This window comes from Papaver somniferum, chromosome 1 (assembly GCF_003573695.1).
Source record: "Papaver somniferum cultivar HN1 chromosome 1, ASM357369v1, whole genome shotgun sequence".
Classification (NCBI taxonomy): Eukaryota; Viridiplantae; Streptophyta; class Magnoliopsida; order Ranunculales; family Papaveraceae; genus Papaver; species Papaver somniferum.
This window is the reverse complement of record NC_039358.1, coordinates 65845363-65917451: the sequence shown is the minus strand read 5'-3', so window position 1 is coordinate 65917451 and position 72089 is coordinate 65845363.

Sequence of the window (72089 nt, the reverse complement as noted above, 5' to 3'; positions counted from 1 at the left end):
TTTCATTAAATAAAATCCTTGAGAGTTTATGTATGCAAGTTGCATTAATTGCTGCTCTCTTTTTTTCTTCGAAAAATCAAAGCGTGTGTTTTGAGGAACCTTCGAAGATAGACAATATATTTATGATGAAATATTTTATTGTTATAAACTTCATAGGTCAGTTGTGTGAATGTTCACATTATGAAAATTGTGTCCGTGATTTCATGAAAAATCAGTTTCGGAAATTAAATAAAGTTTCGTTCGTTTTTGCAGTTTTCGAAGAGACGAACGATTTTGAGGTGTTAACATTAGCATTACTATCACTATTGTTAGTGGAAGTATAAAAGGTAATAGTTAAGAGTTACCATTTTTTCTTGTATTTCCTTGATTTATATCTGGACGGCATACTGAAGTAGAATGTAGTGTGAACCTTTTCAGCAAAGATGACCAATTTCCAAGCTGACGACGCCTCGAGGAAAGAGATGTGCCTTGATGATGGTATCTCCAGAGATGAGACATGCATGGATGAAACTTACGTTGGGGGAGACGAAGACGAAATCCCTAGGATTAAGAATGTCCCGAACATAGATGATGTATTCTTTGAAAATGATATTCCAAGAGCTGAGCAACATTTGGAATCCCCAGTGTATCGTCTTTTGATAAATCCCAGAACTGTTACTCAGAAGAAATTGGTGACTCCTAAGACAGTGATTCGATTTTGTCTTGAACGAGGGATCTTCACCTCATCAATCATAGAGTTTAAGCTTTCTCGACGACCTTTGGAGAAATTTACCGGCTGGGCGAGGCATATGTTGGGTTTTCCTCATGTGAGGACTATGCTCGACCAGGCGCAGGTGACGGGAGCTATTCAAGCTTCTGGAGAGTTGTTCATTTATAATGACGCAAGTGGTATTGTGGCTCTGTTTGCTCGCTGGTGCATTCCCACTCACACTTTCATATGTAGATGGGGAGAGTTTACCATTACCTTGGAAGACGTGGCGGCTCTGATGCATCTCCCAATCATGGGAAATCTTCTTGGGGATCTTTCAGATGAGGAGACCGCCGTTTCTCATGTCTTGACAGCTGCAATGGAGAAAGCGAATAAGGCTGGTAGTAAAGGATGTTATGCTTCCTGATTGACACACTGGTGGCCCAAAGACGAGGTTTCTGATAAACCCATCGACGGTATGTTACCCATTGCTGCTTTCTTATGTTTATGGTTGTCCAGAGACGTTTTTGAAGACAGTGGAAACTTGTTAAAGCCTTTTGTGATTCCCTTTGCTATTAAGATGTCTCAAGGTGAGCAACTTCTGATAGGTAGTTTATTCTTAGGCTCATTGTATTACAACCTGGACTCCTTGATTATAGACTCCAGTGTGTCGAACGGCTCTATGAAGATTGAGTGTTATGCGAACACGATGTTTCTTCAAGCTTTGATGTGGGAGCATTTTAAGAATTATGCACCTACTCCATGTAATGTTCTGCAAGGACCGAATACTGATGCGCGCCATACTTTCCCTGAGAAAGATAATGCTAGGATCATGCGTTGGTCCACAAAGCAGCCTCGTTCTAAAATACGCTTTATTGATGTGTTAGATGAAGAATCTGAGTTCAATTTTCGTCCGTGGGTGTCAGTCCCTGATTATGTTTCTCAGCCGATGACTTTCAATACTGGAGAAAGCACGAGTTTGACGTCTGGTGCGCATCTGAGTGATGGAGAAAGATCTTTCATGTTGAGTTGCACCCCTGGTCATTTGCTATCAACCACGTTTCGAGAGCTTTCAGTGGAGGAGTATAACATTGATAGAGCAGCTCGACAAATGGGTATGGATCAGTGTGTTCCAACCATATAGTGAAGGAAGCCATCAGTTGAGCAACTCAGGACTCATTTGGATCATACTCACGTGGAATGGAGTAGCTACTGGTTTCCTGGTTCTGATAGATTCGCCTATGTAACCCCAGGTTATGTAGAATTCTGGGATCAGCAACTTGGGCGTTTGCGTGGCTGTGTAAGATTTCCCAGACCTCCATTCAAGTATCTTCCTTCGGCTGAGATGATTTCCAGTCGACCAAGATTGAAGTATTTTTCTGGTGATAAACGAAAGTCGTCTCCAGGATGCTCTCAGGTATGTTTCTTCATATAATCTTCACGAAATTATAAGAACTGTATTCTGATTATATTACTGGATTTCACCACAGGACGGTCGTAATCTACGCCTCGAATCGGTGTAGATTTCTCAGAGACTGAGGCGGTTATTCATGGCGGAGAAGGCATGCATAAAGGTTATAAGTTGTTACCTAATACCGTAAAGTCCCCAGTTGGTGCTTTGGTGAGTTCCCAATATTTATCACCGTGACTTTTATTGCTATTAGCATTAGAATCATGAAGCCAGCGTTGTTAATTTTGTTGCAGAATTTTAATCCATCAAGTCTTGAAGGTCTTCAATTTTCTACTACTGAACAAGCAATCGCTGATTTGAGTGACGAAGAAACTGTAAGTATTTCTTCACATGTTCAAATGGGTGCTTCATAGATGAAAATATTGATTGTAAAGGACGTGTACAGGAGGATGTCGTCATGGAGATGGAGAATTCTGGAACTCAATCATCCTCTGGGAATGGGAATGGAGGTAATTCCCAAGATTCGGAGCCGGATGGAAGTGATGTTCCTCTTGTCGTTGATGTGGACAATTCCAACCCCTTGGACACTTTGGAGACTCCTCAAGTAAGTATATATCCTGTAAATTCTTCATAGAAGTATAAAAGTGCTGACTTGTGAATGAATGAATGAGAACCCATGTGAATATGTGAAAACTTAGTCGAATTTCGTCGTCAGAAAATTCAGAACCCAGCTTTTTAGTAGAAACGCTGTAGAATCTTCGTCCGGAGTCGGATTTTGATGATCTGCATGTGCAAATTCAAGCCCGGAAAATTTCCAAGCTTTAGTAAAGAAGCTTTTTAAGTTTTGAGCACGTTCAGAGCCTGAAAAAGGCGAAATAGTAAACTTCCAGGAGACTTCCAGAACTTTTTCAGATTGCGCATCACTTGATATTTTGGCCACATCTACTCGCTCGTTCATCGGATTGTCATGAAATTTTGACATGTCATAGAGGACATCCATACGAAGAGAATGGCATATGACCCATCCTCATTCCTTGTAGATTGCTCCCAGTTCGTCTCTTAGTACAGGGCAGAGTTCAGTTTCTTCAGACGGACTCATCGTAAAATGTGTTTTCATGACTTTCATGTTATTTGCTCGTGCCTTGAATGTAGTATGATGAATTGATGATGTTCCTTGGGTATACTGTGTTTCATAATCTCCTTTGGCTTCGTGACTCTAACCTCATGTAATCTTCGTATTAGGTGCTAAATACCGAAGTTGAGGATACTGGAGCCAATGATGAACTCTAACCCTTCCGAAGTTATTGATGAAGAGACAACCATCCCTGCACTTCGAGGCCATGAGAAGGTCGCTGCTGATGTTATGGAAAACCAGATGGTTGTTGCCTCAGTGATAGAAGAAACCGAGATAGCAGCGGAGAATACCGAAGGAACTGTTGCTTTGGTCGGGAAGGCTCCAGTGACTGAGAACCGTATAATAGTGTATGAATATCCAACTGCAGGGGTTGCTTTCGATCCTCCCTTTAACACTTCACTCCGTATCATGAACTGGTCGGTGGATTCAGCGTTCCCATTGGATATGCACGCTTGTATGATCGTTGACAGGAACCCTGGGCGTGCTTATGCTTTAACCATGCAAGTAGGCGTTATCTTGCGTGTCGTGAGTGATATGCATACGAGACCCAGGAATACCGTGACTCCAGATATACTCTTTGATTGGGAGTTTAACTTGGAGAATTCAGAAAGACTTGGCCTCAACGTGAAATGGCTTCGTAAGCAAATAAACGTTATCAAGGATTCATGTGAGAAGAACATACCCTTTCCAAATGATGTTGTGAAGGAGAAGGAGGACAAGATTGCCAAGCTGACCGAGGAGTTGAACAAGGAGAGGGCGGCTTTGCAAATCTTGAAGGATGCTGATGAGCGAAAGCCTTTTCTTGCTGATCTCTTGAACTTCTGAACTTCTGAGAGATGTGAGGTTTATACTTGGGTTTTGATATTTAGATGGTTTTGGATTGACTGATGGTTAAGGATTTTTTTGTAGTTTTGATAGGGATTTTTTTTATGAAATATGAACTGAATTTTGATAAATTGCTGAATTCAAATACTGATTACAAGTATTGCAAATGTTTTGGAGGAATTGAAATACAAATGAAAGAAAATCCTAAATGTTAAATCCCAACGCCATGAGTGCTTCAAACGCCCAATACCTTAAATATCCAATAATTTCAGATAAACGCCTTGAGCCAATTTTCGTGAATTACTGGTAGGGTTCTGCCATCTGTGTTGGTCAATTTGTAGTATCCTCCGGCCACGGACTCAGCGACCATGAATGGTCCTTCCCAATTGGAGTTCCTTGTAGAATGAAGACCGCGCTGAACTGCTTTGAGAACCAGGTCCCCTTCATGAAACTTGTTAGGCTTGGTCGATCGTGCCTTGAATATCTTCCGCTGATTCGGAATTCCCTGTTTGATGGAATTCCACGATTGTGGCCATATGGACACTCGCGCGGAAGAGAGTATCCAGCATAGTGTTGATCATGCTTAGCCAAGTCTTCAGCAATAAACCTCTCGATGGAGTGACCGATTTGAAGAAGTTCTGAACCCAACCATTGAGTGTAATATTGCTGAGGTGAAGTTACCCACTCGTAGCTTTTGATGACTGCTAAATTTCATGGGGAGAAGTCCCTGGACCATAGTAGCGTATTTGAACATTGGTAATATTGGAGCAAGAGGAGGAATAAGACTTGCCTGAGCTCGAAACCTTCTGACAAAGGTGTGCGGATTTCTCCAAGTTCCTGCGTAAGTCCCATCAGAGTTTTTACTTCTTCCAGATGCTCAAACGGTGTTCCTCTGCTTCGTCTTCCGACTCGGAATCCTTGTCGATGACAGGATGTGTTGAAGGCATCGTTGTCCTTTCAGCATGAATCCAAGTTCTCCCAAGGACCATGTCGTATCCAGGGTCTTCCCGGATTATGAAAAACTTGGCCTCAGTGCAGATCAATCTTTCCGTAACTTTGAGAGTGATGAAGCCGTATGCGTTCTGGAGATTCCTTCGTGGTCCCTGATTGCTATGGGAGCGTGGGTGGCTTCCGTCGAGTAATACCAGCAGCTCTGAGAGTTTTCAAAGGGATGATGTTGACAGCGGTGCCAACATCGACGAACGCACTTTTGAACTTATTACCTTTAATGTGCACTGTGGTGAGCAGTCCCTAGTCATGCATTTCTTTGTCGGTGGCTGAAGATTCGTTGGTGCTTTCTTGGATCAGCAGACGTTTTCCGGACACGATGTGGTTCAGTGCAGCAAACATGTATTTCCTTTGAGCTTTCGAAAGATGTAACAACTCGCAGACATGTTCGATCAGAAATTGAACCGCTTCCTTGACAGGAGGTTCAGAGATGGTAAAAGTTCTGACTGGGAGGGGGTTTTTGTGCACTCCCTCAGTCCCCAGGTTGAGCTCTCCTGATTCGACCTTTTCCTTGAATATGCGCTTAAAAATTTTGCAATCACTTGTGGGATGGCTGACGTATCTATGGAAACGGAAATATCGAGGATTTTCCTTGGCCTCTTTAGTTGGTTCCTTCTTGACATAAGGTAATTTGACTGCACCATCTTGAATCCAGGCATCGAGTAGTTCATTAACTTCTTCCATTGAACAGGGAAAATCAGGTGCTTCTGGATATTCCGTATGCTAAGGAGGGATTTTCTAATTATCCTTCTTGTGTGCCTTTTAAGGGATGAAGGAAGTCTGCTTGTGTTGTGGTTCTGATTTTCGCTTACTCCCTTCCGCGATGACATTTGTTGAAGGTTGCAGGTTGTACTGCTTGTTGATCAAACGTCTGCTTCCTCGAGTGTCTTTTGAATCCTCTGTCTTTGTAGGCTTTGTTATTTCCAAAAGAGCGGGTGCAGTGGATGCCGACCTCTTCGCAGCTTCGTAAAGCTCTGAGAAAGTCTGGAATCGAAGGTTCTCTAGCAAGGCCCTGTAGACCGGTAGCATGCCATTGATGCACAAGTCCACAAGTTGTTGCTCCGTGACGTTTGGGTCATGAAAATCCAGAGCTTGGACTATGAAATTTTTCACATAATCATTGGGATTTTCACTGACCTTCTGAAACATCCTTCCAAGGTCGGAGAGGGTTACTTGTTCTTACACAAAGAAGTATTTCCTGTAGAATGCGTTAACCATTTCTCCCCAATTGTTGATAGTCCCTGGTGCTATGTTGTTATACCAGGTGTATGATCTTCCTTTCAGAGATTTTGAGAATTCCTTGAGACGGACGACATGATTGAGTTCATGTTCTCCCAGGGATTCGAGAAAACGAGAGACATGTTCCCTAGCATTGCCAGTTCCATCATATAAGGTGAAGGTTGGAGAAACGTAACCTTTGGGGAGTGGAATCCTATGCGTAGCGGCAGGATAAGGAGGTTGATGACGATGGACATGCGATGTTTTGTCTTTCCCACGGTTCTCCAAAAGGTGCTCCAGATCCTCGCGAGTGATGAAATTCGATGATCCCTTCGCTGATGAGTTGTCTGCAGCAGTTTTGTGGACTTCGTCGTCTTCTACTGTATGGATTGGAATTACTTCAGGATCGTCATCTGAGGATTTATCCTTCTCTTTTCCATTCTCTTGAGTCTTCTCTGACATCTTGTGAGTAAGAGTTTTGAGATAATTACACAGCTCCTTCTGTGTAGCATCCATGTCAGTCTGATTCTTTGCAAGAGTCTCCGGCGCTTTGATAAGATCAGCAATGGTAGGTGGTGGATCTCCCCTAACTTCTTCAGGGTGTCTTCCGGACAGTGGATGACCTTCGGCGTGAGGAGGAGTAATGTCACCTCCATCAGTGTTGGAGGTCGGAATTGTCTCTGGGATATTCTCATTGTTGTTATTGATAGTGCTAGCATGGTTTTTAAGGAATTGAGGAGACGACCGTACGGAGGAGACTCCTCGAACCGAGCAAAATGTTAAACCTCACACAGATGCACCGCTGCAAAGGGGGTGCTTTAGATTCGAGAGATCAATCTGTAGTACTCCGGCCTAAATCAAGACAATGACCGTTCAGAGTAAATTCGGTCACAAGAGAGGATGGGTTGATCTGTAGGAGGGAAGCTGAGAAATGTGTGAAATCAATGGTAATCAAAGATTGTGGGTGTGTGAATTCTGAATACGATAATCTCTGAGTGATTGAAATTGCTCAATTGAGAGTAGTTGCTCAATTGATGAGTTGATGATCTCGTGTTGTCAGTTTGACGTGAGATTGATGATACTGATGATGCCGATGATTCAATCATGATTCAGAGACTTATTTATATTATTCGAATTTTAGACACCATGATTCTATGAAGAGTGACAGTTGATGGAATCAAGGAGTGGGAAAGTGGAGATCGTGTTTGAAACAAGTTGCTCAACGTGTGGAGACTTGGTCGATTTTCCACCCACTACCTCGTGAATTCCTTCAACTGATTGCACGACTTGCTCACATTCCATTGTGTGTATGAACACACGTGCCGTAGACCGCCAGACCAAAACCCTAAGTGATATTCCCCCAAGTGATACGATTGACATCTCGTGGTTTGCTAGTCAATTGATGACTTTGTGGTTTGATGGGACGATGAGTCCATGTAGTTTCTGAGTTGAACATGATGTTCTGAAACTCATGAATTGAACATGTCATGTGACAGAGGTATAGTTCTTACGATGAAGTGAGCAAGTATTGCTCATTCGATGGATCGTTGAATATTGATTGTTGAACCAATATTCCTTGGTTTGAGCAAATATTTATCATCTGAGCAAGTGTTGCTCATGTGATGAATTGTTGAATATTTGATCGTCTGAGCATGTGTTGTTCATCTGATGGATTATTGGCAGCATGACAAAATTATTAATTAAAGTACTGGTTGTTGAACCGAGCATAATTAATAAGATTAATGACCATGAGTTCGTCGTAAAATTATTAAGGTTGGAATCTGGAATGATGATCCTTGATGATCAATTCATGGTTCGTCAGAATTTTAACCATGGGACAAAGAAGGGAGCAACTACATGGGACCGTGGATCAACCATGTAGTGTCCATATGCTCACGTGAGCAAATACAAATAACTCCTGAAGAGTTGACGATTTGTTGGTGAAAGAATGATCAAAGGCTGGTTTAATCATTTATTCGAAAATGCTCGTCTGAGCCTTAGGTGAGAAAACCTAATTAATTATGACAAGGCGAGTGACCGACCATGGAGTCATGAAACCGTCCCTGGGTAGTCACGTGACCGCCTGATGATCACTTCATGAAAATACAAATTGTTTGGAAGAGTTTTGGACGTAATACGAGCAATTGTGCAAATTAGGTCAAAACTGTGAAAAATGATGGGACCGGCTTCCGTGAGCCAAAGAGCCAATCTTGGTCGGTCAATATAGCGTGCTCGTCTCCCCAAGGCGTCCGCATCTCAATCCTGAGAATTTTGATATTTTCTGGCGTGCAATTGAGCATCCATTCGAGAAAATATGCCAAAATTAGGGTTTCGACGAAACTGAGGAAAACACCATGAGATGATGAAAAATAATTATAAAATAAGGAATGAGGAGGCGTGGGACCGCCGTGGTCAAGGAATGGTCGGCCGGTCTTGACCACGGTCTCGTGGTTCCTTTTCCTTAATTTTATAATATTTTGATGATTTTGTGAAAAATTCATGAATTTTGAGAAATTTGATGAATTTAGGGAGTTTCCATGAATTGAAGGAGTTTTCATGAGTTCAAGGAAGCAAAAAATATTAAAATAATAAAAACAAGGGCATGTGGGACCGTGGAAGGCATGACCGGCCGGCTTGGGCCGGTCCCACAAGTTTCCCTAATTTTTGTGTATTTTTCATGTATTTTTGATGAATTGAGGGAATTTTTCCTAATTTGAGAGAAATACCATGAAATCAAGGAATTTGATGAATTCAAGGAAAAAAAAATAATAAAATAATAAAACAAAGGGGCGTGCGGCACCGGCTAGGGCATGGCCGGCCGACCCAGGCCCCGTCCTACAAGTTTTCATAATTTATTTTATTTTATTATTATTTGATGATTTGTGCAAAAATACCATGAAATCAAGGAGTTTTTTCATGAAATTAGAGAAATAATAATAATAATAAAATAATAAGGAACCGTGGGGTGTGGGTCCGGTTGGGACCAAGGCATGGCCGGTTGGCCAATGGTCACGCCCCACACTCCTTTCCTTAATTTTATATTATTTTTTATGGATTTATGGAAGCACCATGAAACCGAGGAGTTTCCTCGAGACGAAGGAGATTTGATAAAATGAGAGAATTTTCATCAAATCATGGAAAATAATAAAAATGCATTAAAAATATAAAACTGGCGTGGGATTGACCAAGACACGGTCGGTCGGTCGTGTGTCCGTGCTCCCAGCACCCTGGTCAATATTTTTAATTATTTATTATTTTCTTCTCTATTTTGCATAGGTTCATCGTTTCGTTGTATTTTTGAAATACTCGTTCGTGCGGTGATTGTTAGTGTATCGTCGTTGAATACACCTTCACCATTTGAATCGGGGCTTACTTAGAGGTAGCTTAGACGCCCAGTTGTTGATTATTTATTACTAATTGTGGAATTCGGTGGAGAATAATTCAAAAAACTGAGTAATAAGATGTTTATTATTAATTCATAAGATCAGCTGAGGATTCGACTACGAATTCAGAATAATAAAGTGGGCATTACCATTCCATGGGATCGTAGATTCGACCACAGAATCAGAGTAATTAAGATTTATCTATTACCATTTATGAGATCCGTTGTGGATTCGATCATGAAATCGGAGTAATGAGATAATATAGTTATTGCTACTCTATGGGATCAAGCTGTGGATTCGATCATAGAATCAGAACAATTGTTATTGACATTCCATGGGACCAGTCGTGGATTCGACCATGAAATAGGAGAAATTGTTATTGCCATTCCATGAGACCAGTCGTGGATTCGACCATGGAATAGGAGCAATAATAGATTATTCTGGGAATTCAGTAGTGAATGTCACGGCAAAATTAATCTTAATTAGGAATAATTAACTTTGTGTCTCTATACTAGCATAGCAAGCTGTCTAGGAGCATTAATTATCCCGATATGAGCTTGTCGATAAGTCATATCCTTTATATAGTCATGGTAAACTCGTTGTTTGTTCCTGAAGACGTTATCGCTCTATACTAGCAGAGCAAGCTGTCTAGGAGCCGTCCATCTCGTGATACTATATAGAAATAATCACTAAAAGTATTCAATATTCATGAGATATGTCGTTGTCCAGTCGTGAGACTACATATCTACATGTACTCTGAGAGAAAGTACTCTCCGTTGAGAATTCAATGAGAGACCCGTGTCTCAATACTCACGTCTGATTGCTGGATCAGAGCTTCGTATAATTATGAGTTTATGATTTTATCCCTTGTCGATTTCGTGTCTGCTAGTACTCCGGCCTAAATCAAGACAATCAGTTCGACGACACGATTCAACCGGGCCCAAGCCGGCCGGCCATGCCTTCCACGGTCCCACGCGCCCTTGTTTTTATTTTTTTAATATTTTTTGCTTCCTTGAACTCATGAAAACTCCTTAAATTCATGGAAACTCCCTAAATTCATTAAATTTCTCAAAATTCATGAATTTTTCATAAAATCATCAAAATATTATAAAATTAAAGAAAAGGCACCACGGGACCGTGGTCACGACCGGGCGACCTGATAGACGCATTCATGTGAGAAAGTACATCTTCTTTGAGATAAAGTACATCTACTTTGAGAGAAAGTACTAGGAGAGAAAGTACTCTCCGTTGAGAATTCGATGAGAGACCCGTGTCTCGATACTCATGTCTGATTGCTAAATCATAGCTTCGTATAATTATGAGTTTACGATTTTAGGCTTTGTCGAAAATCCACCATCTACATTAATCTGTAGATGGGGAAAAACGATTTGCTGGTTTTTAAGGAATTGAGGAGATGACCGTACGGAGGAGACTCCTCGAACCGAGCGAAATGTTAAACCTCACACAAATGCACCGCTGCAAAGGGGGTGCTTTAGATTCGAGAGATCAATCTGTAGTACTCCGGCCTAAATCAAGACAATGACCGTTCCAGAGTAAATTCGGTCACAAGAGAGGATGGGTTTATCTGTATGAGGGAAGCTAGGAAATGTTTGGAATCAATGGTAATCAAAGATTGTGGGTGTGTGAATTCTAAATATGATAAGCTCTGAATGATTGAAATTGCTCAATTGAGAATAGTTGCTCAATTGATGAGTTGATGATCTCGTGTTGTCGATGAGACGTGAGATTAATGATACTGTTGATGCCCATCCCTCAATCATGATTCAGAGACTTATTTATATTGTTGGAATTTTAGACACCATGACCCCATGAAGTGTGACAGTTGATGGCATTAAGGAGTGGGGAAGTGGAGATCGTGTTTGAAACCAGTTGCTCAACGTGTGGAGACTTGGTCAATTTTCCACCCACTACCTAGTGAATTCCTTCAACTGATTGCACGACTTGCTCACGTTCCATCGTGTGTATGAACACACGTTAGACCGCCAGACCAAAACCCTAAGTGATATTCCCCCAAGTGACACGATTGACGTCTCGTGGTTTGTTAGTCAATTGATGACTTTGTGGTTTGATTGGACGATGAGTCCATGTAGTTGCTGAGTTGAACATGATGTTCTGAAACTCATGAATTGAACATGTCATGAGATAGAGGTATAGTTCTTACGATGAAGTGAGCAAGTATTTCTCATTCGTTGGATCGTTGAATATTGATTGTTGAACCAATATTCCTTGGTTTGAGAAAATAATTATCATCTGAGCAAGTGTTGCTCATGTGATGAATTGTTGAATATTTGATCGTCTGAGCATGTGTTGCTCATCTGATGGATTATTGGCAGCGTACCAAAAATATTAATTAGAATACTGGTCGTTGAACCGAGCATAATTAATAAAATTAATGACCATGAGGTCGTCGTAAAATTATTAAGGTTGGAATCTTGAATGATGACCTTGGATTCAGAAACCCTAATTTGATCAATTGATGATCAATTCATGGTTCGTCAGAAGTTTAACCATGGGACGAAGGAGGGAGCGACTACATGCGACCTTGGATCAACCATGTAGTGTCCATATGCTCACGTGAGAAAATACAAAGAAATCCTGAGGAGTTGGCGATTTGTTGGTGAAAGAATGATTAAATACTGGTTTAATCATTTATTCGAAAATGCTCGTTTGAGCCTTAGGTGAGAAAACCTAATTAATTATGGCGGAGTGAGGGGACGACCATGGGGTCATGAAACCGGCCCTGGGTAGTCACGTGACCGCCTGATGATCACTTCATGAAAATGCAAAGTGTTTGGAAGAGTCTTGGACCTAATACGTGCAATTGTGCAAATTAGGTCAAAACTGTGAAACTTGATGGGACCGGCTTCTGTAAGCCAAAGAGCCAATCTTGGTCGGTCAACATAGCGTGCTCGTGTCCCCAAGGCGTCCGCGTCTCAGTCCTGAGAATTTTGATATTTTCTGGCGTGCAATTGAGCATCCATTCGAGAAAATATGCTAAAATTAGGGTTTGGACGAAACTGAGGAAAACACCTTGAGATGATGGAAAATAATTATAAGATAAGGAATAAGGAGGCGTGGGACCGCCGAGGCCAAGACATGGTCAGCCGGTCGTGACCACGGTCCCGTGGTGCCATTTTCGTTAATTTTATACTATTTTTGATGATTTTATGAAGAATTCATGAATTTTAAGAAATTAGATGAATTTAGGGAGTTTCCATGAATTGAAGGAGTTTTCATGAGTTCAAGGAAGGAAAAAATATTAAAATAATAAAAACACGGGTGTATGGAACCGTGGGGGCGTGTCCGGCCGGCTAGGGGCCCAATCCCACGAGTTTTCATAATTTTTTATATTTTTTAAGTATTTTTCATGATTTGAGGGAATTTTTCCTAATTTGAGAGAAATACCATGAAATCAAGGAATTTGATGAATTCAAGGAAAAATAAAATAAAATAATAAAACAAGGGGCGTGTGGGACCGGCTAGGGCATGGCCGGCCGGCTAGTGGCCCGGTCCCACAAGTTTTCTTAATTTTATTCATTATTTGATGATTTGTGCAAAATACCATGAAATCAAGGAGTTTTTTCATGAAATTAGAGAAATAATAATAATAAAAAAATAATGAGGAACCGTGAGGTGTGGGGCCGGCTGGGACCAAGGCATGGCCGGTTGGCCAACAGTCACGCCCCACACTTCTTTTTTTTAATTTTATATTATTTTTTACGAATTTATGAAAATACCATGAAACCGAGGAGTTTCCTCGAGACGAAGGAGATTTGATAAAATGAGAGTATTTTCATCAAATCATGGAAAATAATAAAAATTCCTTAAAAAAATATAAAACTGGCGTGGGATTGACCACGACACGGTCGGTCGGTCGTGTGTCCGTACTCCCAGCACTCTGGTCAATATTTTTAATTATTTATTATTTTCTTCCCTATTTTGCATAGGTTCATCGTTTCGTTGTATTTTGAAATACTCGTTCGTGCGGTGACTGTTAGTGTATCGTCGTTGAATACACCTTCACCATTTGAATCGGGTTACTTAGAGGTAGCTCAGACGCCCGGTTGTTGATTATCTATAACTAATTGTGGAATTCAGTGGGGAATAATTCACAAAACTGAGTAATAAGATGTTTATTATTAATTCATAAGATCAGCTGAGGATTCGACTATGAATTCAGAATAATAAAGTGAGCATTACCATTCCATGGGATCGTAGATTCGACCATAGAATCAGAGTAATTAAGATTTATCTATTACCATTTATGAGACCGGTTGTGGATTCGATCATGAAATCGGAGTAATAAGATAATATAGTTATTGCTATTCTATGAGATCAAGTCCTGGATTCGATCATAGAATCAGAACAATTATTTATTGCCATTCCATGGGACCAGTTGTGGATTCGACCATGGAATAGGAGCAATTGTTATTGCCATTCCATGGGACCAGTCGTGGATTCGACCATGGAATAAGAGCAATGATAGATTATTCTGGGAATTCAGTAGTGAATGTCACGGCAGAATTAATCTTAATTAGGAATAATTAACTTTGTGGCTCTATACTAGCAGAGCAAGCTGTCTAGGAGCATTAATTATCCCAATATGAGCTTGTCATATCCTTTATATAGTCAGGGTAAACTCGTTGTTTGTTCCTGAAGACGTTATCGCTCTATACTAGCAGAGTAAGCTGTCTAGGAGCCGTCCATCTCGTGATACTATATAGAAATAATCACTGAAAGTGTTCAGTATTCATGAGATATGTCGTTGTCCAGTCTGAGACTGCATATCTACATGTACTCTGAGAGAAAGTACTCTCCGTTGAGAATTCGATGAGAGGCCCGTGTCTCAATACTCACGTCTGATTGCTGGATCAGAGCTTCGTATAATTATGAGTTTATGATTTTAGAATTTGTCGAAAATCCACCATCTAAATTTAGTCCCGTGCTTACTGAGGAAAGCTGTGTTCCTCAGTCAGCATTAAATGGTGATTTTCTGGCCATAAATAATAATACCAGTAATTGAACTTAGTCGTAAGTTGAGACGTTACCGGATTTAGAGAGCATGAGCAAACCACGACTTGATGAAGGCTTCAATGTCATGATTGGAGCGTCGTTTGATGAGCATAAATTGGTGTTGAACCACTGGTTTGGACGATGAGTCAGTGGTCAGTTAGGATTCGCGGGTCCGGGACCAAGAAAGGGAATCCGCGGACGTTCGTTCATTAGTTTAAGAAACAAACAAGATAGACCTGAGTCTAATGATAAAATTTTGTCCATGAGCTTTCACGAAAACCAAAATTTTATCTTTGTGAAGTTTCACTAAATGGAATAAACTCTCGTTCCATAGGGTAATGCTCGTACGAGAGAAAAGATTTTTTTTTTGAAAAGACGTGCGTCTGTTAATAAAATTTTTGTCTATGAGCTTTCATAAAAAAAATTTATTTTCGATATGCGAGCGTTCACAAATTTTTTGAAAATATACTCTCGCTTCAAAGACAAATGCTCGCGCGAGGGAGCAAAAAATATATAGATATATTTTTCAGAATTACGTGAGTTTCACGTTAAATATTTACATATTTTGTAAAATCATGTTTTGATTTTGAACAGCTGTTGAAAGTAGACAATTATACATGGTGAAATAATGTATGTGAGTTTTCACAATTGTAGAATGGACGTCTGTCCAATTTTTTGAAAAACCAGTGAATGTTAAAATTCACGTGGGTTGTTCACGGTTTGATGAAAATAAAGTCATGATTTTGAATAATGAATTTTGCTCGACTTTGCAGGTTTGAAGGAACGAGAAAATTTTCGAAATTTTGACGACCGAAACCCTACGGCTAGTGAAATTGTAAATAGGTAAGAGTTGGATTGTTACCATTTTTGTTGCGTGTTTGTTATTGGTATATCCATGACTCCATGCCTTGCGCCTCAGATAGTGGTGACTTTTGGTTACAGCCACTCTTCGGGATCTTCCATGGAGCGCTCCAAAAATATCAAGTCAAAGATGAATACTTCTGCGGATGCTCATACTGAGGAAAATCAACCTTTCAGAGACACTGGAAGCTGACATATTGTATGTCTCTCGATCATCCGAGAGTCGTCCCTCATTAGCAGAAGCATCGCCAACTTCAGCAAGTGAGACTATCGACTGAAGATGAAGTTCGGCTTTGTGTTGATGGTGTAGCTCCTGATTGGATGAATGAAGAATTTCGTCATCAGAAAATTCAGAAGTTAGGTCTTCGTTGAAATTGTTGTAGAATCTTCGTCCGATGTCGGATTTTTGCGGTCGACCCATGTATCCTCATGCCCAGGAAATTTCCAAACTTTCACAAAGAATCCTTTTGAGTTCCGAGCATGTTTAGGATGTGAAATCGACGAAACAGTAAACTTCCAGGAGACCTTCAGAAAATTTTCAGCTGGCATGTGGTCCAATGTTTTGGCCACAACTCTTTGCCCATTTCTCCAATTGTTTTGAATTTTGGATATGTTGTAGAGGACCTTTATACGAAGAGAATGGTATATGACCCATCCCTCGATTCTTCACCAATTGCTCCCAGCTCGTATGTTTGTACAGGACAGTGTAAAATCATCTCAGCCGAGCTTGCTGTAAAACACTCATGTTGTGTTCTTAGACCATTCGTTTGACATCAGGACCCATTGATTTATACATGATCATGGTGCTTGCAGCGCCATCTTTCTTCTGTCAGTCATAGAAGCATCGCTTCTGAAACCCTGGTCATGGGACCATAGCTGAGGTTGCTCTTGAGAGGGGATGATGTAATGACCACGATTTCATGTCCCGATGGTAGCATTACTTTTATGATGAATGATTAGAACATGAGAGTCTAGTGCCACGAGTCTTGGACTGTGAAACTGGTCGTCATGATCAGTGGATCGTCAGTCCCCAATATTTTGGTTAGATCTCTCCTCTTAGTTTTCTCTTCTTCTGGAAATACTTGGATAGATGACCCAGGTAGAAAAATTGATGTAAAGACCTAGATGTTCGAAGTTGGAGGTACCTTGATGAAGTACTTAGTGGAAAGACCTGGTGGACACCGATCGACTGTGGAAGTCATGAATACTGTCTAAGAATTGCTGCTTGCATATTGTACGCTCTGGAAGATGTAGGAACCTCATACGACGTCGGAATTTGATGCTTGACCTCAACTTTTGAAGCTAAGAGACTGAGTTATCCCATGAGACAAGAATCACTCAATTTGGAGTTGTAGAGGTCATCCGACGATGCGTGCACATTTGTAATTTTTAATCCCGTACAAATTTTTCAGATTTCGTAGACCTGACGGTAAAGGCCATATCTTTCAGCTTGTACGTCCGATTGATGCGCCCCTTTGGTAGGTTGTATAAGAGACATAGACGAACATCTTTTGTTGAGGAAGCATCGTCTCATTCCTCACTTGTTGGTACGTTTTTGTAAACCCATTTGCTGAAGTATGTTGTATCTCATTTGTAAAGGTGATGAGAAAATCTTGTAGAAGCGTTTGGTTTATGCTCGTCTGTCGTGCAAGCTTTGGATATCATGTTTTCATGTCTACACATCTTGATATGAATCATTAGGGATTGAAGAATTATGATTCATAGAGTAACGCTTCAGAGAATGGATAGTTGATGAAGCCGGTGATGTTGCTCCTGAGACCGGTGCTGATGCTGAGAACATGGATGGAGTTGCTCCAGAGACTGAAAGTGATAGTCTTTGCTTTTCATCCAGTGAGCCTTTACATGCATGAACCAATTAGCGAGTTGAGAATACCTTAGATGAAGGTGTACTAGGATTTCAACCCAAATCCTCCTGAATATGACTTTACTGTGAAGTGGCTTCGTCATGGAATCGATGTTGTTGCGCGATAGATAGCAGTAGCAGTCTTCATTTCGGATATGACTGGTGAAGAGAGGAAGTTCCCCAGTCGTGCAGGGGATTTTTATGTAGAGAGGTTCCGTTTGACGACTTTTCATGGAATCACATCAGGTTGCAATGACTTTTTATGTGGATAACATTTATTGAAATATATTGGATTGATATTTCCAATAAAATCAAGTCCTCAGTGCATCCCTCATTCACTAAGAAGAGTTCAAGGAGTTTGTAGCATCCATTGATGAATGATGTTGCATTTGCTTCAGAAGTCTTATCATAGGATAGTGAAGGATTATCGATTGTAATTCAGCTATACTTTGATCGTGTCGGTGTTGAACCAGTGTGTCACGTCGAGATATTGTGATGAAGCCATAGGCGCCAATGAAAAGGGTGTACTCTTTTATTGGGAGTACAATTTGAAGAACTTGAGCGTTGAAGCGTCGAATTTCTTATGCTTGATCGTCTCGGCTCCATGTATCTTATGTCGATTCAGCATTCCGCTGCGAGGGATTCAACACTTGTGCAGACATCAAATATTTCTGATACTCGTGGACATTCCTACAATTATGTGAAGAAATGCCCAAAGTGTTCTTTTCGATGCTTCCGTCATCTCTCAGTAGTGAATGTCTCGGTGAGATGCTCGATTCGAAGCGGTGTCAGATTCAACCACTTGGTGAAATACTAATGCGGCGAGGCTACCATTCATGACGTATTGCAGAGTTGCTGACAGAATTGAGTCCCCATGCTAGGATATCATGTGAGGAAATAAATGACATAGACATGGAAGGGATGAGACTTTCCTGAGTGCAGAACCTCTTGATAAATGTCTATGCATCTTTTGCAGGTTCTTGCTTCAACCTCGTCAAAGCTCGAAATTTTTCCAAGTGCTCTAATGATGGGATGACAAGTATCTTCTTGTCGAGTGATGGCAGCGTCTCTGAGGGTTTTTAGTGGAACGATGTTGATGAAGGTGTCAGCATCGATCAACATTCTTTCGAATTCATTTCCTCTTAGATGGACTGGTAATCAGTACCCAGTCATGCATCTCCTTGTTTGTTGATGCATGGTTGAGGTTTGTGCATTTCAGGATTGGTTATCCTTTCTTTGCACTTCTGAAGATCCTGAGAGATTGGAGAAGTATGCTTTTGTTGTGGTGCTTCGACTTTTCTCCTTCTTCCTTCAGCAACAATGTTCATGAAAGGTTGGAGGTTGTACTGCTAGTTGATCAGACGCCTGCTACCTCGAGTCTCTCGCGGCTCCTCAACTTTTGTAGTTTTTGCTCTTTCCAGTAAAGCGGGTGCAGTAGTTGATGATCTCTTCGCCGCTTCGTGAAGCTCTGAGAAGGTCTGGAAACGAAGATTTTCCAATAAAGATTTGTATACCGGGATCATGCCGTTGATACAAAAGTCTACCAGTTGTTGCTCTGTGACATTTGGATCATGACAGTCCAAGGCCTGAACTCTGAATCTTTTCACGTAGTCATCGGGATGTTCATTGATTCTCTGAAACATTCTTCCAAGATCAGAGAGAGTAATTTGCTATGACACAAAGAAGTATTTTATGTAGAAGGCGTCAATTATTTCTCCCCAATTGTTGATAGTTCCTGGTGCGATGTTGTTGTACCAGGTGTATGCCCTGCCTTTCAAAGAATTTTTCTTTGAGGCGAACAACATGGTTATGTTCATGTTCGCCTAAGGCTTCCAGGAACCGAGAGACATGTTTTCGAGCATTGCTTGTTCCATCATACAAAGTGAAGGTTGAAGAGGTATAACCTTTTGGAAGAGGAATCCTTTGCGTAGCAGCAGGGTATGGAGGCTGGTGACGATGGACATGTGATGTCTTGTCTTTTCCACGGTTCTCCAAGAGACGTTCCAAATCTTCCCGAGTGATGAAGTTTGATAACTCCTTTGCTGATGGACCGTCTGCAACTTTGCAGACTTCATCATCTACTGTATGAATCGGAATTACCTCAGGATCTGAGGATTTTTCCTTCTCTTTTCATTTTCCTTAGGTCTTCTCTGACATTGTATCAGTGAGAGCCTTTAGTTGATTAAATAGTTCCTTCTGTGTTGTAGCCATATCGGTTTGATTCTTTTCAAGAGTCTCTTGCACTTTGATGAGATCAGCAATGGTAGGTGGTGGATTTCCTCTGACTTCCTCAAGGTGTCGGCCGAACAAAGGATGACCCTCCTCATTGACGTGAGGAGGAGTAACATTACTACCGTCAGTGTTAGAGGCCGGAATCGTTCCAGGTATATCCTCTTAGTCGTCGTTGTTGTTGTTGCTAGTGCTAGCGCCGTTTGCGTTGGAACCTGTGACTAACCCAGACCTAAGACCAGCCATCTTGTGGAGTTGTGAGATTGCAATCGAGAGAATGATCTCCCACTGTGGTCGCCAATCTGTAGATGAGGAAAAACGATGTTCTGGTTTTTAAGGAATTGAGGAGACGACTGTACGGAGGAGACTCCTCGAACCGAGATAAATGTTAAACCTCACACAGATGCACCGCTGCAAAGGGGGTGCTTTAGATTCGAGAGATCAATCTGTAGTACTCCGGCCTAAATCAAGACAATGTGGTTCAGTGCTGTGAACATGTCTCTCTTTTGTGCCTTCGACAGATAGAGCAATTCACGTTTGACCAAGGATTGAACTGCCTCTTTGATAGGTTGTTCAGAGAGTGTAAAGGTTATGATTGGGAAAGGATTCTTGTGTACTCCTCCAGTGCCCAGTTGAAGATACTGTGGATAAACCTTCTCTTTGGTGACGTGCTTCAAAATATTGCAGTTACTTGTCGACTGATTGATAAATCTATGAAGGTGACAGTACCTTGGATTCTTCATGTTGGCTCTCTATGATGAGCAACAGTTTGATTGCACCGTCTTGAACCCAGACTTCCAGTAAATCGATCACTCCTTCATGAGAAGTTTGAGTCTGTCCGATCATTTTCCCGTTCGTTGATGCCAGGTCGAGGTTTGTGCAAGATTGGTTATCCTTCCGTGATGCTTTTGTAGGAAGAGGTGTTGGATGTCGCATGTTTGAGCAGAAGCTTTCATTTTTCTTCCTTGAGCAACAACGTTCATGGAAGGTTGGACATCGTACTTTTTGTTGATCAGGCGTCGGCTGCTCCGAAGTTCCTCGACCTTGTAGACTTTGCTCAGTAAAGCAGGTGTAGTAGTCTCTGATCGTTTTGGCTGCTTCATGAAGTTCTGAGAAACTGCGGAACCAGAGGTTTTCCAGCAAGGCTCTGTAGACCGGGATCATTTTGTTGACGCACAAGTCTACAAGTTGTTGTTATGTGACGTTTGGGTCGTGGCAGTACAAGGCTTGAATTCTGAACCTTTTCACATAATCATCAGGATGTTCGCTGCTCCTTCGAAACATCCTTCCTAGATCAGAGAGAGTGAGTTTCTCTGACACGAAGAAGTATTTTCTGTAGAAATCATTAATCATCTCTCCTCAATCGGTGATACTTCCCGGTGCGATGTTGTTGTACCAGGTGTATGCTCTGCCTGTCAGAAACTTTGAAAATTCCTTCAGATGGACGACATGGTTGTGCTCGTGTTCGCCCAATATAAATATGTTCCCGAGCATTGCCTTTTCCGTCATACAAAGTGAAGGTTGGAGAGGTATAACCTTTTGGGAGAGGAATATTTACGTAGAAGCAGGGTACGGAGGATGGTGACGATGGACATGTGGGGTTTTGATTTTTCCACGGTTCTCCAGAAGGCGTTCCAAATCCTCCCGAGTGATGAAGTTTGATGACTCCTTCGCCGATGGATCGTCTGCAGCTTTGCGGACTTCATCATCATCTACTGTATGAATCGGAATTACCTCAAGATCAGCGTCTGAGGATTTTTCCTTCTCTTTTCCTTTTCCTTAGGTCTTCCTTGTATCAGTGAGAGCTTTCTGTTGATTAAATAGCTCCTTCTGTGTTGTAGCCATATCGGTTTGATTCTTTGCAAGATTCTCTTGCATTTTGATGAGATCAGCAATGGTAGGTGGTGGATTTCCTCTGACTTCCTCAGGGTTTCGGCCGAACAAAGGATGACCCTCCGTGTTGACGTGAGGAGGAGTAAAGTCACCACCGTCAGTGTTAGAGGCAGGAATCGTTTCCGGGATATCCCCGCTGTCGTTGTTATTGTTGTTGCTGTTGCTAGTGCTAGCACCATTTGTATTAGAACCTGTAACTAATCCGGACCTAAGACCAGCCATCTTGTGAAATCGCGAGATTGCGACCGAGAGAATGATCTCCCACTGTGATCGCCAATCTGTAGATGGGGAAAAACGATTTGCTAGTTTTAAAGGAATTGAGGAAACGATCGTACGGAGGAGACTCCTCGAACCGAGCAAAATGTTAAAGCTCACACAGATGCACCGCTGCAAAGTGGGTGCTTTAGATTCGAGAGATCAATCTGTAGTACTCCGGCCTAAATCAAGACAATGACCGTTCCAAAGTAAATTCGGTCACAAGAGAGGATGGGTTGATCTGTAGGAGGGAAGCTGGGAATGTGTGGAATCAATGGTAATCAAAGATTCTGGGTGTATGAATTCTGAATATGATAAGCTCTGAATGATTGAAATTTCTCAATTGAGAGTAGTTGCTCAATTGATGAGTTGATGATCTCGTGTTGTCGATGAGACGTGAGATTGATGATAATGTTGATGCCGATGATTCAATCATGATTCAGAGACTTATTTATATTGATGGAATTTTAGACACCATGACTCCATGAAGTGTGACAGTTGATGGAATCAAGGAGTGGGGAAGTGGAGATCGTGTTTGAAACCATTTGCTCAACGTGTGGAGACTTGGTCGATTTTCTACCCACTACCTCGTGAATTCCTTCAAATGATTGCACGACTTTCTCACATTCCATCGTGTGTTTGAACACAAGTGCATAGACCGCCAGACCAAAACCCTAAGTGATATCCCCCAAAAGTGACACGATTGACGTCTCGTGGTATGTTAGTCAATTGATGACTTCGTGGTTTGATGGGACGATGAGTCCATGTAGTTGCTGAGTTGAACATGATGTTCTGAAACTCATGAGTTGAACATGTCATGAGACAGAGATATAGTTCTTACGATGAAGTGAACAAGTATTGCTCATTCAATGGATCGTTGAATATTGATTGTTGAACCAATATTCCTTGGTTTGAGAAAATATTTATCATCTGAGCAAGTGTTGCTCATGTGATGAATGAATATTTGATCGTCTGAGCATGTGTTGCTCATCTGATGGATTATTGGCAGTGTACCAAAAATATTAATTAGAATACTGGTCGTTGAACCGAGCATAATTAATAAAATTAATGACCATGAGGTCGTCGTAAAATTATTAAGGTTGGAATCTGGAATGATGATGATCCTTGGATTCAGAAACCCTAATTTGATCAATTGATGATCAATTCATGGTTCGTCAGAATTTCAACCATGGGACGAAGGAGGGAGCGACTACATGGGACCGTGGATAAACCATGTAGTGTCCATATGCTCACGTGAGCAAATACAAAGAACTCCTGAAGAGTTGAAGATTTGTTGGTGAAAGAATGATTAAATGCTGGTTTAATCATTTATTCGAAAATGCTCGTCTGAGCCTTAGGTGAGAAAACCTAATTAATTATGACGGAGTGAGGGACCGACCATGGGTCATGAAACCGGCCCTGGGTAGTCACGTGACCGCCTGAGGATCACTTCATGAAAATCCAAAGTGTTTGGAAGAGTCTTGGACCTAATACGTGCAATTGTGCAAATTAGGTCAAAACTGTGAAACTTTATGGGACCGGCTTCGGTAAGCCAAAGATCCAATCTTGGTCGGTCAAGATAGCGTGATCGTGTCCCCAAGGCGTCCGCGTCTCAGTCCTGAGAATTTTGATATTTTTTGTCATGCAATTGAGCATCCATTCGAGAAAATATGTCAAAATTAGGGTTTCAAAGAAACTGAGGAAAACACCATGAGATGATGGAAAATAATTATAAAATAAGGAATAAGGAGGCGTGGGACCGCCGAGGCCAAGGCATGGTCGGGCGGTCGTGGACACGGTCTCGTGGTGCCTTTACCTTAATTTTATAATATTTTGATGATTTTATGAAAAATTCATGAATTTTGAGAAATTTGATGAATTTAGGGAGTTTCCATGAATTGAAGGAGTTTTCATGAGTTCAGGGAAGCGAAAAATATTAAAATAATAAAAACAAGGGCGTGTGGGACCGCGGAGGCGCGGCCGGCCGGCTAGGGACCGTTCCCACGAGTTTTCATTATTTTAAATATTTTTTTTTAGGTATTTTTTCATGATTTGAGGGAATTTTTCCTAATTTGAGAGAAATGCCATGAAATCAAGGAATTTGATAAATTCAAGGAAAATAATAATAAAATAAAAGGGCATGTGGGACCGACTAGGGCATGGTGGGACGGCTAGGGCCCGGTCCCACAAGGTTTTCATAATTTTATATTATTTATTTCCTAATTTTTGCAAAATACCATGAAATCAAGGAATTTTTTCATGAAATCAGAGAAATAATAATAATAATAATAATAAAATAATGAGGAACCTTAAGGTGTGGGGCCGGATGGGACCCAGGCATGGCCGGTTGGCCAATAGTCACGCCCCACACTATTTTTCCTTAATTTTATATTATTTTCATGGGTTTATGAAAACACCATGAAGTCGAGGAGTTTCCTCGAGACGAAGGAGATTTGTTCAAATGAAAGGATTTTCATCAGATGAAGGAAAATAATAAAAATATGATAAAATATAAAACTGGCGTGGGATTGGTCATGGCACGGTCGGCCAGTCAATGAGTCCAACCCCTTGGAACCTTGGTCAATATTTTGATTATTTATTATTTTCTTCCTATTTTGCAATAGGTTAATCGTTTCGTCGTATTTTGAAATACTCGTTCGTGCGGTGACTGTTAGTGCATTGTCGTTGAATACACTTTCACCATATAAGTCGGGGCTTACTTAGAGGTAGCTCGGACGCCCGGTTGTTGATTATTTATTACTAATTGTGGAATTCAGTGGAGAATAATTCACAAAACTGAGTAATAAGATGTTTATATTAATTCATAGGATCGTCTGAGGATTCGACTACGAATTCAGAATAATAAAGTGAGCATTACCATTCCATTGGATCGTAGATTCGACCATAGAATCAGAGTAATTAAGATTTATTTATTACCATTTATGAGACCAGTTGTGGATTTGATCATGAAATCGGAGTAATGAGATAATATAGTTATTGCTATTATATGAGATCAAGCCGTGGATTCGATCATAGAATCAGAATAATTGTTTATTGCCATTCAGTGGGACCAGTCGTGGATTCGACCATGGAATAGGGGAAATTGTTATTGCCATTCCATGGGACCAGTCGTGGATTCGACCATGGAATAAGAGCAATAATAGATTATTCTCGGAATTCAGTAGTGAATGTCACGACAGAATTAATCTTAATTAGGAATAATTAACTTTGTGGCTCTATACTAGAAGAGCAAGCTGTCTAGGAGCATTCATTATCCCGATATGAGCTTGTCGATAAGTCATATCCTTTATATAGTCAGGGTAAACTCGTTGTTTGTTCCTGAAGACGTTATCGCTCTATACTAGCAGAGCAAGCTGTCTAGGAGCCGTCCATCTCGTGATACTATATAAAAATAATCACTGAAAGTGTTCTGTATTCATGAGATATGCCTTTGTCCAGTCGTGAGACTACATATCTACATGTACTCTGAGAGAAAGTACTCTCCGTTGAGAATTCGATGAGAGACCCGTTTCTCAATACTCACGTATGATTGTTGGATCAGAGCTTCGTATAGTTATGAGTTTATGATTTTAGCCCTTTTCGACTTCGTGTATGCTAGTACTCCGGCCTAAATCAAGACAATCAGTTCGACGACACGATTTAACCAGGCCCAAGCTGGCCGGCCATGCCTTCCACGGTCCCACACGCCCTTGTTTTTATTATTTTAATATTTTTTGCTTCCTTGAACTCATGAAAACTCCTTCAATTCATGGAAACTCCCTAAATTCATCAAATTTCTCAAAATTCATGAATTTTTCATAAAATCATCAAAATATTATAAAATTAAGGAAAAGGCACCACGGGACCGTGGTCACGACCGGGCGACCTGATAGACGCATTTATGTGTCTAATTTGTCCACAATGTTTCATATTGTTAGTACTCGATTTTGTACTTATTATGGTGTTTTGTGTGTTTATAGGTATTTTTTGGAAATAAACATTGTTGGAAAATTCGGCTCGAAAAGTTGCTCGGGACACCTCCGGAAAACATTTGCTATACGGATCCCAGATTTGGATAAGGGGCACCCATGGTTATGTGTATCCCAAATTCATCTTCAGCACCCAGGGCTATATGTAGCCCAAATTTGTCCACAACACCCATTTGTTATTGGCACCAAAGCAGCTGGTTAAGGGCACCTTCATCCCCTTCGTTTGAACTGAATATTGGCGGGAAAATATTTTTATTCACTGTCAGATTTCAATCAAGGATTTGGAGGTGTTATAGGGAGACTAAATGGCTGAAAATTTATGGGATTGTTCCTGGGACATATACAAAGCTATTACAAGTGTTTGGTTCTATGAAATTTGGCTGAAAAATCCGTGAGAAGAAATCAGGGCAGCACGTGCATGAGAGGGACATTTCACGGGATTACATGAGTTTTGGAGAATTTAAACGTGTTCTACTCATGTATGATGACTCTAGCAACACTTTGGACCTTGAAAAAGATAAATGAAGAGATTTTGCAGCTATAGAAACGCGTGACAAGCTAAATCAGGGAAGAAAATATTCCCAAAATATTTTCTTTACTTCCCGAGTTCAATGAAGAATATTGAGAATCATGGCGTGATTAAATGAGTCTAAGGAGTATAAATAGGTGGATGTGATCATAGAGAAGGGGTGTCAAGATTCTGGGGGGCTGAGGAGAGCCAGAGAAGAAGAAATTCGAGTTTTCCCAAACTCGGTTTCTGCTGCTGCTGATGAACATGAAGAACACGAAGAACGGACCATCCAAGACCGTCGTTTTCCAATAGTAACAACGACTCACAGCCATGGGTCGTACATCAGAGGCAGACTTATTTGCCAGCGTTTGCGACACAGAGCCATGGGTCTTAGAGCAACAGTAACAGTGACAATCCTCTGTATCGTCTTTTTTTGGTTTGTAACAAATATAATTGTCACGAAACCCGGTTTTGAATTATTTCTCCATTTTCATCATTTGTAAACACCCTTTGAGCAATAATAATGATTTTTGAGCGTGTTTCCAACATGATGAGCGGCTAATTCTCCCACAACCAAGGCAATGAGGAAGCTATTTACGCATGAATAATTGGTAACTATTTTATTTTCTCTAATATTTAATTATAATTCACTCAATCACTGCTTTTCAGAGTTTTAAATTGTTTGCGTAATTTTCCTAATCAGTTGTGATTCAATTAGATAGGTTATGCTTTGTTTAGATAATCTATGCTTAAGGGATACAATTGATGTTTGAGAATTTGCTTGATTATTAGTGAGTTAAGATATAAAGGACTTAAAAGATAATTAGAGTTTTGGATTATTTACCATCATTAATTCATGTGTAATAGTAGAATCAGTGTCTTGGTTATTTTCTCATACCTCTCGCCCACTTTGTTAATATTTTTGTATATAATTTTATTAAATCTTTAAATTTAATCTTCACAAGTCTGAGAGTTTGAACCTCATTACTACAACATCATTCAAAAATATTATCATTTTGGCGCCGCCGACGCGGATTTGTGCTTAGGTAGAATTTTTAGGTTTTTTTTTTTTTTTTTTTTTTCATTTGTTCTTTTTACGTTTCTTTGGGTGTGTCTTTGTATTACAGGTTTGAAGTTGGATACTAAAGACTTGGAATCAAAGCTTAAAGCCAAAAGAGAAGGAAAAAGACAAAGCAAAAAAAAAAGAGATTTTTTTTTAGAGACCTTCCATTTTTTGTAATTATTTTTTTTTATTTCTTTTCTTTTGCACTTTATTTGGACTTTGGACTTGGACAAATTTTTTTTTAAACCCTAAGGAAGGGTACATTAAATATAAAACTGTTTGCAGGGAAGGACGACGATTACAATATCGTCTCGACCCCTCGGGTTTGCACATGACATAAGAGTCGTGGCCCGAGTCGACTTCAGCGGTTCTGCGCCCGTCTGGTACGGGAGGTAAGCTTTCGAAACAACCGCGAATCCCCTGTCAGCGGGTTTATTGTATGCCTTAAGGTGAATATTTGCTGAGGATTTGAATACGGTTGTTTTAATTTCCTAGTAAAGGGCAAGGCCTGGCCAAATTAAGATAAGGACTCGGATTTCATCACCGTTTCCTTCTTTCCCGCCTAAGGAAAACGAAACCAAACGTGAACCTAAGCTTAAAATTTTGACTAGAACGAGACTTATAGGGTAACGAGCTTAATAGGAAAGTCGTTCCAAAAATATTGGTTACTCTTTTGAGCATACTTTGAAGTTCATGATGGTTTCTGCGAGTTGAATGCGTGACTGCGCCGCCTAATAATACCGGTGAGACCTTGGGTATCAAAGCTCCTCGCAGCTTCCCTCGTCTCAATTCAACTTACTTAAACTCGGATTGATTCCAGAGAGGTTTGCTCAGATTGTAACGAATTCCTTTTCGAAAGATTAGAAGTTGGTCTAGAAACAATCTAAGTGGAGCCATCATGCTTGTTGTTTGCTAGATTTTATAGGTTTGATTTGGTCGAGTCAGCCTTGTTTGTGATTGTGTAGAATTCCCTTGCAATTAAGAATGTCGAACTGGTATGATAGAAGCCAATACAATGATTATCGACCTGAATTTGAATATGGACATCATCCTTTTTATGACCATGTTGGGAATAGTGGTTGGGAACGCCATCCTTTGGAAGGATATGGGTCATACCCTGGTGAGCCCAATTACTATCCACACATGCATCAGTCTTACGAGCAATAAGATTATAGTACTAGTTCTTCGTCTCTAGAGGATACAATCAAACTATTGAAAAGTAGTCCTTTTTATGATCCCTCTGTTCCTATTCCTCCTTTAGAAGAGTCCCTAAGGAAGTTAGCTGAGTCGACGCGTAAGTTAGCTGAGTCGACGCGTAAGTTAGCTGAGATGAATAGTATAATTATAGACGAAAGAACTAAAATAATGAGTGAATCTTATTTAGAGGACCACCTCAAGCGGATAGCTGAGACGAACGAAAGAATTGCTCGAAATTACTTGAATTGCCAATATAGTGTATCCAATAATACCCTTGAGAATGAAGATAGTTATTTACATAATCAAGATAACAAGGTTGGAATTGGTAGCACTACTTGTTTTGATGAGGTTCGATCTTTTTTATGTTATTATGATGAGGATAGTGTTGATGGAGAATCATACTTATGTAGGAATAGTGATCAGGAAATGGATACTCCAATTGAGCTTTACAATGATAATATTATTTCTATTTCAAATCCAAATAATTTTAATAATCATTCACCTATTCAAAAGTACGAGGATTTGACTAGAGATACCCTAGTTTTAGACGATGTAGTATTTCCTGTCTACAAAGCCGATAATGATTTAGAGGAACGAGTTTATTCTGAGAATAATGTTTTAGAGTCTAGCGATTTAGAAACAATAGTCTTAGACGAAGAAGATGAACTCGTAGAGATTTTAAATATGAGTGAGGATGCATCACCTGAGTATAACCTAACAGAAGCAATTGACCATTTTCAGGCTTTCGATGATCTAGAAATTAGGTAAATTGTAGTTAGTCTACCTAGAGACACCCAAAACTCTAAGTTTGGGGGTGATTATCATTCTCCCTGTGCTTTACCTTTAACTCTTAGAAAGTTCCCTCGTGTAGGGCTTGACATTTGTGCCTCAACCATCGTACAAGATTATCTCCATACACGTTTTCCCGAGCCTAATAATGTCCAGAAAGAAGTTCAGTCATTAGAAACCCATCCTCTGGTTGATGTGGTTTTCCCAGGCTATGATACCCTTATTGACTTTGTTTTCCCACCAAATAGTTTTCTTCCAAATGTGGGAACGTTTATATTTCAAATGTGTCGAATATTTAGTTGTGAGACTAAACCTAAATGCTTTAGGAAATTAGAATCAACACATTTTCTTAAGAATGACTACTACCCTCACTGTGGCCAATTTTGTAAGTCAAACCTGATTGACTTAGAGGATCCTCAATTATTTAGGTTATTATTATGTGCTTCTAAATTTTTATTTGAGTTTTTACAGACTTTAGGACCTAATAATTCGGATCTCACTTTTGAGGAGTTGCAACCTAAAGAAATATATTTAGACCTTTTTATAGAACCTGAACCTGAACCACAATTAGATGTAGTTGTATTAATCGGGAAACTAGGTAAGAGCATGCTAGTCTTGTTCATTTTCTTGGTTTACTGCAGTCTCCTTTGGTCAGCTCTATTTGGTTTTGAAGACCCACAGTTATTACGGCTACTGTTATACGGTTCGAGTTGACTAATCCTTTCCTAAGTATGGCTGAAGACTTTAAACTTAGCACTTCTTGGGAGGTAACCCATGCTCATGCAACATGGTAATATCTTTCCTTAACTCTTTTTATTCAAGTGGTAACAGTTTCTCCTTATTCATGCTTTTAATTTTATCTTTAGATCATCGAGGACAATGTTAGATTTAAGTTTGGGGGTGGGGAAGAACTTTTTAGTTGCACTTTTGAAACTTCTAGCGTCACAAGGTATCCGGTTAGCTAAGTTTACATACTGTTTCTCACCGAAAAGATAGAAATTGGAATGCTAGGGATAACAACCTTTTGACACATTAGAGAAAAAGACATTGAGATCCTTGAAATTCAGGAGAGAACTTGTTCCTTTTAGAGGGTAACCGTGATGGACCTAACCATACATGATGGAAAGGCAAGTAGGTCAGGAAATGCCAGAAATAAAAAGAAACCTCACAATGTAGTCGTCTTAGTTACTGGATTCCGACTCTCTCTCAGTAGAAACTTATCATCATCAACAAGCGGAGCGACATCAAAATCTATGAAGAAAGTTGAAGACGTTTTAGGTTTAGAAGCAACAATAGAAAATAATAATTCAAAAATCAAAGTTGAAGTTATAAGAGCAAATGATATAAGTTGTTAGAATCCATGATACCAAGACATCACAAGTTGCGAAGATCAAAGTTTTGAAAGTCCTTCTCTCATGGCCATGTAAATTGTTGTCTTGTAATTTTTGTTTCCAACAAAAAAAAAATGAAAACAAAAACTGAAAACAAAAAATGAAAACAAATGAAAAAAATAATCGTTACATTTTGTTCAATAAGGCCAAAGGGAAGTAGAAATTTATAAGTCAATGAAGAAATCGAAGATAATAGTTAATTGTCAAGGTTCTGTGAGGTTCGATAGTTTATCATCAACAGTTGAAGACCGAAGAAGACGTTGTTTCTACTGAGCACTATGAGAGAGTCGAAGAAAGATACATTTGGTTGCTTTGTTAGTCCGCTTTCAATCTGGCACAAGATCTTTCTAGCACTGGTTTAACTCATCACACGTAATTAGTCCAGCTGTGTAGCAGATGTCCCTCTCATCTTTATCTCTCTCCTAATCTCATCCATCTGTAAAGCAGCGGACGCATCTTACAATGTTTATCTAGCTGTGTAGCGGATATCTCTTTATCTAGCAGTGTTGCGGATGTGTCTCCCCTTTTCTTCAGTCAGCTTTAGATCTGACACCTTTAATTTCTCTGGCATTCTAGTTACTTGGAGATAGGTTGACAATATGTATGTCCTCATAGCTCTTTGGATACTTGTGACCAAGTAGAAGTCATGGTTTTGTGGGTACACCTCTGGTAAATGATGAGTGCCAAATATTGTATATATTTATCCCTTTTTGTTGGCATTTAACTCATCTTTTGTGCATTAATTCTACATTTTATCCCATATTCTGTATTTTCATTGTTTTCAAGAATAAATATTTTTCTTACTTAATTTTGCATTTTTAGGTAATAAATAAAGTTTGGATGAATAGCAGAGCGGAAAAGAGCAGAAAAGTAGTGAAAAGCCGGGAGAAATTACACAAGGAAGCCGCGAAGAATGTTGTGCACAAGACCAAAAGGCTAGAAGTGGGCTTGAAGAAGAAGAATTGTCCTTAAAGAAGATATGGGCTTGGCATACCCAAGGCCCAAAACCCTTACTCAAACACATTTCCACTATCCAAGCCCGTCTCGGATTTCAGCCGTCAGATCGAAGCATCTCAGCATCCTACGGTCGCTCCATCATCGCACATCAAACTCCGAAGCCCCCGCTTTACATCGCAACGCCCATCTCCATCTTGGGTCGTCCGTTTTGCTACATCCCTTCATCCGACGGTCGCTCCACGCTTACCTCCTTATCGCCGTTGGATCCACCTACCATCTTCCCATCCATCGCTCCTTGTCGCAGATCATCAAACCGCGATATCCCCGCTTCACACCGTAGAACCCGATACCCTATACCCAAACAAACACTTCCTTTCTCCCAAAACAGTCGAGCTCCTTCCCCTTCTCCCAAAATCAGTTGCAGAACCACCACCACCTCCATGCCCTGTCTCTGCAAACTGTCACTACCTCGCCTTCTCCACCACCATCACTTCTTCCCCGACCGTAGCAGATACCACCATCACGTCCCCTTCTTCTCTAGCCATCTATTACATCAACTTCTCAACCCGAAAACCCTAGTTTAGAAGTTGATGAAATAGGTGAGGTTAGAGACAGAAATTGAAGCAGCCGAGAAGAGCAGGAAGGTCAGAGGAAGCATGGGTCGAGACTACATGGAAGAAATTTCCTCGATTTGGGTGAGTATCACTAACCCTAATTTCTCTGTAATTTGGGGGTTTCTCTAGAAACCCTAATTCATGTTGGGACCGTACCAGGAGAGGATTAGAGTAGGGAAATGGGCTCAATTAGACCCATGACATTAGAAAACAGTAAACCTAATTGTACTGTTTTATTTTGGGATTTTGGGAAAATGGGTGATAACCCTAATTTGATGTTTTGGGTATACATAGAACTGGGGGTGTGTGTGAGAGGATATGCTGGAATAGCCAGCGTCCAGAACTGTGTTCTGTTAATTTTTGTTCTGAATTTATGTATGTTCACTGTTTCTCCATCCATTCTGTTAGCATTGTTATCATGTGTTTCTGTTTTAGTTCTGTTATTGTTCAAAACATATTCTGTTTGTTCTTACTGTTCCTGTCCTGTTTAATGTGTATGTTCTGTTCTGTCTTGTAATGTTCTCATGTTGTTCATGTCATTCTTAGATGTGTGAATGTTAGGCTAAAGCCTTTGAAGCATTGGATTGATTGAGCAGTGGGGAGAAACTAGTGCTCACTAGTGACTGTGAGCAAACTGGTTCTCTTCCCACTCTAGTTGTATGCCTAGGCTCTCTTGTTTTGTCAACTGTTAGCTTCTCAAATGTTAGGATTAGTTTACTGTTGTGTGTCAATGCTAGGTTAGAGCCTTAGAGCATTGAGTTGATTGAGCAGTGGGGAGAAACTAGTGCTCACTAGTGACTGTGAGCAAGCTGGTTCTCTTCCCACTCTAGATGAATGCCTAAAGCCATTGCCTTGGCTTTGTTTTTTTTACTTCATTTGCTGTTGGACCTGCTGTTCTGAACCAGTTTTTCCTCTGCTGGGACGCCACCAAGGAAAAGAACCAAAGCCCAACTGGGTTTTTGCAACAATATCAGAGCAGCTGGGCTGTGCTTAAAAGGTAACCCATTTAAGAGAACCCGAATTGTGGGCTTCCAATTTTTAATTGTGGGCTTGTAATATTAAAGCCAATTTTTGGGATTCTCTTATTTTCTGTTGGGTTTGTAATAATTTTTGTGGGCTTGTTTGTTTAATTTGTGGGCTTGTATTTAATTTTTGTGAGCTTGTTTAATTTGGACTTGTATTTTGTATTCTGGGTTTTTAAACCCAGCTGAGCTTGTAACCGATCACGCTAGTTGAACTCGTTAGTGGGCCGAGTACCCAAATTCTAGGCCGAGATTTTGGACTCAGTTCCACCAAAAGTTTTCAAACCAGCTGAGCCACAGAAACACAAAACCAACAGTGGGCTTGCTCCCATTCAAAACCAAATTTTATTTTCTTTTCAAAAAAAAAAAAAAAAAAATCTTTTGCTCCCAATTTCAAAAAAACCAAAAATTTCTCCATAAAAACCAAAGTTTTCCAAATGTTTCCCTAAAAAACACAAAATTTTCTTTTTCCCGCCAAAACCAAATGTCTCCCGACAAAACCAAATTTTATTTAAAAAAAAAAAAAAAAGACCAAAATTTTCTTTTGCTCCCAATTTTAAAACCAAATTTCTACTTTGCTCCCATTTTTTAAAAGCCAAATTTTCTTTTTCAAATATTTCCCATCAAGCCAAATGTCTCCCGACAAAACCAAATTTTTCCCAAAAAGTCCAATCCCATTAAAAACCAAATTTTCTTGTAGATAATGTGTTAGTTCAATTTCCTTTTGTATATATTTTGTGCTCATCCATTGTGACTCCGAATATGTTGGAGTTTTGCCTTGGATAACGGAGTTTTAATTCTGCTTTCGCCGAAATCGGGTATTCTCTCTCCTTTTACTCTACTCAGCATCTCCCTTTCCATATGTTGCATTCTAATTCTTTCCATATTTTTAAACATTGAGGACAATGTTTAGTTTAGGTTTGGGGGTATAGAGTAGATACCATGATAATATTCTATAATTGAAAACGAACTCCTTCTTATGAAAAAATCGAAAAAATTCAAAAAAATTAAAAAAATTAAAAATCATAAAAATGGAGCTCATTTACCTTGAAATGTTGACTCTTGTGCAAATATGTATTTTTATTAGGAGTCTTAGTCTAGATATTTAGGCACCCTGATTCTAGCACAATTCACATAGTGATAAGAAATTTGCACGCGCACGATCTACCAATACATGTATAGCCTCGATCTTCAAGGTGTTTGATAGGAAGTTACGATTGCCAATCGCTTTAGAATACTGAACGAAACTGACTAGCTGTTCTTTGGTTGGTTGGGATAGAAGGTGGAGGTTACATTAAGAAAGACAACCATCGAAATTTAACTGGGTGCATCAAAAAGGGCTACCTCTTGCAAAGTGTCATGTAATTTTTTGTTTCTTTTTGTTATGAAAAGAGCTACCATTTGTAAAAATCAATTTAGATTCAAAAAAAAAAAACAAAAAAACAAAAAAAAAAAAACAAAAAAAAAACAAGAAAAAAAGAAAAAGAAAAAAAAAAATCAAGTATTTTTCAATTCCATCCTCTCTTGTTCAAAAATAAAAGAGAGTAGTCAATGTAAATAAGAGTCATGTAAAGAGTCATCTTTTGTGTTTATTGTAATAAGCAAGGAAGGGTGTATGCCATTGATGTACAACGCGAGTAATTGTGAAATACCTCCAACTCATTCACAATTCTCGTAAAGTCCGGACAGCTAGCTAGATTTCGACCTTGGTTCTTAGCCTGAGAAACTATCTCTTGTGATTAGTAGTCATAACTTCAGATCTTTCTTTACACATGTGTAGATACACTTACACTCTTATCACATGTTTTTTTGTTATCAGTGCTAGGATTGTGCCTTTGATAGCTAGATTGACATCTCCATTTTGCTGTGAGCTTAAACTGACTTGCACATGTCACATTTGATGGAATCTGAGCTTATATTTTGACCTAGAACTTTGTAGGTACGTTCTAAGCAAACCTTCACGAGACTTCAACTCGTCCACTAGGGACACTTAGTGGTTTAAAAGGCTTAGTGCATACGCTAAATGCATTCGAGAGACCAGCGACAGTGGTATAGGTAGGATTTCCTTAGTTTGTTTTACTTGAGGACAAGTAAAATTCAGGTTTGGGGGTATTTTGATGAGTGCCAAATATTGTATATATTTATCCCTTTTGTTGGCATTTAACTCATCTTTTGTGCATTAATTCTACATTTTATCACATATTCTGTATTTTCATTGTTTCAAGAATAAATATTTTTCTTACTTAATTTTGCATTTTTAGGTAATAAATAAAGTTTGGATGAATAGCAGAGCGGAAAAGAGCAGAAAAGTAGTGAAAAGCCGGGAGAAATTACACAAGGAAGCCGCGAAGAATGTTGTGCACAAGACCAAAAGGCTAGAAGTGGGCTTGAAGAAGAAGAATTGTCCTTAAAGAAGATATGGGCTTGGCATACCCAAGGCCCAAAACCTTACTCAAACACATTTCCACTATCCAAGCCCGTCTCGGATTTCAGCCGTCAGATCGAAGCATCTCAGCATCCTACGGTCGCTCCATCATCGCACATCAAACTCCGAAGCCCCCGCTTTACATCGCAACGCCCATCTCCATCTTGGGTCGTCCGTTTTGCTACATCCCTTCATCCGACGGTCGCTCCACGCTTACCTCCTTATCGCCGTTGGATCCACCTACCATCTTCCCATCCATCGCTCCTTGTCGCAGATCATCAAACCGCGCTATCCCCGCTTCACACCGTAGAACCCGATACCCTATACCCAAACAAACACTTCCTTTCTCCCAAAACAGTCGAGCTCCTTCCCCTTCTCCCAAAATCAGTTGCAGAACCACCACCACCTCCATGCCCTGTCTCTGCAAACTGTCACTACCTCGCCTTCTCCACCACCATCACTTCTCCCCGACCGTAGCAGATACCACCATCACGTCCCCTTCTTCTCTAGCCATCTATTACATCAACTTCTCAACCCGAAAACCCTAGTTTAGAAGTTGATGAAATAGGTAAGGTTAGAGACAGAAATTGAAGCAGCCGAGAAGAGCAGGAAGGTCAGAGGAAGCATGGGTCGAGACTACATGGAAGAAATTTCCTCGATTTGGGTGAGTATCACTAACCCTAATTTCTCTGTAATTTGGGGGTTTCTCTAGAAACCCTAATTCATGTTGGGACCGTACCAGGAGAGGATTAGAGTAGGGAAATGGGCTCAATTAGACCCATGACATTAGAAAAAACAGTAAACCTAATTGTACTGTTTTATTTTGGGATTTTGGGAAAATGGGTGATAACCCTAATTTGATGTTTTGGGTATAAATAGATCTGGAGGGTGTGGTGAGAGGATATGCTGGAATAGCCAGCGTCCAGAACTGTGTTCTGTTAATTTTTGTTCTGAATTTATGTATGTTCACTGTTTCTCCATCCATTCTGTTAGCATTGTTATCATGTGTGTTCTGTTTTAGTTCTGTTATGTTCAAAACATATTCTGTTCTGTTCTTACTGTTCCTGTCCTGTTTAATGTGTATGTTCTGTTCTGTCTTGTAATGTTCTCATGTTGTTCATGTCATTCTTAGATGTGTGAATGTTAGGCTAAAGCCTTTGAAGCATTGGATTGATTGAGCAGTGGGGAGAAACTAGTGCTCACTAGTGACTGTGAGCAAACTGGTTCTCTTCCCACTCTAGTTGTATGCCTAGGCTCTCTTGTTTTGTCAACTGTTAGCTTCTCAAATGTTAGGATTAGTTTACTGTTGTGTGTCAATGCTAGGTTAGAGCCTTAGAGCATTGAGTTGATTGAGCAGTGGGGAGAAACTAGTGCTCACTAGTGACTGTGAGCAAGCTGGTTCTCTTCCCACTCTAGATGAATGCCTAAAGCCATTGCCTTGGCTTTGTTTTTTTTCCTTCCTTTTTTTTTACTTCACTGTCTTCTTCACACCCCTGCCCTTGGAAACAGCCTTGGTTTACTTCAATACCATTGCTTCACATCATCTTCACTGTCACCTTTCTCTTACCACTTTCTTTTGTAACTTACTTTGCTTCGTTGGCACTTTGCCACTGTTAACAATCACCATTTCACTGCCATTGTATATGCTTCCATTGTTTCATTGTCTTTACCACTGTCACTTTAGTGTTTTTGTCTCACTGTTTTCTTATTCACTTCATCTGTTTTATTTCTCTGTTTCTTTTCTGTTTTCATTTCACTGTAAATAGCATTGCATTGTAAATAGCATTGTCTTCTCTAGCTTCCTTTGCCTCATTAGAGCCGTTGTCTTGGCTTGTTAGCTTACTGCCCTGCCTTGGCCATTGTCTCTTAATTGCATTCTGTTTTGCAAAGGACCAGCTCATTGTAAGTCCAAAGGCCCAGTCCACTGTTGAATCAACCAAAGCCCACTTCATTACCAAGCTCAGTTCATCTCATTTCCAAGGAAAGGCCAAGTTCAGGTGTAAACCAAAAGCCTAGCTTAACCTGAGGCCCATCCAACTGAGCCCAAGGCTCAGTTCACTTCAAGAATATTGAGCCCAGACCACTTGAGTACAAAGGATCAGTTCACTTCATTGGTACTCAAAACTCATTGGTACCAAAGCCCATAGCCCATTGTTATCACCTTAACTCAAAAGCCCAATAGCAATTTAGAACCCAAAAATAGCTAGAAAACTCCAAAACACACCCAGTCTCTGTGGATCGACCCGTACTTGCACGAGCTACAACTGACGACCGTGCACTTGCGGTATTACTGTAGGCCCGTTTTCATTTCGCTTCAATTTTATACGCTTTCCCGGGCCCACCAAGTTTTTGGCGCCGTTGCCGGGGACCATTTTGCATTTAAATATAATATCTTTGGGCCTGCCAGTAAACCCTCCCGAGATTAACTCGGTTTTATTTTCTTCTTATTAGTTTTGCTTGAGGACTAGAAAATAATAAGTTTGGGGGTATTTGATAGACGCATCTATGTGTCTAATTTGTCCTCAATGTTTCATATTGTTAGTACTCGATTTCGTACTTATTATGGTGTTTTGTGTGTTTATAGGTATTTTTTGGAAATAAACATTGTTGGAAAATTCGGCTCGAAAAGTTTCTCGGGACACCTCCGGAGAACATTTGCTATACGGATCCCAGATTTGGATAAGGGGCACACATGGTTATGTGTAGCCCAAATTCATCTTCAGCACGCAGGGATATATGTAGCCCAAATTTGTCCACAACACCCATTTGTTCTTGGCACCCAAGCAGCTGGTTAAGGGCACCTTCATCCCCTTTGTTTGGACTGAATATTGGCGGGAAAATATTTTTATTCACTGTCAGATTTCAATCAAGGATTTGGAGGTGTTATAGGGAGACTAAATGGCTGAAAATTTATGGGATTGTTCCTGGGACATATACAAATCTATTACAAGTGTTTTGGTCTATCAAATTTGGCTTAAAAATCCGTGAGAAGAAATCAGGGAAGCACGTGCATGAGAGGGACAATTCACGGGATTACATGAGTTTTGGAGAATTTAAACGTGTTCTTCTCATGTATGATGACTCTAGCAACACTTTGGACCTTGAAAAAGATAAATGAGGAGATTTTGTAGCTGTAGAAACGCGTGAGAAGCTAAATCAGGGAAGAAAATATTCCCAAAATATTTTCTTTACTGCCCGAGTTCAATGAAGAATATTGATAATCATGGCGTGATTAAATGAGTCTAAGGAGTATAAATAGGTGGATGGCATCATAGAGAAGGGGTGTCGAGAGTCTGGGGGGCTGAGGAGAGCCAGAGAAGAAGAAATTCGATTTTTCCCAAACTCGGTTTCTGCTGCTGCTGCTGCTGATGAACATGAAGAACACGAAGAACGGACCATCCAAGACCGTCATTTTCCAATAGTAACAACGACTCACAGCCGTGGGTCGTACATCAGAGGAAGACTTATTTCCAGCGTTTGCGACACAGAGCCGTGGGTCTTAGAGCAACAGTAACAGTGACAATCCTCTGTATCGTCTTTTTTTGGTTTGTAACAAATATAATTGTTACAAAACCCGATTTTGAATTATTTCTCCATTTTCATCATTTGTAAACACCCTTTGAGCAATAATAATGATTTTTGAGCGTGTTTCCAACATGATGAGCGGCTAATTCTCCCACAACCAAGGCAATGAGGAAGCTATTTACGCATGAATAATTGGTAACTATTTTATTTTCTCTAATATTTAATTATAATTCACTCAATCACTGCTTTTCAGAGTTTTAAATTGTTTGCGTAATTTTCCTAATCAGTTGTGATTCAATTAGATAGGTTATGCTTTGTTTAGATAATCTATGCTTAAGGGATACAATTGATGTTTGAGAATTTGCTTGATTATTAGTGAGTTAAGATATAAAGGACTTAAAAGATAATTAGAGTTTTGGATTATTTACCATCATTAATTCATGTGTAATAGTGGAATCAGTGTCTTGGTTATTTTCTCATACCTCTCGCCCACTTTGTTAATATTTTTGTATATAATTTTATTAAATCTTTAAATTTAATCTTCACAAGTCCGAGAGTTTGAACCTCATTACTACAACATCATTCAAAAATATTATCATTTTGGCACCGCCGACGCGGATTTGTGCTTAGGTAGAATTTTTAGGTTTATTTTTTATTTTTTATTTCATTTATTCTTTTTACGTTTCTTTGGATGTGTCTTTGTATTACAAGTTTGAAGTTGGATACTAAAGACTTGGAATCAAAGCTTAAAGCCAAAAGAGAAGGAAAAAGACAAAGAAAAAAAAAAGAGAATTTATTTTTATTTTTTTTAGAGACCTTCAATTTTTTGTAATTATTTTTTTTTTATTTCTTTTCTTTTGCACTTTATTTGGACTTTGGACTTGGACAATTTTTTTTTTAAACCCTAAGGAAGGGTACATTAAATATAAAACTGTTTGCAGGGAAGGACGACGATTACAATATCGTCTCGGCCCCTCGGGTTCGCACATGACATAGGAGTCGTGGCCCGAGTTGACTTCAGCGGTCGGTAACCACTGCCCCCGCTCTTTTGGAAATAGCAAAGCCTACAAATACTGAGGATTCAAAAGAAACTCGAGGAAGCAGGCGTTTGATCAACAAGCAGTACAACCTGCAACCTTCAAAAAATATCGTCGTGGAAGGGAGTAAGCGAAAAGTAGAACCAAAGCACAAGCAGACTTCCTCCACCCTTACAAAGGCACACAAGAAGGAGAATTTGAAAATCCCTCCTCAGCATACGGAAGATCCAGAAGCACCTGATTTTCCCTGTTTAATGGAAGAAGTTAATGAACTACTCGATGTCTGGATTCAAGATGGTGCAATCAAATTACCTTATGTCAAGAAGGAACCAACTGAAGAGGCCATGAAAAATCCTCGATATTACCGTTTCCATAGATACGTCATCCATCCCACAAGTGATTGCAAAATTTTGAAGCGCATATTCAAGGAAAAGGTCGAATCAAGAGAGCTCAACCTGGGGACTGAGGGAGTGCACAAAAAACCCCTCCCAGTCAGAACTTTTACCATCTCTGAACCTCCTGTCAAGGAAGCGTTCCAATTTCTGATCGAACATGTCTGCGAGTTGTTATATATTTCGAAAGCTCAAAGGAAAGACATGTTTGTTGCACTGAACCACATCGTGTCCGGAAAACATCTTCTGATCCAAGAAACCACCACCGAATCTTCAGCCACCGACAAAGAAATGTATGACTGGGGATTGCTCACCACAGTGCACATTAAAGGAAATGAGTTCAAAAGGACGTTCGTCGATGTTGGTACCGCTGTCAACATCATCCCTTTGAAAACTCTCATAGCTGCCGGTATTACTCGACAGGAAGCCACCCACGCTCCCATAGCAATTAGGGACCACGAAGGAATCTCCAGAGACGCATACGGCTTCATCACTCTCAAAGTTACGGAAAGATTGATATGCACTGAGGTCAAGTTTTTCATAATCCGGGAATACCCTGGGTACGACATGGTCCTTGGAAGAACTTGGATTCATTCCGGAAAGATAACGATGCCTTCAACACATCCTGTCATCGACAAGGATTCCGAGTCGGAAGACGAAGCAGAGGACACACCACTGTTTGAGCATCCGGAAGAAGTAAAAACTCTGATGGGGATTACGCAGGAACTTAGAGAAGATCCGCACATCTTTGTCAGAAGGTTTCGAGCTCAGGCAAGTCTTATTCCTCCTCTTGCTCCAATATTACCAATGTTCAAATACTCTACTATGGTCCAGGGACTTCTCCCCATGAAAAATTTAGCATTCACCAAATCTACTAGTGGGTAACTTCACCTCAGCAATATTACACTCAATGGTTGGGTTCAGAACTTCTTCAAATCAGTCGCTCCATCGAGAGGTTTATTGCTGAGGACTTGGCTAAGCATGATCAACACTATGATGGATACTCTCTTCTGCGCGAGTGTCCATATGTGCCACAATCGTGGAATTCCATCAAACAGGGAATTCCGAATCAGCGGAGGATATTCAAGGAACGATCGACCAAGCCTAACAAGTTTCATGAAAGGGACCTGGTTCTCAAAGAAGTTCAGCGCGGTCTTCATTCTACAAGGAACTCCAATTGGGAAGGACCATTCATGGTCACTGAGTCCCTGGCCGGAGGATACTACAAATTGATCAACACAGATGGCAGAACCTACAGTAATTCACGAAAATTGGCTCAAGGCGTTTATCTGAAATTATTGGACATTTAAGGTATTGGGCGTTTGAAGCACTCATGGTTGGGATTTAACATTTAGGATTTTCTTTCATTTGTATTTCAATTCCTCCAAAACATTTGCAATACTTGCAATCAGTATTTGAATTCAGCAATTTCAAAATTCAGTTCATATTTCGTAAAAGAAAATCTCTATCAAATCTACAAGAAAATCCTTAACCATCAGTCAATCCAAAACCATCTAAATATCAAAACCCAAGTATAAACCTCACATCTCTCAGAAGTTCAGAAGTTCAAGAGATCAGCAAGAAAAGGCTTTCGCTCATCAGCATCCTTCAAGATTTGCAAAGCCGCCCTCCTTGTTCAACTCCTCGGTCAGCTTGGCAATCTTGTCCTCCTTCTCCTTCACAGCATCATTGGAAAGGGTATGTTCTTCTCACATGAATCCTTGATAACGTTTATTTGCTTACGAAGCCATTTCACGTTGAGGCCAAGTCTTTCTGAATTCTCCAAGTTAAACTCCCAATCAAAGAGTATATCTGGAGTCACGGTATTCCTGGGTCTCGTATGCATATCACTCACGACACGCAAGATAACGCCTACTTGCATGGTTAAAGCATAAGCACGCCCAGGGTTCCTGTCAACGATCATGTGGCCAACTTCTTCCATATCGTCTCGTACAAGCGTGCATATCCAATGGAACGCTGAATCCACCGACCAGTTCATGATACGGGTGAAGTGTTAAAGGGAGGATCGAAAGCAACCCCTGCAGTTGGATATTCATACACTATTATACGGTTCTCATCACTGGAGCGGCTTCCACGACCAAAGCAACAGTTCCTTCGGTATTCTCCGCTGCTATCTCTTTTCTTCTATCACTGAGGCAACAACCATCTGGTTTTCCATAACATAGCAGCGACCATCTCATGGCCTCGAAGTGCAGGTGGTTGTCTCTTCATCAATAACTTCGGAAGGGTTAGAGTTATCATCATTGGCTCCAGTATCCTCAACTTCGGTATTTAGCACCTAATACGAAGATTACATGAGGTTAGAGTCACGAATCCAAAGGATTATGAAACACAGTATACCCAAGGCAATATCATCAAATTCATCATACTACATTCAAGGCACGAGCAAATAACATGAAAGTCATGAAAACACATTTTACGATGAGTCCGTCTGAAGAAACTGAACTCTGCCCTGTACTAGAGACGAACTGGGAGCAAATCTACAAGGAATCTGAGGATGGGTCATATTCCATTCTCTTGTATGGATGTCCTCTATGACATGTCAAAATTTCATGACAATCCGATGAACGAGCGAGTAGATGTGGCCAAAATATCAAGTGACGCGCAATCTGAAAAAGTTCTGGAAGTCTCCTGGAAGTTTACTATTTCGCCTTTTCAGCCTTGATCTGAACGTGCTCAAAACTTAAAAAGCTTCTTTTAAAGCTTGGAAATTTTCCGGGCTTGAATTTCACATGCAGATCATCAAAATCCGACTCCGGACGAAGATTCTACAGCGTTTCTACTAAAAGCTGGGTTCTGATTTTCTGACGACAAAATTCGACTAAGTTTTCACATATTCACATGGGTTCTCATTCATTCATTTACAAGTCAGCACTTTTACACTTCTATGAAGAATTACAGGATATATACTTACTTGAGGAGTCTCCAAAGTGTCCAAGGGGTTGGAATTGTCCACATCAACGACAAGAGGAACATCACTTCCATCCGGCTCGAATCTTGGGAATTACCTCCATTCCCATTCCCAGAGGATGATTGAGTTCCAGAATTCTCCATCTCCATGAGACATTCCTGTACACGTCCTTTACAATCAATATTTTCATCTATGAAGCACCCATTTGAACATGTGAAGAAATACTTACAGTTTCTTCGTCACTCAAATCAGCGATTGCTTGTTCAGTAGCAGAAAATTGAAGACCTTCAAGACTTGATGGAGTAAAATTCTGCAACAAAATTAACAACATTGGCTTCATGATTCTAATGTAATAGCAATGAAAGTCACAGTGAGAAATATTGGGAACTCACCAAAGCACCAACTGGGGACTTTACGGTATTAGGTAACAACTTATAACCTTTATGCCTGCCTTCTCCGCCATGAATAACCGCCTCAGTCTCTGAGAAATCTACACCGATTCGAGGTCGTATATTACGACCGTCTTGTGGTGAAATCCAGTAATAATCAGAATACAGTTCTTATAATTTCGTGAAGATTATATGAAGAAACATACCTGAGAGCATCCTGGAGACGACTTTCGTTTATCACCAGAAAGATACTTCAATCTTGGTCGACTGGAAATCATCTCAGCCGAAGGAAGATCCTTGAATGGAGGTCTGGGAAATCTTACAAAGCCACGCAAACGCCCAAGTTGCTGATCCCAGAATTCTACATAACCTGGGGTTACATAGGCGAATCTATCAGAACCAGGAAACCAGTAGCTACTCCCTTCCACGTGAGTATGATCCAAATGAGTCCTGAGTTGCTCAACTGATGGCTTCCTTCTCCGTATGGTTGGAACACACTGATCCATACCCATTTGTCGAGCTGCTCTATCAATATTATACTCCTCCACTGAAAGCTCTCCAAACGTGGCTGATAGCAAATGACCAGGGTGCAACTCAACATGAAAGATCTTTCGCCATCACTCAGATGCGCACCAGACGTCAAACTCGTGCTTTCTCCAGTATTGAAAGTCATCGGCTGAGAAACATAATCAGGGACTGACACCCACGCGAAAATTGAACTCAGATTCTTCATCTAACACATCAATAAGCGTATTTTAGAACGAGGCTTCTTTGTGGACCAACGCATGATCCTAGCATTATCTTTCTCAGGGAAAGTATGGCGCGCATCAGTATTCGGTCCTTGCAGAACATTACGTGGAGTAGGTGCATAATTCTTAAAGTGCTCCCACATCAAAGCTTGAAGAAACATCGTGTTGGCATAACACTCAATCTTCATAGAGCCGTTCGACACACTGGAGTCTATAATCAAGGAGTCCAGGTTGTAATACAAGGAGCCTAAGAATAAACTACCTATCGGAAGTTGCTCACCTTGAGCCATCTTAATAGCAAAGGGAATCACAAAAGGCTTCAACAAGTTTCCACTGTCTTCAAAAACGTCTCTGGACAACCATAAACATAAGAAAGCAATGGGTAACATACCGTCGATGGGTTTATCAGAAACCTCGTCTTTGGGCCACCAGTGTGTCAACCAGGAAGCATAGCATCCTTTACTACCAGCCTTATTCGCTTTCTCCATTGCAGCTGTCAAGACATGAGAAACGACGGTCTCCTCATCTGAAAGATCCCCAGGAAGATTGCCCGTGATTGGGAGATGCATCAGAGCCGCCACGTCTTCCAAGGTAATGGTAAACTCTCCCCATCTACATATGAAAGTGTGAGTGGGAATGCACCAGCGAGCAAACAGAGCCACAATACCACTTGCGTCATGATAAATGAACAACTCTCCAGAAGCTTGAATAGCTCTCGTCACCTGCGCCTGGTCGAGCATAGTCCTCACATGAGGAAAACCCAACATATGCCTCGCCCAGCCGGCAAATTTCTCCAAAGGTCGTCGAGAAAGCTTAAACTCTATGATTGATGAGGTGAAGATCCCTCGTTCAAGACAAAATCGAATCACTGTCTTAGGAGTCACCAATTTCTTCTGAGTAACAGTTCCGGGATTTATCAAAGGACGATACACTGGGAGATTTCAAATGTTGCTCAGCTCCTGGAATATCTTTTTCAAAGAATGCATCATCTATGTTCGGGACATTCTTAATCCCAGGGATTTCGTCTTCATCTCCCACAACGAAAGTTTCATCCATGCATGTCTCATCTCTGGAGATACCATCATCAACGCACATCTCTTCCCTCGAGGCGTCGTCAGCTTGAGAATTGGTCATCTTTGCTGAAAAGGTTCACACTACATTCTACTTCAGTATGCCGTCCAGATATAAATCAAGGAAATACAAGAAAAAATGGTAACTCTTAACTCTTACCTTTTATACTTCCACTAACAATAGTTATAGTAATGCTAGAGTTAACACCTCAAAATCGTTCGTCTCTTCGAAAACTTCAAAAAAGAACGAAACTTTATTTAATTTCCGAAACTGATTTTTCATGAAATCACGGACACAATTTTCATAATGTGAACATTCACACAACTGACCTATGAAGTTTATAACAATAAAATATTTCATCATAAATATATTGTCTATCTTCGAAGGTTCCTCAAAACCCGTTTGATTTTTCGAAAAAACAGCAATTAATGCAACTTGCATACATAAATCTCAAGGATTTTATTAATGAAAACAAATCATGAAATAAAATATCATCATATTTTGCACAATATATGTCACGGCTGCATATATATAAAAAAAATATTTTTCCTTCGTATCGTCGTTATTTGTCTTTAAAACGAAGGTTTATTTCAAAATATGTGAAAGCTCACATCTCATACATATGATAAAGTTTTGTATTTACATGAAAGCTCATAAGCAAAATTTTATCACTGGACACAAGTTCATCATATATTTTCCTTCGAGTCGTCGTAATTTGTCTTTAAAACGAAGGATTATTCGATTTCGTGAAAATTCACTTCTTTTATGATAAACCTGGTAACATGAAAGCTCATACACTAAGTTTTATCACTGGACCTAGTTCATATTAAAAAAAAAATCTCTCCTAAATCAGGGATTATAGTTAGTTTTCAAAACTAACGATCGAACGAACATACGTTTTCAAAAACGAGGGTTTTTCATAAAACTCACACTAATATACACACATGTATATATTTCATCATGATCAAACATGAACAATCATGAAGGTCAAATCAGCAAACATCAAAAAAAAAAAAAAGCACCTGGTCGGCCGGAATTGGCCGACGGCGACGCGGCGGCGGTGGATCGGCGGCGGCGGAACTTCAACTTCTCCTGCTGGAAGAGGAGAGGTGATGAGAGTGGTCGTGGAAAAAAAAAAAATTAATTCCTTTTATACAATTTTATTTCCAAAACCTAATTTTCCAAGGATTTCCTTATTGGGCCCGACCCGCGAATCCTAACCGACCACGGACTCGTCGTCCAAACCAGCGGTTCAACACCAATTTATGCTCATCAAACGACTCTCCAATCATGACATTGAAGCCTTCATCAAGTCGTGGTTTGCTCATGCTCTCTAAATCCGGTAACGTCTCAACTTACGACTAAGTTCAATTACTGGTATTATTATTTATGGCCGGAAAATCACCATTTAATGCTGACTGAGGAACACGCTTTCCTCAGTAAGCAGGGGACTTAATGTAGATGGTGGATTTTCGACAAGGCTAAAATCGTAAACTCATAATTATACGAAGCTCTGATCCAGCAATCAGACGTGAGTATTGAGACACGGGTCTCTCATCGAATTCTCAACGGAGAGTACTTTCTCTCAGTACATGTAGATATGTAGTCTCACGACTGGACAACGGCATATCTCATGAATACTGAACACTTTCAGTGATTATTTCTATATAGTATCACGAGATGGACGGCTCCTAGACAGCTTGCTCTGCTAGTATAGAGCGATAACGTCTTCAGGAACAAACAACGAGTTTACCCTGACTATATAAAGGATATGACTTACCGACAAGCTCATATCGGGATAATTAATGCTCCTAGACAGCTTGCTCTGCTAGTATAGAGCCACAAAGTTAATTATTCCTAATTAAGATTAATTCTGCCTGACATTCACTACTGAATTCCCAGAATAATCTATTATTGCTCCTATTCCATGGTCGAATCCACGACTGGTCCCATGGAATGGCAATAACAATTGCTCTATTCCATGGTCGAATCCACGACTGGTCCCATGGAATGGCAATAAACAATTGTTCTGATTCTATGATCGAATCCACGGCTTGATCTCATAGAATAGCAATAACTATATTATCTCATTACTCCGATTTCATGATCGAATCCACAACTGGTCTCATAAATGGTAATAGATAAATCTTAATTACTCTGATTCTATGGTCGAATCTACGATCCCATGGAATGGTAATGCTCACTTTATTATTCTGAATTCGTAGTCGAATCCTCAGCTGATCTATGAATTAATAATAAACATCTTATTACTCAGTTTTGTGAATTATTCTCCACTGAATTCCACAATTAGTAATAAATAATCAACAACCGGGCGTCTGAGCTACCTCTAAGTAAGCCCCGATTCAAATGGTGAAGGTGTATTCAACGACGATACACTAACAGTCACCGCACGAACGAGTATTTCAAAATACAACGAAACGATGAACCTATGCAAAATAGGAAGAAAATAATAAATAATTAAAAATATTGACCAGGGTGCTGGGAGCACGGACACACGACCGACCGACCGTGTCGTGGTCAATCCCACGCCAGTTTTATATTTTTAATGCATTTTTATTATTTTCCATGATTTGATGAAAATTCTCTCATTTTATCAAATCTCCTTCGTCTCGAGGAAACTCCTCGGTTTCATGGTATTCATAAATCCATAAAAAATAATATAAAATTAAGGAAAGGAGTGTGGGGCGTGACCATTGGCCAACCGGCCATGCCTTGGTCCCAGCCGGCCCCACACCCCGGTTCCTCATATTATTTTATTATTATTATTATTATTCTCTAATTTCATGAAAAAACTCCTTGATTTCATGGTATTTTGCACAATCATCAAATAATAATAAATAAATAAATTATGAAAACTTGTGGGACCGGGCCTTGGCCGGCCGGCCATGCCCTAGCCGGTCCCACACGCCCCTTTGTTTTATTATTTTATTTTATTTTCCTTGAATTCATCAAATTCCTTGATTTCATGGTATTTCTCTCAAATTAGGAAAAATTCCCTCAAATCATGAAAAATACAAAAAAATATAAAAAATTAGAAAACTCGTGGGACCGGGCCCAGCCGGCCGGCCATGCCTCCACGGTCCCACACGCCCTTGTTTTTATTATTTTAATATTTTTTGCTTCCTTGAACTCATGAAAACTCCTTCAATTCATGGAAACTCCCTAAATTCATCAAATTTCTCAAAATTCATGAATTTTTCATAAAATCATCAAAATATTATAAAATTAAGGAAAAGGCACCACGGGACCGTGGTCACGACCGGCCGACCATGCCTTGGCCGGCGGTCCCACGCCTCCTTTCCTTATTTTATAATTATTTTCATCATCTCATGGTGTTTTCCTCAGTTTCGTCGAAACCCTAATTTTGGCATATTTTCTCGAATGGATGCTCAATTGCACGCCAGAAAATATCAAAATTCTCAGGACTGAGACGCGGACGCCTTGGGGACACGCACGCTATCTTGACCGACCAAGATTGGCTCTTTGGCTCAGAAGCCGGTCCCATCAATTTTCACAGTTTTGACCTAATTTGCACAATTGCACGTATTAGGTCCAAACTCTTCCAAACACTTTGGATTTTCATGAAGTGATCATCAGGCGGTCACGTGACTACCCAGGGCCGGTTTCATGACCCATGGTCGGTCCCTCACCTCGTCATAATTAATTAGGTTTTCTCACCTAAGGCTCAGACGAGCATTTTCGAATAAATGATTAAACCAGCATTTAATCATTCTTTCACCACCACAAATCGTCAACTCTTCAGGAGTTCTTTGTATTTGCTCACGTGAGCATATGGACACTACATGGTTGATCCACGGTCCCATGTAGTCGCTCCCTCCTTCGTCCCATGGTTAAAATTCTGACGAACCATGAATTGATCATCAATTGATCAAATTAGGGTTTCTGAATCCAAGGATCATCATTCCAGATTCCAACCTTAATAATTTTACGACGACCTCATGGTCATTAATTTTTAATTATGCTCGGTTCAACGACCAGTATTCTAATTAATATTTTTGGTACGCTGCCAATAATCCATCAGATGAGCAACACATGCTCAGACGATCAAATATTCAACAATTCATCACATGAGCAACACTTGCTCAGATGATAAATATTTGCTCAAACCAAGGAATATTGGTTCAACAATCAATATTCAACGATCCATCGAATGAGCAATACTTGCTCACTTCATCATAAGAACTATACCTCTGTCTCATGACATGTTCAATTCATGAGTTTCAGAACATCATGTTCAACTCAGCAACTACATGGACTCATCGTCCCATCAAACCACGAAGTCATCAATTGACTAACAAACCACGAGACGTCAATCGTGTCACTTGGGGGGGATATCACTTAAGGTTTTTGGTCTGGCGGTCTACGACACGTGTGTTCAAACACACGATGGAATGTGAGCAAGTCGTGCAATCAGTTGAAGGAATTCACGAGGTAGTGGGTGGAAAATCGACCAAGTCTCCACACGTTGAGCAACTGGTTTCAAACACGATCTCCACTTCCCCACTCCTTGATTCCATCAACTGTCACACTTCATGGAATCATGGTGTCTAAAATTCCAACAATAAAAATAAGTCTCTGAAACATGATTGAATCATCGGCATCATCAGTATCATCAATCTCACGTCAAACGGACAACACGAGATCATCAACTCATCAATTGAGAAATTACTCTCAATTGAGAAATTTCAATCACTCAGAGCTTATCATATTCAGAATTCACACACCCATAATCTTTGATTACCATTGATTTCACACATTTCTCAGCTTCCCTCCTACAGATCAACCCATCCTCTCTTGTGACCAAATTTACTCTGGAATGGTCATTGTCTTGAGTTAGGCCGGAGTACTACAGATTGATCTCTCGAATCTAAAGCACCCCCTTTGCAGCGGTGCATCTGTGTGAGGTTTAACATTTCGCTCGGTTCAAGGAGTCTCCTCCGTACGGTCGTCTCCTCAATTCCTTAGAAACCAGCAAATCGTTTTTCCCCATCTACACCAGTAAAGAAGAAAAACGGACAGTTACGGTGATGCGTGGACTTCAGAGACCTTAACAAGTGCTGCCCCAAGGACGATTTTCCTCTGCCTAACATCGACATGTTAGTAGATACTACCAGCGGACCCAGCATGTTCTCTTTCATGGATGGTTACAGTGGCTACAATCAGATAAGGATGTATGAACACGATGCATGTAAGACAGCCTTTCGAACCCCTCTTGGAAATTTTTACTATACCGTTATGCCCTTCGGTTTAAAGAATGCCGGTGCAACGTATCAACGCGCTATGACGGTCTTCCATGATATGATGCATAAGCAAGTAGAAGACTACGTGGATGATATTATGGTCAAGTCTAGAGCTCGGGAAGATCACGCAGGAGTCTTACGACAAGTGCTCGAAAGGTGTCGCGAATACAAATTGAAGATGAATCCTTCGAAATGTGCCTTCGGTGTCTCTTCAGGCAAATTTCTGGGATTCCAAGTGACTGCTGAATGGATCAAAGTAGACCCGTCCAAGACTCAAGCCATCCTCACGATGCCGCCACCACAAACTGTGAAGGAAATTCAGAGCTTCATGGGCAAGGTGAACTACATTCGTCATTTTATACCTGGCTTGGCCCAACTTGTCACTGCATTCACCCCCTTGCTGAAGAAGGGAGCAAATTGTATTTGGACCGCAACTCAACAGGAAGCGTTTCAAAAGATTCAACGAATACTATCATCTCCAACCATCATGAGGTCTCCCGTCCAAGGGAAGCCGCTATGTCTCTACACCGCCTTCAGCGATACCGCTGTAGGGGCTTTACTCGCCCAGGAAGACAATGAGGGAATCAAACGCCCCATATATTACTTCAGTTGAATATTAAGAGATGTGGAGCTCAGTTATCCCAAGGCAGAGAAGGCATGTTTAGCTCTAATCCATTCCATTCAGAAGTTCAGACATTACTTATTGTCCAACAAGGTGGTACTCATATCTAAATCTGATCCTGCAAAGTTTTTGCTTTCAAAACCGGTCCTGATGGGAAGGACGGCCAAGTGGATTCTCCAAATGTCGGAGTTGGACATAACACATACGTTGCCTAGAGCTATCAAAGGGCCAGCAGTCGCAGACTTATTAGCAGCATTCCATGGAGAAGGCACTACGTGGTTACACGAAGATCTTCCTGGAGAATTTCCAGACATCTCTGTTGTCTAGGAAGAAGCATGGATCTTGTATTTTGACGGCTCCGCTACCCCTAGCAGTAACACCGGAGGAGCAGGCGTGGTCTTAGTTTCCCTGACTGGGGAAGTTTTCCCACACTCCTTCAAGCTGGACTTCCAATGCACCAACAACTCAGCAGAGTATGAATCCTTCCTCATAGGGTTGTCAATATCCAAACAAGCAGGAGTCACATGTCTGGAGATAAGAGGTGACTCCAAAATACTGGTGAATCAGATGAATGGAGTGTATACATTGAAGGAAGTAACGCTAGCTCCATACCGATCAGAAGCACAAAGGTTACTAAACTACTTTTCCGATGCAACCATAACCCATATTGGTCGCAGCAACAACAAACACGCTGATTGCCTAGCAACGATGGCTTCCAAATTCAAGTTCGAAGGTTTTGAAGAAACCCTAACAGTGAAGAGGAGAACCATAGAATCAACATGGATGTCACAATACAAAGACACCGAGACTCACGATTGGCGACGCCGATCATTCAGGAGATCAGCATCTCACTCTCCCAAGGAAAGGTCAGTCTCAAAACCCTGCAGAACTTCTTCATGCTTTATGGTATGCTATATCATCGAAACCCGTATGGTTCTCTATCAAGATGTCTTGGAGATGATGAGGCACAACAACAGCTTAACCGTGTTCACAATGAAATTTGCGGACAATCACTGGTGGTAACGATTTACCGACGACTTCAACGCCTAGGCTATTACTGGCCAGAGATGGAGACTCAATCCAGACTACTTCAGAAGTCCTTCTAAAATTTTCAAGCGTCGCCACACCAATTGGAGGTTTTTAGTGTGAACCACACTGGGGACTGGAGAGATCCGTACATTATTTATCTCCGCGATGGGGCAACTCCCACTAATCAAAAGGATGTTGTCAAGATAAAGCAAAAAGCCAAGCGATTTGTATTTCACAAAGGGATCCTGTATCGCAAGAGCTTCAGAGGTGATCTATTGCGATGCCTGGCTGGGGTAGAAATCCCAATCATGCTGAAGGAAATGCACGAAGGGGAACATCAAGGGAAGAGGAAACTGTTTCTCCAGATACAAGAGAAATATTATTGGCGTACCATGGAGGATGACGCAGCCGCTTTCGTTCAAAGATGCCACAAATGTCAAATTCATGGGAACCTTGTTCACGCTCCTTCCACCCCTTTACACTCGATAAGCAGTCCATGGACATTTTACATCTGGGGACTGGACATTATCGGGAAAATCAATCCGCCGTCATCAAAGCAGCACAAGTACATCATAACCGCGACAGAATACTTCACTAAATGGGTAGAAGCCATTCCTCTACGAGGGATTACAGGAGCAACGACTGCGGCTTTCATTAAAAAACATATCATTTGTCGCTTCGGTGTGCCAAAGCATATCATCACTGATAACGGCACTCCCTTCGCCAACAAACAGGTACGAGAGTTACTTGAAGAGTATGGAATTGAACAGGTCTTCTCCACTATCTACTATCCTCAAGGAAATGGACAAGCTGAGAGTACCAACAAGACACTGATCCGGATCATCAGTCGAACAGTGCATGACAATCCTAGAGAATGGCATGACCAGTTACCAATGGCGTTATGGGCATATCGAACATCACCCAGAATCTCCATTGGAGTTTCTCCATACTCACTTGTTTACGGTGCAGACACAATTCTCCCAGCAGAGATCAAAATCTCATCAGCCAGGATTGCAGCAGCAACCGGGGTCCACTGGAATGAGGTTGAAGCATCCAATTCTAGAGTAGCGGAGTTAGACACTCTGGATTTCAGAAGAAGCAAAGCAGAAGAACACACTCACGTGTACAGGAATAGAATTTCCAGGGCATACAACAAAACTGTGAAACCACGTGTTTTCAAAGTGGGGGATTTGTTCTTGAAAACGGCCAAACACATCCAGCAAGACATGTCCGCACCGAAATTCTCACCGAAATGGGAAGGTCCTTATACGATCACCAAGGCTTACAGTACCGGCTACTACAAGATCATTAAAGTGGACGGAGGAAAGCTAGAGACAGTCATCAACGGAAAATGGCTCAAGGCATATCATGCTTGATCATTGTCCACTCTGTCTCATGACACAACAACACAGGCATTTATTTTAATTACATGTTTGAATTATCAATTTATTCAGAGATGCTTTAATGAAAAAACCTGTTTCATCAATCAAAAACCAGTACAATTTATTCCGCAAAGATGTTCAAAACCTTTTGACATGAACGTCGTTAACAATGAGAAAATACAGCTAAATGCGGCTTAGAAGAGGCCATCTAACGTATTATAATTCCTTGAGAGCATCATCTTCAGTCAAGCTTGATATCTCTTTGTCCTGTTCTTCAAGTTCTGTACTGCCTGCTCCACCTTCTCCAATTCAGCAGCCAGAGCCTTTTCTTCTTCCAAGATAGCCTTCACAGCAGAAACTACGTTTGCAAGGATGCCGGCTCGATCAACCTTGATGATGTCAAGACGCTGACGCAGCCAACCCACATTGAATTCCATCGATTCACAGGTAGACACCATGTTCTCCCACTCTTCAAATTTTGATTCGGCAATGTTACGGATGGAGATACCCTCCATCTCAGCAATCAGGGGAAGAAGGCAGTTTACCGTGGTAACCAAAGAAGATGCACAGTGTTGAACTACATTCCTGGTTGCAATATGGCCATACCTCTTCCATACTTTTGTGTATAAGGGTACGAACTCCTTCCGCACCAAGAATTCGTCGATGGTTCGATAACTAGAAGATAGACATTTCATGTGAATATCGAATGGAAGACCTGCGTTGGGGTATTCGTAAGACGAGATACCTAGATCGGCATCGTCGAGATCCGCAGGAGTGGGCGTATTCGAATTTGAAGGAAGGGGACTGGTGAAATCATCATCATCGACCATTGTCACACATGGGCGTCTCTGCAAAAAAGAGGAGGAGCGAACTGGTACGGTCTTCCGGAGAACACGAACAGGAGAGTCCTCGCAAAGCTGTTCATCCTGAACCTCAGATGGGCGTACGCGTTTAACAGAAGATCCTGGGTGATATGAAGAAGATGATCTGATGTTGTTCGACATGTCAAAGAGATAGAGTTTCTGCAAGAAAAGCCTATCAATGAATAACGGTTTTTAAATCCCGCATACATGTTGAAGGAAACCCTAAAGGAAGACCAAATCAGCTACAGCAGAGCTTATCCGGAGGTCTCGACGCCGACCGAGTCGTGCTTTTCTCCCAAACCCTAATTTGACCAGCTTCACCTGGCGATGTCTATCTATGCGGTAAATGCGTATTTACTTTAACTTAGTCATTTCCTTATACCAATTTGTCACCATCTCATGCCTACCCCACAATAGTGTAACCATTATGTGCTAGGCAGGGGACTTAATGTTGATGGTGGATTTTCATTTAAGGCTAAAATTGTAAAAGCCAAAACTATGCGCTACCATCCTGCAAAGGATAAAGCCACTGATAAAGTGGAGAATACTTCTTCACTATAAACTTATAGCATTACCAATTAATGCATGACCAGCCTTGTATTTCCTGTACTACTCCATTCTCGTTATTGGTGCGGCATGACGACTGAGTGATCGCTCTCAGTAGAGCAACACGAATCTCCAAGCATTAAATAAGGAGGCATGTACGAAATATCCGTACATGCTATAATTCTCAGTGTTATACTAGCCCGATCGAGCATTCGGTCTGTCTGTATCAGTCTCAGAAACGATCACGACCATCCAACTTCACCAGCATGATTGGATGGCTTAGATCGGATCCATAACCCCCAGGCAGGTATTGGAGTATTCACCACCGACCTAATGCGGGCCCCGCATGATCGGCCTCCCCAAAAGGGTAGCATGGCTAGCCAAATCGTCCAGCCAAAGCAGCGCGGACGTGAAACCCTAATTTAGGGTCTGCGACACATGTAATGTGTCGCAAAGCAATCTCAACCATCCATCTTCGCAGGCATAGATGGAGGGTGTAGATGTAGATTCAAATGGCACAGAGGATGTCAACACAATCACCGTGGGCCCGCCTACATACATGACCGATCGGTCAGGACCAACTATAGTTGGTCGTTCCAGTTCGTGCGTCCAAACAAGGCATGACGCACGGCCGGTGAAACCCTAATTAGGGTTTGAACATCACGAGCGTCCATTTTCTCCTGCACGAATGAAGGGTCCAGGAATAGACTAGGCAGGTCCGGTGCGCATCAACATGATCACCGTGGGCCCATCTATCTCCACACCCGATTGGCCAAGGAGTATCATGCCTGGTTGCCTCGATTCACACGCCCAAACTAGGCGTGGTCACACCTCCCAATTGCAAACTAATCTCGACCACTCAACTTTGCCGGACAAATTGAGTGGCTTAGATCACATTTCTATGGGACAATGAAATACAGGCGTGTACACCAGCCCGTCGTCTGCACACCAGGCTAATCGGCCAAGACTGACCAGGCTTGGTCGCATCGAAACGCGCGTCCAAAGTTGGCATGACGCGCGGCCTTTGCGGTACAAAATCTCTATCGCAAATCAATCCTAGACGTTCCTCTTTGCCGGAAAAATTGAGCGATCTAGATTACACTTTACGAGACAATGAGGTATGGGCATGTACGGCATACCGTCTACACGCATGCCCAATCGGCCTTACCAAAATCGTGTCCCAAGCTTCGATTTGACCAAGCTGAAGAGTGATGCTTGCGCACCTCTTCATAAACCCTAATTCCACTAACGGTCGCATATGAGTGTCTCAAAGATCATCTTGTCCGTTCAACTTCACCTGCTTGGTTATACAGTCCTGGTCAGGAGTTAGTTGGTTAATGAGGTGTCGTGGTGATTACCATCCGCCACTCTACCATACCATGTGGTCAGCCAAGAGAGGGCTTGCTTGCGCAGCCTCCAAACCATCACATGAAGTAGGCTGGACATGATGCTATTTTAAGACGCTCAACAACGATGCTTCATACATGCTGAATATATTCGATGCATTACATGCATAGAACTCACGTGATATTTTACAAGTATCAAATTCCCAATTAACTTAGTTATTTAACCTAGCATTACATGCTACCTTTTGTGGGTCCCACGATCCGCACATTCGAGACATCAATCATGTCACAAACCGGGGGATACATACTGGGGTATTGGTCTGGCGGTTTACAACGTGCAGGGCACAACGCGCCATCACAAGAACGTGTTAGGAAGTCATGGACGGTTAGTGATGATGGGAGAAGTGGGCAAGACTGATCGTGTAACACTAACATACGCAACTCCACTACTCCATCACTCCACTTTCTCCGCTTCCCATGAGAGACATGGGTTAGGCTCAATGACTTGTATAAATAGGTTCTCCTCCCTATTTTCAAAAAGACAAGACAACAGAAACCAAGTGTTGATACAATCGTATTCCAACACAAGAACTGATAGCTTTCATTTTGTAAGCCAGTTCAGCTTTCTGATACAAGTCATACACAACCAATACCTTCACAATCTCAACACCTTCTTCGCTTCCCTCCCTAAGATCAACCCCATCTCCTTCACTTTGTGACCGAAGCAAGTCTGGAACGACCATTTCTTGGTTTAGGCCAGAGTTGTACAGATTGATTTCTCGAATCACAAGCACTCCCGTGCAGTGCATTTTTTTAGGGTTTAGATTCATTTCTCATCCACACACCCCAAATTACCAAAACCGTCGGAAATAGTTTTCATCCGTAAACAAATGTTGACCGCAGTAGAAGAAAGAGTTCTTCTTTTAGTTCATGTTATTTGACAACATGTAGTTTGTCGAGAGTCGTAGTATAAGTTGCAAGATGGGTTTGCAACTGGTAACATTTGGAGAATCTTTGGAGCATATGTCATATCTGGAGGCAGCTCAGGAGTACATGCTGCAACTGGTGGCAGCTTTGGCGAACATGTCACCTCTAGTGGCATCTTATAAGCCTCAGTCGAATGAGTATTCAGAAGGCTCAATTCATCGATTCTGCAGACAGAAATGAATAGAGCAATAGTAGTATGGAAACACGTCGAGGTTATAGAGATTTTGTAGAAGGATTTTCAGCTTCAATTTACCTGTACAAAGTACGATGGCCCATCTGAATAGAAAAACTCAAATGATGATAAGATTTCTGACCATATATCAGTATTTGAATTCATCCCAATCTCCTTGGCCAAATTCTCCTGAAATGAGAAGATAACATGTCGATGTGAAGAAAAGAAGGTTGGCCTGCTATGAGCATACAAATCGCATGAGCATTGCAAACTTCTGAACATGCGAACTCCAAATAACAAACATAATTAACTGTAGCTCTAAAAATACAGAATGCATTATACCATGCTAGAACGCAACGCAAGCATTCCCAAGTGGAAACCTAAATCTATGGGATTTAGGACTTTCAAAAAATCAATTCCAAGTGGCATTCTTACTGAAACACAATGCTTAGCTAAAAAAAAAAAGATTTAGGGTAGTTGTATTTAGCAGTAAACAACTGCATTTTCTTCAGCTTGGTTTTGGCCTCAGATAAGAAAATCGGATAGGGTCATTTGACCTGATAAGGTCTTTCAAGTGATTCATGGTGGTTTTGTTATCAAACCCTTGGACTCTCCAAGAAAAAACTTGCATACTGCAATTGCAAGTTTCTAAAAGCAAAATTTGAAATGTAGTATCCAACAACAACAACAAAAAGACAACAATTGAAAGGATTAAAATAAGACAGGTGAATATGGACGATGCAACTAATGTGATGGCAAAACAAGGAAGGGGTTGTGAGAAATTGTTTACCTAATCTGCAGCGCTAACTTATTTCCGTAAGAACCCTATTGGTATTCTACCTCATTTCCATACCCTCAAATGATCCTTCAAGTATCTAAAATTCGTAGTCGAATTCTAAGTTTAGGTGTTGAGATTTGGGGGTTGATTATGAATAGGGTTTTTATGTAAATTGGTATAATGAAATTGGGAGAGCTCCGAGTACTTGGGCCGTTGGACGAAGAGAATTAGAAATTGGATACTCAACAGTCAACGCCGTTTCTTACAACGAAAATTTTCAATGGCAAGCTAAATCTCTGTGGCTGTGGGGAAGATAGGAGCAGACCCTTTCTATTACCGGTCACAAAGAGGCTAATAAGGCGGCAATTGCGTTGGCTCATAAGGTCAATGCAAGAGCATCCTTCAAGCAGTAACTCTACTCCTCATGGTCTAAATTTTGATGCACAAAAGACAGGATTTTGGCTATTACAGGATAACCATAACAGTATTTCTCTTTAAGGTTTAATCCACGGTTTTATTATTATAAAAAGAGTCGTTTGTGACGAGGTCATCCTCATGACAGCTTCCGTAAGGCACACTTTTTAACCTTTGGATCTTATATTATGTCTCGAGACCTTGATTAGAAAAATGATATATACATTCTTATTATTTTGATTTTCTTTATTATTTTTGTTATCTTTTAAATCCTTGCATTAAATTTATTAGCATCTTAGTCCCTCTTATAAGTTTTGCTCGTGAATTTGTTTTTAGTTCTGAGTCCTATTATTGTTTTTACTGTTTCTTCGTTCCCGAAACCTAAACATGGTTTTTCTTTCGTTTTGAATATTGAAGAAGATGATTTGAAGCTTGTCTTGGATCGTGAAGCTTTTGAAGGCATCTATAATGCGAAAAATTGGAACTCCTTGGGATTTCTTTTGTTTTCTTTGTATCGAGATAATTTAATCCTCGGTCTTCTTTTCTTTGCTCTACTTTGAGATAACCTTAAAAAAATGGAATTTATCGAAATACGGTTGGACTCATAGAGTATAAACATCAAGGTGAAAACGGCAAAATCCCATCTGTCAATTCATCAAAAACAAGAGCTCTTATACATCCTCTGTCTTTAGCATACACTCCAAGAGGTGATTTGGTGTTAAAGTATTTGTTTCTCTTGTGTCATGACGTATTGAAACAGAGTCATAATAAAAGAAGAATGCAAGCAAAGTTGCAAGTTGTTCTTTGTATAGTTAGTTTGAAGGATAAATAATATAGACTGCAGCAGTGTTGCACTTTAGTAATAATCACGTTTTTCCGATCGGAACAGATTTCTACCCACTATAATCATTGTAATTTCCATCAAAAGAAAACCCACGGCTGGGTCTAGCTTTTTAGGGAGCAAGAAAAGTTTTAGAAAAGGATAAAAGATCTTTGACGTACCAAACACAAATTAAATTATTGTATCAAATTATTTGGAGGGACTATGAAGCGAATTTAATTAAATATAAGGATGCCATAGAGAAGAAAAATATTAAATCTTATAAAATATTTTAATTTTTAAGATTTAGTCTCTGGATGTGTATATATTGTTAGAGCACTGCTCGGTCAAACTCGCATGCGTTGCTATCTCAAGCATGTTTGTCAATGTTAATGATCAAAACTATAAGTCTTGATTTCTAGTCTCTTATAGATAAGTCTCGGACTAGGATAGTAAGTGTAGTTGAGCTCAAGGACTTCATGGCGATTCATCATACAAGTAGAAGATCTACTCAAGGAACCGGTGGAACTTCTCGACAAAAAGGTATGTGGAGACTTGAACTTATCTGTCACTCAAAAGTCTATATATTCTATCTCCTACTCTTTGAGACAAAAGTCGTATGCTATATATATAGACTAGATCATATACATTTGGTATTTCGAGCCGAGTATACCTCGCCTATCTATATCTCGAAATATGTGTTAGTAAGCTTTTCGCTTCGACCAAGTTTATCTATACCTAGTGACGAAAGTCATGAATGTTTCGATCACTTTGAAAATTGCATTGACGAGAAATAGTGTAACAACTATATAACGTCCTCTAAGAATCTTTCAATGATTGGAATGAGATTTTAGATTACATAACCAATGGATTCCTTGAACCGAAGTTTTCGAACTTTGTTGATCAAGAGAACCGGAAGAATGGCAAGTGTCATGTCCGTGAACTCAGTTCGCGAACTGCCGAAGTTCTCAAACCCGAGAATTTCTGCTGAAGTTGACAAACTACTTGCGTGAGCCAAGTTCGCGAACCCAGTCCGCGAACCGGCGTTGTTCTCGAACCCGAGAATTTCTGCTGGAGTTTGTAAACTCTATCCGGTGGCTTAAGTCCGCGAACCTAGTCTGCGAACTTGAGAAGGTTATATATCTAAAGATGATTTCTGAACTTAATCTTAAAAGACTAAGGAATGCATTTGTAAACCATGGCTATTAAAGTTCATGAACCGATTCGAGTGAATCAAATCATCTTTGCTTCAATTGTGTCTTGAGTAGTTACATAAGATTTCCTTGCAATTGAACAACTCTCTTAACTAGTTCATTTGAGTCAATTGAACTAGTTATGGTGAAGAAGAACATGGTTGGTATGAAACACTCATATGGTTAAACTCTTTGGGTAGACTATTGTTGAACCAATAATGTACACATTTGGGTGCGGTTAACAAACCTAGAAGCGTACAGTCATTTGTGTATAACAAGCTAAGTTTTCGATCTAACTGTTGAGAAATATTATCTTGAATCTAAATCAGGTTTTCATCTAGCGGTGAATATTGATTGCTTTGTAACTAAGGAAAAACCCTGATTTGAAAGGCTATATAAAGGAGACATCCAGTATTGTGCAAAACTAATCCCCACACCTGACGTGTGATACTAGTTTGCGTGCTAGAGTCGTTTCTCCTTTAACCTTAGGTTTTCTTCTTCTAAAACCAGGTTAACGACTTAAAGACTTCATTGGGATTGTGAAGCCAGACCGATACTAATTTTATCGTAGTTGTGTGATCTGATCTTGCATTTTCTATCGTAATAGGTACAATCATATTGATTGGCTAGAGATCGTGAGAGTTCTCCAATCGACAAGATATAAAAAGTAATCACAAACACCTTCATCTCATTGTTTGTGATTCCACAACATCTTGTTTCGCTACCATACGATTAAGATTGTTGTGAGGTGATTGATTAATCTAGGTTGTTCTTCGGGAATATAAGACCAGATTATCAATTGGTTCATGTTCACCTTGATTATTATCAAAAGACGGAACAAAAACTTTAGGATTTTCCGTGGGAGACAGATTGATCCTTTGATAGACTTGTTTGTGTGAGACAGATTTGTTTATTGTTAAAGCCTACGATTTTGGGTCGTAACAACTCTTAGTTGTGGGTGAGATCAGCTAAGGGAATCAAGTGTGCATTATCTTGCTGGGATCAGAGGCATACGGAGTATAACTGTACCTTGGATCAGTGGGAGACTGATTGGGGTTCAACTATAGTCCAGTCCGAAGTTAGCTTGGAGTAGGCTAGTGTCTGTAGCGGCTTAATACAGTGTGTATTCAATTTGGACTAGGTCCCGGGGTTTTTCTGCATTTGCGGTTTCCTCGTTAACAAAATTTCTGGTGTCTGTGTTATTTCTATTTCCGCATTATATTTGTTTATATAATTGAAATAATACAGGTTGTGCGTTTGAATCAATCAATTGGAAATCCGACCTTTGGTTGTTGATTGATATTGATTGATCCTTGGACATCGGTCTTTGGTACCATCCAAGTTATTCCTTGTGTTTGATTATAGACTCCCTGATTTCTATTAGCTTGAGTAAATCAAAATAAGAGAGAGATATTAATCCTTGAGATACTTTTATCTAGATTGAGTCCGACTGTCTAGTTGATTCTCTAGTAAGTGTTTCAGAGTTAGTCCATACAGATTGCTAATCGAAATATTGGGTGGTGTGTATCAGAGCAGGCAAACACGTTCAAGACCTTACAAGTCTGTGTTTGTAGCGATTTGACTCTATGGACAGAGGTGCTATCTCTATTAACGTACCACCAGTCTTCGATGGCTCTAATTACTTATGGTGCAAAATTTTTGTGCGAGATTTTCTTCAAGCACATGATTTTCAATCATGGGTATATGTTGTTAATGGCTATGATGCTCCCGTTGTGGCAGTTGGAGATGTAAACGTTCCCAAGAATATTAGTGAATACAGTCCTGCCGAGATACTTGTTGCAAAGCAAAACTCTGACGGTTTGAATGCCATCATACATGCCATTACCCCAAATCTTTAGCACCATGTGTCTAATTGCACTAGGTCTAAAGATGCTTGGGATATCTTAGAAACTGTATTTGAAGGTAACTCCAGTGAAAAGGAAGCTAGGCTTCAAAACCTTAATTCTGATTGGGAGAACCTTCTTATGGCAGATGAATATACATTTGATGAGTTTAATCACAAAGTGTCTGAAATTGTTAATGCATCTTTTGCATTGGGTAAGACTATTCCTGAAAAGGACATTGTGATGAAAATTCTCAAACCGCTGCCATCTAGATATGAGGCTAAGAAGCATGCCATCGTTGAAGGAAATAACCTTGATAATCTTTCCAGAAATACATTGGTTAGAAAGCTAAAGATATTTGATCATGAGCATACATCCAAAATCGGAAAGGATGTTTCCTTTAAAGCACAGAAGAACACTAAATTACTTGATAAGAGTAAAAGTGTTTATGTATCTGAGGATGATCAGTTTGAGGATGATTTTTCAGATGAAGATCTTGACAAATCAGTCTCCTTGATCACAAGGCAGTTTAGGGATCTTCTATTGAAGAGAAGTAAACGGTTTTCAAGAGACAAACCTCGGTCGTCAGATAAACCTCACAATCGCGTCCCTCCTAAAAACAGGAATGCTGACGAGGCTGATGACGAGGATATGCCACAGTGCTTTAAGTGTAAAAGTTTTGGTCATTTTGCAAATGATGCCCAAATCTTAGAAAATACACTGGGAACAAAGGTCTTGTTGTAACACTTGATGAGATGTGTGAGATCTATGATTCTGATGAAGATAGGAAATCAAGTGTCGTTCTTCTATGTGAAAACATCGATTTTGATAACTGTAGCAATACATATATCAATCTTGATGGTTTAGTTGAAGATGAGAAGCCAATCATTCTGGAAGAATCAATTGACCCATCCTTTGGAAACCTTGTCTGTAATGTTTCAGGATCTACCGTGTATTTAGCTGTTGTTGCACCACAGATGCCTGATTATTATCCTAGTTTGACGTGCTCGTGTTGTTCTCAAAAGATTCATGAACTATCAAGATGTTACAAGTAAAAACATCAATTGAGGCACGCCAACTTCAACGAAGAGCAAATCAGATAGCAAGGAAGCTTAAACTTGCTCAGAAGACTGCTGAGGTATGTAAGATTTTTTCTTCGTTTAAGAAGTATGTTTCCAAAGACAAAACAAGACCATTTGAGAAGAAAGTATGGTCAAATCGTTTTGATTGACAGAAGTCAGAGGATTCCTCTCATGAGGAAAATGGTGGACAAATCATTGTTCACCACAACACAAATTAATTGTGTTGTTTGGTAAATCTTGTCTCATGTGCCTGTTCAAAAGAGACAAGGTTGTGAAGGAACATGCTTTAGGAAAAGTTTCCTTAGTTTTATTCTTTTCTGTCTATCAAATAAAAGGAAAGGTTATTTTCGACAATTCTACTCTTTATAGGGTTTAGAGTTGGACGTCCATGAACCTGTTTAAAGGTTTCGAACCCTACATTCCTTTTTCCTCTTTGATATTATTTTTATTTCAAGACTGCTTGTTGAGATTGTGAATTCCAATCACAAAAATCTGTTGGTTATAGATGTTTTCATAAGCATCATGTCTTTGGATGGAAAGGATGTCAACATGATTGTTAAGTCATCAATCAAGGAAAAAGAAAAATCTCCAGTAATTTCTGGTAGGCCTCAAAGATATTATATTTAAATGCAAAATGGTCCCCGGCAACGGCGCCAAAAACTTGGTGGGCCCGGGAAAGCGTATAAAATTGAGTGAAATGAAACGGGCCTACAGTAATACCGCAAGTGCACGGTCGTCAGTTGTAGCTCGTGCAATTACGGGTCGATCCACAGAGACTGGGTGTGTTTTGGAGTTTCTAGCTATTTTGGGCTCTAAAATTGCTACTGTTGGGCTTTGGGTACCAATGGATTTTGGTAACCAATGGGTTATGATTGTGCTTTGGGCCTTTGAATACTCTTGGAATGAATTGGGGTGTTGTCTTAATGAAATGAACTGAGCTTGGGCTCAGTTGGTTTTGTAGTGCACTAGGCTTTGGTTTTGAATTTGGGCTTGGTAAACTAATGATGAGCTGGGCCTTGAGCCTTTAGCTTGAGCTAGGCTTTCACAGTGAACTGTGGCTGGGCCTTTGGCCTGACAATGAGCTGTCCCTTTGCAAAACAGAATGCAATTAAGAGACAATGGCCAAGGCAGGGCAGTAAGCTAACAAGCCAAGACAATGGCTCTAATGAGGCAAAGGAAGCTAGAGAAGACAATGCTATTTACAATGCAATGCTATTTACAGTGAAATGAAAACAGAAAAGAAAAAGCAGCCCAGTTACAGCAGCAGCAGCAAGGAAAAGAAAGCAGCAGCAGCAGCAGTACTGCACAGCAGGGGAAAGAAAGCAGTGCACAGCAGCAGCACAAGCAATGCACAGCAGCAGCACAACAATGCAAGTAGTAGCAGCAGAACAAGGAGAAAAGAAGAGATGGCAGTGAAGTAATGGTGGCACTAAGCCAAGGTAACAGTGGCAATGAGGCACAAAGGCAGTTAACAGGAAACAATGGAAGGTGACAGACAGCACAAAAGCAAGGGAAACTACAAGCAATGAACAAAGGAAGTAAACCAAGGCCTAAGCCAAGGGCAGGGGAGATGGTGAAGCTAACAGTGATGACAATGCAAGTCCAAGGCAGTGGCTCTAGGCATACAAATGGAATGGAAAGAGAATTAGCTTGCTATGAGCATTAATTTCTCCCATTGCTCAATCAAAACAATGCATCCTAAGCATACAAATGGAATGGAAAGAGAATTAGCTTGCTATGAGCACTAATTTCTCCCATTGCTCAATCAAATCAGTGCACTGAGGTTTCTAGCCTAACATTCCACTAAACATGTATCACATAACAGGTACATTAACATTACACAAACATCAACAGGAACATGCACATCAACAGGAACATCAACAGGAAATTAAAACAGGAAATTAAAACATGCACATTAACAGGAACATAACAAACATGAACATCAACAGGATATTAAGAGTAGAACATTAACAGAACATCAAAGTTCTGGACACTGACTAGTCCAGCATAAGCCAATTTCACACCCACAGTCCCCTTTTTATACCCAGACACCCAAATTAGGGTTTACAGAAAAATTCCCCCAAATACCCAAATTGAACAGTGACAAAATTAGGGTTTCTCACCTAATTCGACTAATTTAATCATACCCATGTTGCCACTGTTCTTCCTCATGCTCTCCCTAGCAGTAATTAGGGTTTTCTCGAAAATCCCCAAATTAACTGAAATTAGGGTTTGGGTTTTTTTCTTACCTTGATGTGACAAATCTCCTCAATTAGCATCGACCCATGTCTTCTCTGCTTCTCCTGGTGCCTTTGCTGCTCTAATTGTTCCCTAGTTCGAGTTATTTTACTCACCCCAAAACCTAGGGTTTCAGTGGTTGTGAGATGGGGAAAATAACTAGGCTAGGGAGATGGGTTTGAGGTGTTGTCGTGGTATGGAGATGGTAGTGAGGCAGAGGGTGGCAGTGGACATGGAAGAGAGGCAGGAGCAGAGCTCGACTACAACTGTCGGGGGAGGAAGAGAGAAATGTGGGGAAAATTGATTTGGGAAGAAGGAGATTTTTGTTTATGTCGATGGGTTCTGGATGCTATGGTGTGAAGCGGGGATAGCGCGGTTTGATGATCTGCGACAAGGAGCGATGGGTGGGAAGATGGTAGGTGGATCCAACGGCGATACGGAGGTAAGCGTGGAGCGACCGTCGGATGAAGGGATGTAGCGAAACGGACGACCCAAGATGGAGATGGGCGTTGCGATGTAAAGCGGGGGCTTCGGAGTTTGATGTGCGATGATAGAGCGACCGTAGGATGCTGAGATGCTTCGATCTGACGGCTGAAATCCGAGACGGGCTTGGATAGTGGAAATGTGTTTGAGTAAGGGTTTTGGGCCTTGGGTATGTCAAGCCCATATCTTCTTTAAGGACAATTCTTCTTCTTCAAGCCCACTTCTAGCCTTTTGGTCTTGTGCACAACATTCTTCGCGGCTTCCTTGTGTAATTTCTCCCGGCTTTTCACTACTTTTCTGCTCTTTTCCGCTCTGCTATTCATCCAAACTTTATTTATTACCTAAAAATGCAAAATTAAGTAAGAAAAATATTTATTCTTGAAAACAATGAAAATACAGAATATGGGATAAAATGTAGAATTAATGCACAAAAGATGAGTTAAATGCCAACAAAAAGGGATAAATATATACAATATTTGGCACTCATCAATTTCGTCCTTGAAAAGAAAAATGAGGAACACAAGAAAGCCAAGGGCTGTCCCTTCCAACTCTCAGAAGTTTTCCGATGTTCTTGAGGATTTGAAGGAAGTAAGAAAGGAGATTCGTGATAATTAAGGCTTGTGTTTTAAGATCTTTGGAAATTCAGAAAGCCCTGGTTCGACATCATCAGCCAATACGGTTTGTTGATATTAAATCCTATCTTCACGAACCTTATGTACCAATGGCTGTTGACGACAAGGAGTTCGGGAATGATAAAGAATTTCTCAAAGACATTGTTGCCTAGTATGTCTTCTTTTTGGTTTAGTTGGAAGAATAACTAGTGCTTTGAATAGCGATGATTGTGACTACACATAGATATTGTTTTTCATCTTCTTGTTTTTAGGTTTTTGGTTTAAATTTAAAACTATTTGGAGGATGATGTTTTGCAATATTTATGATTTGTTATATTGCAATTTGTTATGGGATTTTGGTGTTTACGTCCGTGAACTATGTTGTCCCATATTTTGTCAAAAGTAAAGTCGTTCACGATAGGTATTCATGTATTGGTTTAAGGATGAATAGACTTTTGACATTTACAAAAGTTAAGCCTATATTGTCAATCTTTGACGGAAGATAGGTTAAAATCTTTTGTATCCAAGGATTATTGCTATTGTATATGCTTGTGCAAAAGAATGAATCCTTGTGTATTCCACGGTATTGATCTTCATTGATCCATATTTTTGTATTACCGTGAGACTCTGTGATGTATCTTATGTTGAGCAAGATACAACCAAGTTGATTATTATTGATTAGCTTTATTGGTTGTTCCGTGAGGTACGTTATGTTGAGCATTTAGAACTACATTAATCATCTTCTTGGTTATTTAGTTATTACTTCACAAGTTCTCTTGTGTTGAGTATATGAATGATTAAGCCAATTACTCTCTTATATGGTTATCTTAGTCGTTGCTCCGTAAGTTTACTTATGTTGAGCACAATGAATTAAATTGATCACTCTTGTGGTTAATTTGATTATGTATTCCGATTAAATTATTCATGGGTTTACTTGTGAATAATTTGATTGAGTTTTGGATATAAAAATCATTCTCATGGTTTTGGTATCCAATAAAAATCCTTCGTTTCTCTTGAAATTAAGGTCGCTCGTTGTTGTTTTTTCGGGAATGACATCAAATGGGGGAGAGTTCTTTTGAACTTCTGCTTAATGGTCATATCTTGAGGGGTGTGCATCTATGGAATTTTAGAGGGGTTATCTTGTATCTTTAAACTCCTTGATGAATGTTGTTAGCTTCGGCTATATGATTGCGTCTAAATAGAATGATGTGTGTTTCTTTCTCTCAGTCATGAAATGTCTCTTACGAAAATTTCATTATGATCCCGTTCTTGTACTTTTGCCAATTTTATTGACAAAAAGGGGGAGAATTAATATGTAGTTCACACTACAAATACATATGGTTTTCGGATCATTGTGTAAGGGGGAGTGGTTTTCATGTGAGATGGAGTATTGACTAAGGGGGAGTGATACATATCACCATAGTATTATTGTTGAAGTTGTGATACAATTGGACTTTGACACTGTGTAATAATACTATGACACTGTATAAAAATGATCGAGACCGATGATTTCTCATTGTTATAGCTACGGATCTTCAACAACGGTGATGCTAAACTTACAACTTTGGGATCATTGGAGTACTTGGAAGTGACGAAGATTTCGAGGAATGTTGAAGATTAGACATGTGGAATAGGAGCTACTAAAGTTTCATTATCTTTTTTTATTCCATATGTATTAATAGTTTTGTCACTAAAATTGACAAAGGGGGAGATTGTTAGAGCACTGCTCGGTCAAACTCGCATGCGTTTCTATCTCAAGCATGTTTGTCAATGTTAGTGATCAAAACTATAAGTCTTGATTTCTAGTCTCTTACAGCTAAGTCTCGGACTAGGATAGTAAGTGTAGTTGAGCTCAAGGACTTCATGGCGATTCATCATACAAGTAGAAGATCTACTCGAGGAACCGGTGAAACTTCTCGAAAAAAAAGGTATGTGGAGACTTGAACTTATTTGTCACTCAAAAGTCTATATATTCTATCTCCTACTCTTTAAGACAAAAGTCGTGTGCTATATATATAGACTAGATCATACACATTTGGTATTTCGAGCCGAGTATACCTCGCCTATTTATATCTAGAAATATGTGTTGGTAAGCTTTTCGCTTCGACCAAGTTTATCTTTACCTAGTGACGAAAGTCATGAATGTTTCAATCACTTTGAAAATTGCTTTGACGAGAAATAGTGTAACAACTATATAACGTCCTCTAAGAATGTTTCAATGATTGGAATGAGATTTTAGATTACATAACCAATGGATTCCTTGAACCGAAGTTTTCGAACTTTGTTGATCAAGAGAACCGGAAGAATGGCAATTGCCAAGTCCGCGAACTCAGTCTGCGAACTTCCGAAGTTCTCAAACCCAAGAATTTCTGCTAGAGTTGAAAAACTACTTGCGTGAGCCAAGTCCGCGAACCGGCGTAGTTCTCAATCCCGAGAATTATTGCTGGAATTTGTAAACTCTATCCGGTGTCTTAAGCCTGCGAACCTAGTCCGCGAACTTGAGAAAGTTATATATCTAAAGATGATTTATGAACTTAATCTTAAAAGACTAAGGAATGCATTTTCAAACCGTGGCTATTAAAGTTCATGAACCGATTCGAGTGAATCAAATCATCTTTGCTTAAATTGTGTCTTGTGTAGTTACATAAGATTTCCTTGCAATTGAAAAACTCTGTTAACTAGTTCATTTGAGTCAATTGAACTAGTTATGGTGAAGAAGAACATGGTTGGTATGAAACGCTAATATGGTTAACCTCTTTGGGTAGACTATTGTTGAACCAACAATGTACACGTTTAGGTGTGGTTAACAAACCTAGAAGCGTACAGTCATTTGTGTATGAAAAGCTAAGTTTTCGATCTAATGGTTGAGAAAATATTAGCTTGAATCTAAATCAGGTTTTCATCTAACGGTGAATGTTGATTGCTTTGCAACTAAGGCAAAACCCTGATTTGAAAGGATATATAAAGGAGACATCTAGTATTATGCAAAACTAATCCTCACACCTTACGTGTGATACTAGTTTATGTGCTAGAGTCGTTTCTCCTTTAATCTTAGGTTTTCTTCTTCTAAAACCAGTTTAACGACTTAAAGACTTCATTGGGATTGTGAAGCCAGACCGATACTACTTTTATCGTAGTTGTGTGATCTGATCTTGCATTTTCTATCGTAATAGTATAATCATATTGATTGGCTAGAGATCGTGAGAGTTCTCCGATAGGCAAGATATAAAAAGTAATCATAAACACCTTGGTCACATTATTTGTGATTCCACAACATCTTGTTTCGCTACCATACGATTAATATTGTTGTGAGGTGATTGACTAATCTAGGATGTTTTTCGGGAATATAAGACCGGATTTTCAATGGGTTCCTGTTCACCTTGATTATTATCAAAAGACGGAAAAAAAACTTTAGAGTTTTTCTGTGGGAGACAGATTGATCCTTTGATAGACTTGTCTGTGTGAGACAGATTTATTTATTTTTAAAGCCTGCGATTTTGGGTCGTAACAACTCTTAGTTGTGGGTGAGATCATATAATAGAATCAAGTGCGCAGTATCCTGCTGGGATCAGAGGCGTAGGGAGTACAACGATACCTTGGATCAGTGGGAGACTGATTGAGGTTCAACTATAGTCCAGTCCGAGTTAGATTGGAGTAGGTTAGTTTCTGTAGCGGCTTAATACAGTGTGTATTCAATCTGGACTAGGTCCCGGGGTTTTCTGCATTTGCGGTTTCCTCGTTAACAAAATTTCTGGTGTTTGTGTTATTTCTATTTCCGCATTATATTTGTTTATATAATTGAAATAATACAGGTTGTGCGTTTGAATCAATCAATTGGAAATCCGACCTTTGGTTGATAATTGATATTGATTGATCCTTGGACATTGGTCTTTGGTACCGTCCAAGTTATTCCTTGTATGTGATTATATACTTGCTGATTTCTATTAGCTTGAGTAAATCAAAACAAGAGAGAGATATTAACTCCTTGAGATACTATTGTCTAGATTGAGTCTGACTGTCTAGTTGATTCTCTAGTAAGTGTTTCGGAGTTAGTCCATACAAATTGCTAATCGAAATATTGGGTGGTGTTGTTAGACCCCCGCTTTTTCATATATCATATCCAAGGGATAGAAAATGCACCCTTACAGAAGTTGTCACGAGGGTGACCTCGTTACAGCACTACTCATTATAAAAATAAAATAAAATAACCATTTCATTATTTTATTTTGCTAAGAAAACACCCTAATATTAATCGATAAGGGAATTGCAAACATTCAACAAGGGCTCCTTCCTCACCAAAATGTCCAAAAAAGAAGGAAAGAAGACCCAAACATCCTTAATACAATACTTCCTAGCCCGACGTGCAAGCTGGTCCGCTAGTTTGTTTTTAACACGCTTAATATACACGATAGTAAAATTACTACTAGATAAAAGCAAAGATTTGCAGTCCTCCAAAAGGTGTATGCATATCCATTCAACACTTTCACAGTCTCCATTAACAAAATCCATCATTTGGAGACAGTCACTGACAAACAAGACT